General features: G+C 46.7%; 4 protein-coding genes across 14 annotated transcripts in view; 2 read left to right on the top strand and 2 right to left on the bottom strand.

Annotated features, from left to right (window-relative positions):
• The window catches only part of LOC129710524 (rap1 GTPase-activating protein 2-like), a 340,168-nt gene extending 338,449 nt beyond the window's left edge, over positions 1-1,719 (top strand). For 7 of the 8 annotated variants that reach the window (XM_055657552.1, XM_055657545.1, XM_055657544.1 and 4 more), the window contains one exon: positions 1-1,719. This exon is cut by the window's left edge and continues 105 nt beyond it. The gene's annotated coding sequence lies outside the window, so the exon portion shown is untranslated. The other variant, XM_055657546.1, reaches the window with a different exon arrangement.
• Positions 1,720-11,313: 9,594 nt separating this feature from the next.
• dhrs13b.2 (dehydrogenase/reductase (SDR family) member 13b.2) lies at positions 11,314-31,276 on the bottom strand. The gene is made up of 8 exons (XM_055657541.1): positions 31,120-31,276; positions 29,607-29,786; positions 28,080-28,370; positions 19,729-20,067; positions 17,922-18,248; positions 15,690-15,782; positions 14,761-14,777; positions 11,314-13,499 (listed from the first exon to the last, which is right to left on the bottom strand). The coding sequence occupies exons 1-8, from the start codon at positions 31,217-31,219 to the stop codon at positions 13,485-13,487; spliced, it is 1,362 nt and encodes a 453-aa protein (XP_055513516.1). The 5' UTR covers positions 31,220-31,276; the 3' UTR covers positions 11,314-13,484.
• A 4,103-nt stretch (positions 31,277-35,379) lies between these two features.
• On the bottom strand, positions 35,380-52,171 carry exo5 (exonuclease 5). Of its 2 annotated transcripts, none has more exons than XM_055657536.1 (6): positions 52,012-52,171; positions 48,764-48,851; positions 44,224-44,489; positions 41,654-41,758; positions 40,595-40,767; positions 35,380-36,934 (listed from the first exon to the last, which is right to left on the bottom strand). In XM_055657536.1, exons 1-6 carry the CDS (start codon positions 52,052-52,054, stop codon positions 36,467-36,469), a joined length of 1,143 nt encoding a protein of 380 aa, XP_055513511.1. In that variant the 5' UTR covers positions 52,055-52,171; the 3' UTR covers positions 35,380-36,466. The 2 variants fall into 2 exon arrangements, with proteins under 2 accessions (XP_055513511.1, XP_055513512.1); XM_055657537.1 differs by having other exon boundaries at positions 51,916-52,034.
• A 143-nt stretch (positions 52,172-52,314) lies between these two features.
• Positions 52,315-62,248, top strand: liat1 (ligand of ATE1). Of its 3 annotated transcripts, none has more exons than XM_055657540.1 (2): positions 52,315-52,446; positions 58,649-62,248. In XM_055657540.1, the coding sequence occupies exons 1-2, from the start codon at positions 52,386-52,388 to the stop codon at positions 59,101-59,103; spliced, it is 516 nt and encodes a 171-aa protein (XP_055513515.1). In that variant the 5' UTR covers positions 52,315-52,385; the 3' UTR covers positions 59,104-62,248. The 3 variants fall into 3 exon arrangements, with proteins under 3 accessions (XP_055513515.1, XP_055513514.1, XP_055513513.1); XM_055657539.1 differs by lacking the exon at positions 52,315-52,446 and adding an exon at positions 52,525-53,146; XM_055657538.1 differs by lacking the exon at positions 52,315-52,446 and adding an exon at positions 52,527-53,179.
• Positions 62,249-71,060: the final 8,812 nt, after the last annotated feature.

Below are 71,060 nucleotides of genomic sequence, written 5' to 3'. Positions count from 1 at the left end.
TGAGGCACCCCAGGGTGGAGGGAGATGGTCGGGACGACGGGCCTCAGAGGTGCCCTTGTCTGAGGGGTTCCAGTTGCCCTGGCCCTTCACCTGCAGAGCGAAAACCATCTCAGCACCATCGTTGGAGGCGTGTTGATCCATCGGCATAGGCACCTTGCAAGATGCATAAGTAGAAGATAAGCATTGGATGTGTGGCCTGGGTCACCATTAATCTTTCCGATAGCTTCCCTTGGCTTTCTTGTAACCTTCTGGGATCCACGTTTTCTTTTTGGGAACTTGGGACTGCATGGATTTCCTTCTCGGAGTCTGGAGATGGGCTACGATGGGATGGATCTTGAAGCGTCTCGAATGGCGAGCCATCTCCGAGAAGCTCCGGGGGGGGAGGCTGCCCGCGTTCCCGTCCCTCCCTCCCTCCCTCGCTCTCTCACCGGCTGGAGGTACAGCCCCCTCCCCTCAATCCCAGCAGATGTAGCATGAGCCTCAACCTTGCGCTGTAACCTTTCAGCTGCCGTAGTCGTCCACACTGCCAATTAACGAGGACCAACCAGCCTTGTGTCTCGCTAGTCCGTCCGCTTAATGTGTTCGTTGTGCAAAGGAGAAATCTGCCACCTTCAGCCTTGGGCCACAGCATTGCTTTGCAGATTTCCCCTAAAACATTCATCACCAGAGTGGTCAGCAGGGTTCATCTCCGAACATTCGGAGTGAGAGGATTGTACCAGGTCATCAGATGATCATTTCTTGATTAGTACGGGTGTCAGAGGTTATGGGGAGAAGGCGGGAGAATGTAGCTAGGAGGGAGAGTTAGATCAGCCACGATTGGAATGGCGGAAGTAGACAAAAGTGCTGGAGAAACACAGCGGGTGCAGCAGCATCTGTGGAGCGAAGGAAATAGGCGACGTTTCAGGCCAAAACACTTCTTCAGAATGGCAGAGTAGACTCGATGGGCCGAATGGCCTAATTCTACTCCTATCACTTATTGCCCTTATCATCTTCACGTTCACCTTCTTCCTGCTCTGAAGAAAGGTCACAACCCGAAAGTCCAGAATTAAAGGGCACTCTTTTCGAAAGGTGGTGAGGAGGAACTTCTTTAGTCAGAGGGTGGTGAATCTGTGGAACTCATTGCCCAGAGGGCTGTGGAGGCCAAGTCAGCGGATATTTTTGAGGCAGTGATAGACAAATTCATGATTAAATGTGTAGGAAAGAACTGCAGATGCTGGGCTAAATCGAAAGGTGGACACAAAATGCCGTTGTAGCTCAGCGGGACAGGCAGTATCTCTGGAGAGAAGGAATGGGTGACGTTCCAGCACCTTGTGTCTATCACAGAACAGCACAGGAACAGTCCCTTCGGCCCACAAACCCCATGCTGACCATGCAGGCACTGAGTTACTCCAGCAATTAGTGTCCATCATTGGTTTTGGAGGTTTGGCTGAGATAAGCCACTGTATTACCATTGCCTTCTGATAATGGCTCCCTACCCTCCAACTTAGCAACTGCAATCAATATGTTCAGACCAAAGATCCTATAGCGGAGCAAGATAGACCACTCCTTCTAAATGCAATGGGCTGATGTGTAGTACGCAACGGAGCGGAACGTGGGCCTTTTTATCCATCCATTTCAGTAACCTGACCCGACTCAACCCGACCCGACCTGACCCGCAGTGTAATCAACGTTGCGAGGAAACAGTTTGTGTTAATAAATTATAATTCTGAAAATGAGGAGAAGATTTTTACCAAAGAACTTTTATTTTTACGAGGATGTTTCCGTAACCGGCTTCCGTCTCCGCACGGGATCTTTGCTCCGCTACGGGATCTTTGGTGCAGAGACGGAAGCCGGTTACGGAAATGGGGCCGAAAATGGCTGGGGAAGAGGGGGATAACAAAGGGATAGAAACATAGAAAATAGGTGCAGGAGGAGGCCATTCGGCCCTTCGAGCCAGCACCGCCATTCATTGTGATCATGGCTGATCGTTCCCAATCAATAACCCGTGCCTGCCTTCTCCCCATATCCCTTGACTCCACCAGCCCCTAGAGCTCTATCCAACTCTCTCTTAAATCCATCCAGTGATTTGGCCTCCACTGCCCTCTGTGGCAGGGAATTCCACATATTCTCTCAACTCTCTGGGTAAAGAAGTTTTTTCTCACCTCAGTCTTAAATGGCCTCCCCTTTATTCTAAGACTGTGGCCCCTGGTTCTGGACTCGCCCAACATTGGGAACATTTTTCCTGTATCTAGCTTGTCCAGTCCTTTTATAATTTTATATCTTTCTATAAGATCCCCCCTCATCCTTCTAATCTCCAGTGAATACAAGCCCAGTCTTTTTCAATCTTTCCTCATATGACAGTCCTGCCATCCCAGGGATCACTTTCGTGAACCTACGCTGCACTGCCTCAATCACAAGGATGTCCTTGTGATACAGTGATGTGAACAGAGGAACTAGTGCGACAGACAGGGTGGGGGAGCGAGGAACAGAGGGAATGCAGGAGTTACTAGAAATTAGAGAAATCAATAATTACATAACATGGGTGTAAGCTGCCCAAGCAAAATATAAGGTGCTGTTCGTCCAATTTGTGTGGAATTGCTCAGACAATGGAGGAGGCCCAGGACAGAAAGGTCAGTGTTACAATGTTCGGCAACCAGGTGATCCCGTAGCCCATGATGGTCTGAGTGTATTTGTTCTGGCTTTCTCCCCCCCCCCCCCCCCCCCCACACACCTCCCAACCCAATTTGAAGAAGGGTTCTGCCCTAAAACGTCACCCATTCCTTCTATCCAGCGATGCTGCCTGGCCTGCTGAGTTACTCCAGCATTTTATGTCCATCTTCTGTGTAAACCAGCATCTGCAGTTCCTTCTGAATTTAGTGTTGTCTAATGAACCAGATTTAATAAAGGGAACGCAAGGTAAAGGAACCGCTTGGAGGCAGTGACCATACTATGGTAAGTTTTAATCTGCAATTTGAGAGGGAGAAGGTTAAATCGGAAGTGTCAGTGTTGCAGTTGAACAAAGGAGACTATGAAGGCATGAGAGGGGAGCTGGCCAAGGTCGACTGGAAAAGGATCCTAGCAGGAATGACGGTGGAACAGCAATGGCAGGAATTTCTGGGCATAACCAGAAGATGCAGGATCATTTAATTCCAAAGAGGATCACTTCATTCCAAAGGGGAAGAAAGATTCGTTGGGGAGTAAGAGGCAACTGTGGCTGACAAGAGAAGTTAGGGATAGAATGCAACTCAAAGAATAGGTGTATAACACAGCAACGAGTGGCGGGAAGCCAGAGGATTGGGAAACTTTCAAAGGACAACAGAAAGTACCAAACAGGGCAACACGGGGTGAACGGATGAAGTACGAGGGTTAGCTGGCCAATAATATAAAGAAGGATATATGGTATTGGGGGGAGGGTATTGACATGGATAGAGAATTGGTTGGCAGACAGGAAACAAAGAGTAGGAATAAACTGGTCCCTGTCAGAATGGCAGGCAGTAGCTAGTGGAGTTCCGCAAGGCTCGGTGCTGGGGCCACAACTGTTTACAATATATATGAATGATTTAGATGATGGAATTAAAAGTAACACTAGCAAATTTGCAGATGACACAAAGCTGGGTGGCAGTGTGAAATGCGAAGATGATGCTAGGAGGTTGCAGGGTGATTTGGACAGGTTGAGTGAGTGGGCAGATGCATGGCAGATGCAGTATAATGTAGATAAACGTGAGGTTATCCACATTTGGCGGCAAGAACAGGGAGGCAGATTATTATCTCAATGGTGTCAGATCAGGAAAAAGGGACGTGCAACGAGACCTGGGTGTCCTTGTACACCAGTCACTGAGAGTAAACATGTAGGTACAGCAGGCAGTAAAGAAAGCTAAGGTATCAAAGGTATTTTATTGGTCACATTCACATACACCTAGGTGTAGTGAAGTGAAATGCTTCTTGCCATTTTGCAGCACATACAGAAGGAATACAGACATAACATTAATAAGAGTTTTAAACATAAAGAACATCCCCCCACAATGGTTCCCATTATTAGGGAAGGCACAAAGTCCAGTCCCCAACCCCAGTTCACCCATAGTCGGGCCCATTGAGGCCTCCACAGTTGCCAGCTAACGAGAGGATTTGAGTATAGGAGTAAAGAGATCCTTCTGCAGTTGTACAGGGCCCTGGTGAAACCACATCTGGAGTTTTGTGTGCAGTTTTGGTCCTAATTTGAGGAAGAACATCCTTGCTATTGAGGCAGTGCAGCGTGGATTCACGAGGTTGATCCCCGGGATGGCGGGACTGCCATATGAGGAATGATTGGAAAGACTGGGCTTGTATTCACCGGAATTTAGAAGGATGAGAGGGTATCTTATAGAAAGGTATAAAATTATAAAAGGACTGGACAAGCTAGATGCAGGAAAAATGTTCTCAATGTTGGGGGAGTCCGGAACCAGGGGCCACAGTCCAAGAATAAAGGGAGGCCATTTAAAACTGAGATTAGAAAAACCTTTTTACCCAGAGTTGTCAATTTGTGAAATTCTCTGTCACTGAAGGCAAGTAGAGGCCAATTCAAAAAAAAATTTAAAAGATAGTTAGAGCTCTAGGGGCTAATGGAATCAAATGATATGGGGAGAAGGCAGACACGGGTTCCTGATTGTGGATGATCAGCCATGGTCACCATGAATTACGGTGCTGGCTTGAAGGGCCAAATTGCCTCATCCTGCACCTATTTACTATGTTTCTAAGTTTCCTACACAGGTATAACCTGTCGTGGTTTTTTTAAAAGTAATTTAGAGTTACAGCATGGAAACAGGCCGTTCAACCCATCGAGTCCATGCCAACCACCCATTCACACTAGTTCTATGCTATCCCATTTTTTTTCACCCACTCCCGATACCCCAGGGGCAATTATCGGAGGCCAATTAACCTGCACGTCTTTGGGACGTGGTAGGAAACTAGAGCACCCGGAGAAAACCCACACGGTCAAAGGGAAAATGTGCAAACTCCACATAGACAGCACCCGAGGTCAGGATCGAACCTGGTCTCTGTCCTACAACCCCGCACGATCTTTGAGATGTGTGGATGATGTTGGGAGTGTGCGGGTTTCAAACTGAGGTGACTGACTTACTGTATGCTTATTGTATACTGTATGCTTACTTGTACTAATACTGTGTATAAAAGGAATAGATCGGGTAGATGCACAGAGCCTCTCGCCCAGAGTAGGTGAATCGAGGACCAGAGGACGTAGGCTGAAGGTGAAGGGGAAAAGATTTAATAGGAATCTGAGGGGTAACTTTTTCACACATAGGGTGGTGGGTGTATGGAACAAGGTAGTTGAGGCAGGGACTATCCCAACATTTATGAAACAGTTAGACGGGTACATGGATAGGACAGGTTTGGAGGGATATGGACCAAACGCGGGCAGGTGGGACTAGAGTAGTTGGGACATTGTTGGCCGGTGTGGGCAAGTTGGGCTGAAGGGCCTGTTTCCATCGTATCACTCTGTGCCAGCGCACATGCCTTGCCCTCCCCTTCACTATGTACTCCTCAGCCCCTGCACTTTGCACCTTCACCCTGACCCAGTTGCCCTGCCAAGCTCGTGCCACTTGCCTACGCCCGGCCCATGCCCACGCCAACCTTTCCTGCCCATCCATGACTGTGCAGCTGCGCGACTGTTTGTTTTGCTTTATGTTGCGTGAAGCGGTTTGGGTCCCGTTCGCCAAGTTTAACGGCTTGATGTAGAAATAAAATGTGAGTGTAGTCCCTCCTGCCGCCCGGTCAAAGAGTCCCAGCCAATTGGTACTTGTCCATTGTAACATTTTTAATTTTCGTTATTTAGTTTACTCTCGCGCACGCACACACACGCACATCAGGACGGGTGTTTAGGGGAAGAGGGCCCTTTATGATCCTGCTGTAATGTGTATTTGGGATGCCGAAGACTTGAACTTTGAACTACTATGACCTCTGGCCCAGGCTAACATGGAGTGTGCAAGGCCGCTGGGTAAACATGCAGATAGATGTACATCGCGAGTAGAACAGCTGTTAAGAAGCGGCTGGGCTTTACAAAGCTGCCTGATTGATCCACAGATGTAAATATTGTACAATTAATTTATTGCTACTTTGGCAAAATTAATTTTGTTGTGATGTAAAAACTGGAGGATCCGGACTTTCTTGTATGTACATTCTGTTTGCTGCTGACTCATTTTTGTGTAGCACTGCACAGTAATAAATGTATTTTGTGTCAAGATCGAATCGAGCTGCAAATTGTGTGCATTGACGGTGTGGGACATGGACTCGAGAAACAGTTAAACTCCTGTCCCACGGTACGAGTTCATTCCAAGAGCTCTCCCCGAGTTTGCCCTGATTCAAACTCGGAGATTTATGGTAATGGCCACTCGTCAGTACTCAGGGCTCTCGTGGACATTTTTCAACGCGTTGAAAAATCTTCACGAGTCTTCCCGTGCCTACCTGCCTTTAGCGAGTCTTCCCGAGTACCTGCCGTTAGCGTTACGAGCCGCTAAGTGACGTCCCCGAGCTCAGTTCATTCTCTGTGCTTACCACGAGTTTGATTTTTAAACTCGGGAGAGCTCTTGGAATGAACTCGTACCGTGGGACAGGGATAATAGCTGGATGTAGTTAGGACTCGAGGGCCTGAGCTATCGGGAGAGGTTGGGCTGGCTAGGACTTTATTCGATGGAGTAGGCGCAGGAGGATGAGGGGTGATCTTATAGAGGGGTACAAAACCATTAGTGGATTTTCCGGCACCCTTGGTTCCAGAGCCTTGCTGGATTTTGCCAGACCAACAGAGGTCACGGGCTTGAGGGGCTGAGATACTGGCCCGCAAAGTCGGCCTCAAAAGTCGGCTATGGGAACGGATCTGCCGGCTCCGGCTGGGTCGGAATTCCAGAGGCCGCGGAAGTCCCGATGAAGCCGAGATCGGCCCCCTCACCTGGTCTAGGGGCCACATTTTCAGGGGGACCTCCGTGCGGGGATTTTATCTGGATTAAAGGAGGGCCCAGACCACCGGTGGAAATCGGTAGTGGCCCTGGACAATTAATGGCAAGAACCTTAACAGTATTGATGTACCGAGGGAGCTGGGAGTTTAAATCCATAGCTCTCTGACAGTGGCAACACATGTAGAGTGGTAAAGAAGGCTCCATGCATCAAGGTATTGGCCACTGGGAGCTGGAGTAACTCAGCGGGACGGGCAGCATCTCTGGAGAGAAGGAATGGGTAATGTTTCAGGTCGAGACCCTTCCTCAGACTGGTTAGGGATAAGAGACACAATTTAATTCTCCTTCCCATTCCCACACTGACCTTTATGTCCTAGGTCTCATCCATTGTCAGAGTGAGGCTAAACAGCATCTCATATTTTGGAGTAACTGCATCTCATAGAAACATAGAAACATAGAAATTAGGTGCAGGAGTAGGCCATTCGGCCCTTCGAGCCTGCACCGCCATTCAATATGATCATGGCTGATCATCCAACTCAGTATCCCGTACCTGCCTTCTCTCCATACCCCCTGATCCCCTTGGCCACAAGGGCCACATCTAACTCCCTCTTAAATATAGCCAATGAACTGGCCTCAACTACCCTCTGTGGCAGAGAGTTTCAGAGATTCACCACTCTCTGTGTGAAAAAAGTTCTTCTCATCTCGGGTTTAAAGGATTTTCCCCCTTATCCTTAAGCTGTGACCCCTTGTCCTGGACTTCCCTAACATCGGGAACAATCTTCCTGCATCTAGCCTGTCCAACCCCTTAAGAATTTTGTAAGTTTCTATAAGATCCCCTCTCAATCTCCTAAATTCTAGAGAGTATAAACCAAGTCTATCCAGTCTTTCTTCATAAGACAGTCCTGACATCCCAGGAATCAGTCTGTTGAACCTTCTCTGCACTCCCTCTATGGCAATAATGTCCTTCCTCAGATTTGGAGACCAAAACTGCACGCAATACTCCAGGTGCGGTCTCACCAAGACCCTGTACAACTGCAGTAGAACCTCCCTGCTCCTATACTCAAATCCTCATCTCATATTTCGCTTGGGCAGCTTACAGCCCAGTGGTATGAATATTGATGTTTCTCACTTCAGGTAGCCCCTGCATTCTCTCTCTCTCTCTCTCTCTCCCTGCCCCACCCTAGTCACACCAGCTTCTCATTTTCATCCAACAAACAGCTAACAATGGCCTGTTTCCATTATCATTGTTACTTTTTTGCATATCTTTCATTCACTGTTCTTTATCTCTCCACATCACCATCTATATCTCAAATCAAATATTAGAGGGCATAGTTTTAACATTAGAGGGGAAAAGTTTAAAGGAGATGTGTGGTACAAGTTTTTTTTTTCATACAGAGGGTGGTGAGTGCCTGGAACGCACTGCCGGGGGTGGGGGTGGAGATACGATAATGGCGTTCAAAAGACTTTTGGATAGGCACGTGGATATGGATTTCAACTTAGTTTCATTTCAAGATACAGCACGGAAACAGGCCCTTCAGCCCACCAAGTCCGTGCTGACCAGCGATCACCCGTGCACTAGCACTATCCTAGTCTAGGGCCAATTTACAATTTTACAGAAGACAACAAACCTGTGTTTAAGAAGGAACTGCAGATGCTGGAGAATCGAAGGTTACACAAAAAAGCTGGAGAAACTCAGCGGGTGCAGCAGCATCTATGGAGCGAAGGAAATAGGCAACGTTTCGGGCCGAAACCCAGAAGGGTTTCGGCCCGAAACGTTGCCTATTTCCTTCACTCCATAGATGCTGCTGCACCCGCTGAGTTTCTCCAGCTTTTTTGTGTAACCTACAAACCTGCATGTCTTTGGAGTGTGGGAGGAAACTGGAGCACCCGGAGAAAACCCACGGGGTCTTGGCGAGAAACTCTTTTTCAGTCAGGATTGAACCCGGGTCTCAAGGCAGCAACTCTACCGCTGCGCCATCGTGCAGGTAGATAAGAGTTGGTCTCGGCATCGTGTTCAGCACATTGTGGGCCGAAGGGCCAGATCCTGTGCTGTACTATAATATGGTCAATGAAGATTAAATGAGAAAAGCAGCTATTCCAGTTCTTTTTGATTTACATTGAATCCCTGTGTTCAACCCTGAGGAGTGGCCCTGCCATGTACATTCCTTTCATTGAAACAATGGACACAACTCATGAGGGGAACAAGTTCAGTGACAGTAAATTGTTCATCTCAACCACCCACGCTTGTACCCTGCTCTCTTTATTACAGTGGCTCTCTGAATAGAAATATCATGAGCTTTTGATGGGAGGAACTGGGCCTGTACTCACTGGAGTTTAGAAGAATGAGGGGGGACCTCATTGGAACATACAGAATAGCGAAAGGCTTGGACAGAGTGGATGTGGAGAGGATGTTTCCACTAGTGGGAGAGTCTAGGACTAGAGGTCATAGCCTCAGAATTAAAGGACTTTATTTTAGGAAGTTGATGAGGAGGAATTTCTTCAGTCAGAGGGTGGTGAATCTGTGGAATTCTTTGCCACAGACGGCTGTGGAGGCCAAGTCAATGGATATTTTTAATGCAGAGATAGATAGATTCTTGATTAGTACGGGTGTCAGAGGTTATGGGGAGAAGGCAGGAGAATGGGGTTAGGAGGGAGAGATAGATCAGCCATGATTGAATGGCGGAGTAGACTTGATGGGCCGAATGGCCTAATTCTGCTCCCATCACTTATGACTAATGTCTGTGTCATTGAGACTTGTTATGTTTGCTTCAGAGATACAGCATGGAAACAGGCCCTTCGGCCCACCCACCACCGGCAATTCATCGCATTCACAAGTCAGTTGTCACATGTCATGTCATGTTCAGTTGCGTCAAATTTCCGTTGATGAAAACTAATTTCGATTAGTTCAGAGATACAGCGTGGAAACCTGGCCCTTTGGCCCACCAACGCCTCTACCTCCTTACAAGGCATAGGAAGTTCGGCATGTCCCCTACAACTCTCACCAACTTCTACAAGTGCGCCGTAGGAATCATTTTATCGGGATGCATCACAACATGCAGCTTTCCGATCCATCCCGAGTCTCCATCATCTCGACGAGAGGGCTAGAACATCGAGCCATCGGCAGAGGCAGTGCTGACGGGTCAAGGCCCCGACCACCACGGGTGAACAAAGGAGGAAGATGACTGAACTTTAGTGCCTTCCATCATAGTGGGGAATGTTGATTCCACTGTGGTGGATGTTTATGTTAAAATTATTGTGTGTTGCGTTCTTTTTTTACTTGTATGACTGTATGGTAACTCAAATATCACTGAACCTTAACTGGTGCATGTGACAATAAATGTGAACTTGGACCTGAACAGCTCCATCCAAGACCGCAAGAAATTGCAGCGAATTGTGGACGCAGACCAGACCAACCTCCTCCCTTCTAATGGCTGCAAGCGCCTCACGCTGCCTCGGCAAGGCCAGCAGCTTAATCAAGGACCAGTCGCACCCCAGCCACTCCCTCTTCTCCCCTCTCCCATCAGGCAAAAAGTATAGAAGTATGAAAACGCACACCTCCAGATTCGGGGACAGTTTCTTCCCAGCTGTTATCAGGCAACTGAATCATCCTACCACAACCAGAGAACAGTGCTGAACTACTATCTACCTCTTTGATGACCCTCAGCCTATCTTCGATCGGAATTTGCTGGCTTTACCTTGCACTAAACGTTATTCCCTTATCATGTGTCTATACACTGTAAGTGGCTCGATTGTAATCATGTATTGTCTTTCTGCTGACTGGTTAGCACGCAACAAAAGCTTTTCACTGTACCTCGGCACACGTGATAATAAACTAAACCTAAACTGGGGTTCAGATCAATCTCAAGGCCAATGTGCCGTTGATCACCCGTATACACTAGCTCTGGTTTATCCCACTGGTTCATCCGGCACACCAGGAGCAAATTACAGAGGCTAATTAACCTACAAACCCACACGTCTTTGGGATGTGGGAGCAAACCGGAAACCCACGTTGTCGCAGGGAGCACGTGCAAACTCCACACAGACAGCACCCGAGGTCAGGATCGAACCCGGGTCTCCGGCACTGTGAGGCAGCGGCTATACCAGCAGCACCACTGAAATGTACATGTAATCTAGTGAAGACAATGAAGGGTACACGGTTATAGAGTTAAAAATCTGTTGCACACAACTTCTAATTGTTGCTGCAACTACACAAATCACAGCAACATTGAGTTCATTAACAAATGTGGTCTAGACTACCCTCTGGTGGTGCCTTGCAGTACTGCCCATGAACTAGTCATAAGCAGAGCCAGTGGAGTCCTTGCCGATCCCTGCACACTAACACACTAGGGACAATTTACATTTATACCGAAGCCAATTAACGCTTAAACCTGTAAGTCTTTGTAGTGCGGGAGGAAACTGGACCAGCCGGGGAAAACCCACGCAGGTCACGGGGAGAACGTACAAACTCCACACAGATAGCACCCGTAAGTCAGGATTGAACCCGGGTCTCTGGCGCCGTAAGACAGCAACTCTACCGCTACACCACCGTCCCGCTAGAAATAATCAAGTCCAGTTTAATGCCCTAAATAGTTTAGTTTAGAAATACAGAACGGAAACAGGCTCATCAGCCCACTGAGCCCGCGCCGACCACGGATCAACCATTCCCTCTAGTTCTATGTTATCCCACTTTCTCATCCACTCCCTGCACTTATCTTTAGAAAGGAGATGAGGTGGAATTTCTTCAGTCAGAGGGTGGTGAATCTGTGGACCTCCAGGTCCAAGAGCTGCTTCTTCCCCAACCACTGCAACAGTACAAACTAAACTATGAACTAGGAACGGTTTTGTCTCTAAGGGGGAACTGCAGGTGCTGGTTAACACCGAAGATAAGACACAAAGTGCTGGAGTAACTCAGTGGGTTATGCAGCATCTCTAGAGAAAAAGGATGGGTGATGAGCGTTTGACAGGACTGGGCCTGTACTCGCTGGAGTTTAGAAGAATGAGGGGGGGAGGGACCTCATTGAAACTTACCAAAGAGTAAAAAAGCATGGATGGAGTGGATGTGGAGAGGATGTTCCCACTAGCGGGAGAGTCTAGGACCAGAGGCCATAGCATCAGTATAAAAGGACGTAGCTTTAGAAAGGAGATGAGGAGGAATTTCTTTAGTCAGAGGGTGGTGAATCTGTGGAATTCATTGCCAGATGCTGAGGAGGCCTTTGGGTATTTTTAAAGCGGCGATGGAGAGTTTTCTTGATTAGTACGGGCGTCAAAGGTTATGTGGAAAAGTCAGAGAATGGGGTTGAGAGGGAGAGATAGATCAGCCATGATTGAATGGTGGAGTAGACTTGATGGGCCAAATGGACTCATTCTGCACCCACGTCTTATGAACTTACACACAAGGGCCAATTTTATGGAGGCCAATTAAACCTACAAACCCGCATGTCTTGGGGACACCCGGAGGCCGAGGGGTTAGAGCACTACCCAATGAGCCATGGCCAATACCTTTGGAAGATGAACTTCCAGATCTCCTCTTTAAGAAATCAAACCCCAGCCACCTCTGTGTCACACAATCCAGATACCAACCTGCAAATGCACTTCACCTTAGGAAACCTTGGAATAAAGTAATATCCATTGGTATCTAGGCTCTGCTTCGAAAATGGGATCAGGTTTTTTTTTAATTGCAATAAAAGCAACACATTTCTTTCCTCACCTTGGTCTAAGTACTGCAGCCAACTAAGGCAAGAAGATAAGACACAAAATACTGGAATTACTCAGCGGGTCAGGCAGCATCTCTGGAGAAAAGGAATAGGTGACGTCTCGGGTCGAGATCCTTCTTCCCACTGAGAGTCAGGGGAGAGGGAGACGAGCGGTATGAAAAAGGAGCAAAGAACAAATGAATGAAAGGCATGAAAAGAACAAATCAGAGCTGCCCGGCACCGATGATCAAGGAGAGGTGGAGCCCACAATGGTCCATTGTTGGCTGTGGGAGAGGTGACGGCAAAGGGATACGGGACTGTGAAACCAGGATAACAGTGAAAGACAGGAAAACCTTAGACTTTAGCTCAGATATTCACCATGGAAACAGGCCCTTCGGCCCACCAAGTCTGCACTAGCCACCAATCAACAATTGGGATGGCATAGAACTGGTATGGACGGGTTGGACTTGGTCGGTGCGTCTCTCTATGACTCCATGGCTAAAGCTGCTGCCTCAAATTCGGAAGGTTGTAGGTTCAGGTTCACTTCAAGACACCGTCAGTAAGAATCCTCATTAAATGCCCATTGGGTGGAACTTTAAATGGAGGCTCCACTTTCCATTTCACTGGGGGGGTCGAGTGGATGTGAAGCCCCAATGAGTGGGTCTGGTGTCCTGGTCAATATTCCTCCCCCGGTAAACAAATAACTGGGTGATTTGCCTCAATGGGTCCATGTGGGTTGCCGGTGCGTCCAATCTCCATGCATTTACCGACAGCCAAGGGTTTTGAAGAGGTTCATTGGCGAGAAGGCACTGGAACATGTTCCAAGGACACCTCAGCAGCTGCATCCTGCCTGGAGTGCTCTTCCCTGGGCTCAGTACGGCTTCTTCTGCAGGGGAGACAAAGGAAACGTGACTGGAAAACCCACGCCATGGACCGGAACCCCCCTGCCTCGCCCGCCACGGATCGAGGGCGCATGGAACCCACCTGGAGGGCCGGCGAGCGGACTGGCTGCGGGAGGGATTGCACGGCCTAGACGGGGGAGTGGCCGCTGGAGGGCCTGCAGCAGCCTGGGGCTCGGCTGGACCGGGCGCCGCTCCAAGAAGCCAAGCACGTGGACCGCACACGGCCTACAGCGGTGGAGCAGCGGACGGAGGTCACCACGGCTACGCTTGGCCAGGCCGCACTGAAATGTTGCCAGGGCAACGGGTCTTCGTGGTCTCGACACAATCCTGTCTCAGAAGTCTACGGACAATTCCTTCGTCTTCATGTTCAAGAAGGAACTGCAGATGCTGGAAAATCGAAGGTACGCAAAAATGCTGGAGAAACTCAGTGGGTGCAGCAGCATCTATGGAGCGAAGGAGATAAGTGACGTCACCCATTTCCTTCGCTCCATAGATGCTGCCGCACCCGCTGAGTTTCTCCAGCATTTTTGTGTACCTTCGTCTTCATGGCTTGGTTTATGCTCTGACATGCACTGTCAACAGTGGGATCTTATATAGACGGGTGTGTGTGCCTTTCCAAATCATGTCCAATCAATTTAATTTACCACTGGTGGACTCCAATCAAGTTGTAGAAACATCTCAAGGATAATCGATGGGAACAGGATGAACCGAAGCTCAATTTTGAGTGTCATAGCAAAGAGTGTGATTACTTACGTAAATGTGATATTTCAGTTAATTACTTTGCAAAAATTTATAAACACCTGTTTTCACTTCTTCATTCTGGGGTATTGTGTGTAGATTGATGATAAAAAAAAACAAATTTAATCAATTTTAAAATAAGGCTATAACGTAACAAAATGTAGAAAAAGTGAAGTGGTCTGAATACTTTCTGAATGCACTGTACCTTTAGAAAGGAGATGAGGAGGAATTTATTTGGTAGATGGTGGTCAATCTGTGGAATTCATTGCCACAGACAGCTGTGGAGGCCAAGTCATTGGATATTTATAGTAGTACGGGAGTAAGGAGTTATAGGGAGAGGCCAAAAGAATGGAGTTGAGAGGGAAAGAAAGATCAGCCATGATTGAATGGGGGAGTAGACTAGATTGGTCAAATGTCCACTACTGCTCCAGTGACTTAGGAACATATCATGTTTTGTACTGTTTTCCTGCATGAATAAATGTAATATTGAAACAATATTTTTCTTACCTTGTTTTTGTCCATAACTGCAAAGCAAAGAATACAGCATCATTACAACATGTCAGCACCACCACATCACTGATACATCATCATTGCTAGCGTTGTTCAAAACACTTTTTCAAAATGGATAAACTACAGGGTAAAATTCACACGGTTATGTGCACAAACGCTTTCCTTGCTCTCCACTGAAGCTACAGGAATGGAAACACATTGGCTATGAATAGTTTAGTTTAGTTTAGATTAGAGATACAGCGTGGAAACAGGCCCTTCGGCCCATCGACCAGCGATCCCCGCACCCTAACACTATCCTCTTCACTAGGCACAATTTACAATCTGCACTGAAGCCAATTAACCAACAAACGTGTACGTCTTGGAGTGTGGGAGGAAACCGGAGCACCCGGAGAAAACCCACGCGGGCACAGTGAGGATGTACAAACTCCGTACAGCAGGCACCCGTAGTCGGGATCGAACCCGGGGCTCTGGCGCTATAAGGCCGCAAATCTACCGCTGTGCCACCGGGCCGCCCCAATAGACATCAGGTGACGTCATCTTGTACAGAACAAACCCCAGACTATACAACAACAAAGGGCGGCAAGGTTGAGCAGCAGCGGTTGAGTTGCTGCCTGACAGCGCCAGAGACTCGGGTTCGACCCTGTCTACGGATGCTGTCTGTGTGGAGTTCGCATGTACTCCCCGTGACCGTGTGTGTTTTCTCCAGTTTCCTCCCACACTCCAAAGATGTGGATGTTTGTAGGCTAATTGGCTTTTGTAAATTGTCCCTAATGTGTAGGATAGTGCCAGTGAAAGGGATGATCGCTGGCCTGCACGGAATCGGTGGGCTGAAGGGCCTGACTCCACGCGGTCTCTCTAGAATCCTCTAGAGATGGGATCACCCCGCACTCATTAATAACATGTAAAATAAAACAGAAAGCACTCACCTTTATTCAAGTGAATTAGTAGGATGATCACAATAGTGCAGAAGAATAGGACCAATATTAAAACTAAGATATAAAATAATATCTGGGGTCGTGCTGTGGGAAAATAAAATATTGAGCATTACTGCTTTGAGACTTCAGCCCATGCTGGACATGATGATGTTAAACTAATCGCCCCTGGCTGCACGCAAGTAAGTAAGTTTATTGGCCAAGTATTCACATACAAGGAATTTGCCTTGGTGCTCCGCCCACAAGTATCAACATGACATACGGTGACAGTTACGAATGACTCAGAAAACACGAAACATTAATAATAATAATAATAATAACACATTAATGATAAAACACCATTGATCAAGCATGTGAACCAACAAAATACCAGTTCAAAGGGAGGCTACAGTTTTTTGGCTGTTGAGTAGAGCAACTACTCGTGGATAAAAACTGTTTTTATGTCTGGCTGTGGCAGCTTTGACAGTCCGGACTCGCCTTCCACAGGGAAGTGATTCAAAGAGTTTGTGGCCAGGGTGCGAGGGGTCAGAGATGATCTTGCCCGCTCGCTTCCTGGCCCTTGCAGTGTACAGTTCATCAACGTGATCCATATCCCTCCATTCCATGCACATCCATGTGCCCCTCTTAAATGCCAGCTGCCATCTGCCTCCGCCACCGTTGGCAGCATGTTCCAGGCACCCACTGTGTAAAAAAACATGCCCAACACAACTCCATTAAACCTTTCCCCTACTCACCTGAAAGGTATGGCGTTCATCTTTGGACATTCCCTTCATAGACTGTCTACCCAATCCACACGTCTCATGATGTTATATACCTCTATCTGGTCTCCCCTCAACCTCCGAAGCTCTAGAAAAAAATAAACCCCCTAATCCAGGCATCACTCCGGTAAAACCCCTTCTGCACCCGCTCCAAAAACTCCACATCCGTCCTGGAATAGGGTGACACACAGCGGTAGAGTTGCTGCCTTACAGCGGCAGAGACCCGGGTTCACTCCTGACTACGGGTGCTTGTCTGTACTAAGTATGTACGTTCTCCCTGCGACCTGCGTGGGATTTCTCCGAGATCTTAGGTTTCCTCCCACACTCCAAAGGTTTACAGGTTCATTTTTACTTGGTGTACATGTAGATTGTCCCTGGTGTGTGTAGGATAGTGTTAGAGGGCGGGGATCGCTGGTCGGTGCAGACTCGGTCGGCCTGTTTCCAAGTGGTCTCTCTAAACTAAACTGCCCAGAGACATGGTTAGGAATTGTCTCCTGATATTGTTCAGCCTTCATGCATCCACCACCAGAAACAAATAGTTCCCGCACTCATTCTTAACAATAGGGGCAGCACAGTGGTGTATCTGGTAGAGTTGCTGCCTTACAGCACCAGAGACCCGGGTTTGATGCTGACCACGGGTGCTGTCTGAGTGGAGTGTGCACGTTCTCCCTGTGACCGTGTGGATTTCCTTTGGATTCTCTGGTTTCCTCCCACTTCCCAAAGACGTGCGGCTTTGTCAGTTCTCGACACAAGGAACTGCAGATGATGGTTCACCTCGGCCCACCTGGTCTACTACGACCATCGATCACCCATTCACGCTCATTCCATGTTATCCCACTTTCTCGTTCACTCCCTACACACTAGGGGGACAGCTTAAAGAACAATTAACCTACACACCCGCACGCCTTTGGATCAAACCAGATCTGTGTCGCTGTGCTGCCTTGATGGTGGATGGTGATGGATGGTCCGTGTGGGCCGAAGGGCCAGTTTCAATAGACAATAGGTGCAGGAGTAGGCCATTCATCCCATTCAATGTGATCATGGCTGATCATCCCCAATCAGTACCCCGTTCCTGCCTTCTCCCCATATCCCGACTGCTATTTTTAAGAGCCCTATCTAACTCTCTCTTGAAAGCATCCAGAGAACCTGCCTCCACCGCCCTCTGAGGCAGAGAATTCCACAGACTCACCACTTTCTGTGAGAAAAAGTGTTTCCTCGTCTCCGTTCTAAATGGCTTACTCCTTATTCTTAAACTGTGGCCCCTGGTTCTGGACTCCCCCAACATCGGGAACATGTTTCCTGCCTCTAGCGTGTCCAAGCCATTAACAATCTTATATGTTTCAATGAGATTCCCTCTCATCCTTCTAAACTCCAGAGTGTACAAGCCCAGCTGCTCCATTCTCTCAGCATATGACAGTCCCGCCATCCCGTTTCCACACAGTATTTAAAATGTCTGCTCATTGTTTACCTTGCACTTTTACATGGACGTAGCGTTTGATCGTCTTCTCCAAGCTGACGTGGTCGACGTGACAAATAAACGTCACGCCGTTGTCCTTGAGGGAGGCGGTGAAGCGGAAGTAGCTGGTCATGTTGAAGGTGCCATCCCTGTTCGGCTGGTGTGGGGATAAGACGGTGTTGGACAGGTAGTTGGGCAGAAGGCGCTCCCCGCCCTGCTGCTTCTGCCAGCGCACCGTCACGTCCAGCGGGTAGTACCGCTCCGCGCCGCACGCCAGCTTCTGCTCGTCACCCTCCCTCAACGAGAGCGAGCTGTGGCTCAGGGACACTGTGGGCGCCTCTGCACAGGGGAGACAACACAATGAAGTGAGTCAGCGGGACTGGATGAGGAGTTATCTTATAGTAGAAACATATAAAATTATAAAAGGACTGGACAAGCTAAATGCAGGAAAAATGTTTCCAATGTTGGTCGAGTCCAGAACCAGGGGCCACAGTCTTAGAATAAAGGGGAGGTAATTTAAGACTGAGGTGAGAAAAAATATTTTCACTGAGAGAGTGGTGAATTTATGGAATTCCCTGCCATCGAGGGCAGTGGAGGCCAAGTCACTGGATGGATTTAAGAGAGAGTTAGATAGAGCTCCAGGGGCTAGTGGGGTCAAGTGATATGGGGAGAAGGCAGGCACGGGTTATTGATAGGGGACGATCAGTCATGATCACAATGGCGGTGCTGGCTCGAAGGGCCGAATGGCCTCCTCTTGCACCTATTTTCTATGTTTCTATGTTTCTATGACAGGCACGCCATCTCCGGAGAGAAGGAATGGGCGACGTTCCGGGTCGAGACCCATCTTCAGACCGAGAGTCGGGGCAGAGGGAGACACAGAGATAAGGAGGTGCAAGGTGTGAAAACGTGACATCAAAGGGGACGAGAAACAGAGAAACTTTGTAGTTTTAAAACGTAGAAACATTGCAGTTTTAAGACATAGAAACGTTTTAGGTTTAAAACGTACACATTTTGTAGGATTAAAACTCACTCACATGGCCATTCAATATGTTCCCTTAAGTATGTTTCTATACGAACCCCTCTCATGCTTCTAAATTCCAGTGAAAATAAGCCCAGTCGATTTTCTTAAACAAAAGGAACTGCAGATGCTGGTTTACACTGAAGAGAGACATAAGAAGCTGGAGTAACTCAGAGGGACAGGCAACATCTCTGGAGAAAAGGAATATGTGACGTTTCGGTTCGAGAATCTGAAGAAGGGTCTCAACCTTAAACATCACCTATTACTTCTCTCCAGAGATGTTGCCTGCCCCGCTGAGTTACTCCAGCTTTTTGTATCTATCTTTAAGGATAGGTGATATTATGGTTCGGGACCCTTCTTCAGAGATAGGACCCGCCTGAAGAAGGGTCATGACCAAAAACATCGCCCATCCAGCAGATTTCCTCCTGATTTTCTGCTAATGTCTTCAGTACCCCAAAAATATTAATCTAAGTTCAATACTCAAGGGTGGCACGGTGGCGCATCGGTAGAGTTACTGCCTCACAGCGCCAGAGACCTGGGTTCGATCCTGACTACGGGCGCTGTCTGTACGTTCTCCCCATGAGGATTTTCTCCAAGATCTTCGGTTTCCTCCCACACTCCAAAGACCTACAGGTTTGATATCAATTGGCTTGATATAAGTGTAAATTGTCCCTAGAGTATGTAGGGTAAGTGCTAGTGTGCAGGGATCGCTGGTCGGCGTGGATTTAGTGGGCCGAAGGGCCTGTTTCCGTGCTGTATCTCTAAACTAAACTGGTCGTGTCATCAAAATTGGCAACTTACCCCATATCTCCAGATTGATGGTGTGTGTTCCAAATAGTGGAGGGACATACACCAAGCAGGTGTAGGATCCTTCACTGCTAATGTCCACATTTCTTATGCGGATGGATGCGTTCCCGTCCCCGATCTGATCCAAGAATGTTCCAACTCCCTTCTCAATCTGTTCGGTCTGCTGGTTCTTCCCATTGTAGATAAACAGTTTTTTCCTCACGCCTTTGTGCTGATACCTCCAGTCAACGTAGAAGTCCTTCCTGTGGTCAATCTTGAAGCCGCAGTCCAGGACGACATCTTGCTTCATTTTGCTTCTGACCAATGGAGTTCGTGTGCGGACAATGTATTTCACTGGCAAGTGGAAAGAAACAGCGGGGTCACATCGATGGTTAATGATATCGCACAAGTTTCATTGACCTTAGATAGACACATAATGCTGGAGTAACTCAGCGGGTCAGGCAACATCTGTGGAGAAAAGGAATAGGTGTCGTTTCTGGTAGAGCCAGATCTGAAGAAGGGTCGACCCGAAACATCACCTATTCCTTTTCTCCAGAGATGCTGTCTGACCCGCTGACCTACTCCAGCTTTTTGTGTCTATCTTCGATTTTACCCAGCATCTGCAGTTCCTTCCCACACATTTAATTTACCTCCGATGCTTACCATTGTAGTCTACCTATTTATTGCCGACTAGGCCTTAATTCTTTTGCAATACAGCTCCACCCCCGATCTTCCAGCAACTGATGGACCGGCACCTCCTTAATCCGGACAAAACCACGAGAGCGCACTTGAAATCCCCCTTGCACACGTGGCCCCTATCGGTGAAGCGGCCAATCTCAATCTCATCGGGGGGGGGACTTCCGCGGCCGATCGCCGGGTCAGATTTGCCCCCCTGCGGCCGGGGTTCTGGAACTCTGGCCTGGCCGGAGCCGGCAGATCCGTTCCCATGGCCGACTTCCGGGGCCGGCTTTGCGGGCCGCGACCTCTGGCGATCTGGCAAAACGGATAATACGGCAAGGCCCGGGAATCGAGGGTGCCGGAGAATCGGCAGCGGTCCTGGATTGGTGTTAAATCATTCCTCCGCTATTCCCTGCTGAGGTCAAAAAAAAATTACTGCATTTCTAAATGGGTAAATGATATTAGGTGTTAGTGCTATGTTTATTATCGTCATGTGTACCACAGTGACAAACTTGGTATTGCACGCTATCCAAACTGATCAGGTGATACTATGCATACCACACCAGGATCTTGATCAGTTGGGTAGGCGAGCTGAGGAATGGTTAATGGAGTTTGATGCAGATAAGTGGGAGGTGTTGCGTTTTGGAAAGTCTAACCATTGCAGGACCTATACCGTGAATGGCAGGGCTCTGGGGAGTGTTGTACATCAGAGGGATGTAAGAGTGCGGGTAAAATGTGTCGGAAGGAACTGCCGATGCAGGTTTACATCAAAGACAGACACTAAAGCTGGAGTAACTCAGCGGGTCAGGATGCATCTCTGGCCTGGGGCCTACACGATCTCCCAGTTACCCAACACTTTAACTCCCTTTCACATTCCCACACGGACCTTGCTGTCCTGGGCCTCCTCCATTGTCAGAGTGAGGCCACACACACACAAAATGGAGGAACAGCGCCTCATATTTCGCTCGGGCAGCTTACAACTGAGCGGTATGAACATTGATATCTCTAACATTGATACTCCCTCTCTCTCTCTCTCTCCCCTCCCCCACCCTAGCCATCCTGCTAGTTCCACTGTTCGCTTCCCTGTATCCTTTCGTTATCACTTCTTCCACAGCCAACCATGGACAACTTTTCCTTTGCCATCAGTGGCGGCTCTAATTTGTCCTGTACCTTTTCATACCCCTAGTTTCCCCCTCCCCCGACTCTCAGTCCCGAAACATCACCTAGTCCTTTTTTTCCAGAGATGCTGCCTGTCATGCTTGAGTTACTCCAGCACATTGAGTCTATCATTGGTGTAAACCAGCATCTGCAGTTCCTTCCCTACACATCCTCACATCATTGAACACAGATCACTGGCTCGCTATCATCTGCTCCACTGTGATGCCTGCTATCGTTTCCCACAAGACCTGCTGACTTACACCAGCTTTTGTGTCTCTCTTTGCACTCTTCGATGCCTTTGATCTACAGTTCTGGTCACCCCAAGACAGGAAGGATATGGAGGTGTGTATAAGATCATAAGAGGAATAGATGTGGTCTTTACCCAGAGAAGAGGAACCAAGAACCAGAGGGCATAGGTTAAATGTGATGGGGGGGGGGGGGGGGTGTATGTATATGGAACAAGCTGTCGGAGGAGCTAGTTGAGGCAGGTACTATCACAATGTTCAAAAAACATTTAGACAGGCACATGGATTAGAGGGATATGGGCCAAACGCAGGCAGTTGAATACTGTACAGGTTATATGGGGCATGTTGGTCGGCATGGGCATGTTGGGCCAATGGACCTGTTTCCATGCTGTATATCTCTGAACACAATCAGGTCAAACTTAAATACAACAGGTAGAGCAAAGGGGATAAGCACAGAGTGTATAATATACAGTAGTTCTCAGCATTGTAGTGCACCAGCTCCACAGACAAAGTCTAATGTCTGCAATGGGGTGGAGGTGAATCGGTTAGTGAAGTTTAGTTTAGTTTAGTTTATTGTCACGTGTACTGAGGTACAGTGAAAAGCTTTTGTTGCGTGCTAACCAGTCAGCGGAAAGACAATACATGATTACCATTGATCCATGTACTGTGTATAAGATACATGATAAGGTTTAGTGCAAGGTAAAGCCAGCAAAGTCCGATCAAGGATAGTCCGAAGGTCACCAAAGAGGTAGACTGTGGTTCAGCACTGCTCTCTGGTTGTGATGGGATGATTCAGTTGCCTGCTAACAGCTGGGAAGAAACTGTCCCTGATTCTGGACGTGTGCGTTTTCACACTTCTGTACCTCTTGCCTGATGGGAGAGGGGAGAAGAGGGAGTGGCCGGGGTGAGACTGGTCCTTGATGATCCTGCTGGCCTTGCCGAGGCAGCGTGAGGTGTAGATGGAATCAATGACAGGGATGTTGGTTTGTGTGATGGTCTGGGCTGCATCCACAATTCACTGCCAATTTTTTGGATGGAGCTGTTCCCAAACCAGGCTGCGGTGCTTCCCGATCAGATGCGTTGGGATGTTTTGGGAAAACAGGGCAGAATACTGAAAATGGATATGAATAATGATGAGCGGACACGATCAAAATGAATCACGTCCAGTTTAGAGTTGAGTCATCCAGTCCGATGCATTATTTCCATATCCGTTCCACAAATATTGCCTTGAGCTAAGACTGGACTGAGCTCATTTTGGTTCTGCATAAAGGTTTGGCATCAGCATTCTTAGGCAACGTAATTTGACACATAAGACTGAGGGTGAAGGGCACTGCGGTAGAGTTGCTGCCTAAAGGGCCTGTCCCACTTGGTGATTGTTTCGGAGACTGCCGGCATCATTGACTGACATATCAGGGTCACCAAAAGATTTTGAACATTTCAAAATCCAGACCAAAAAAATGTTGCGACACTTGAGGAGGCCCCGCTCGTCAATACGTCATCAAGCCTCGTCACGCCGCGACGTGCTCAGTGACCTGATTCGTCAGTCAATGATGACAACGTTCGCCGAAAAAAATCGGCAAGTGGGACAGGCCCTTTCCAGCGCAGGAAACCCGGGTTCGATCCTGACTATGGGTGTTGTTGTCTGTACGGACCCATGACCTGCGTGGGTTTTCTCCGGGATCCCCAGTTTCCCCCCCAAGCTCTAAAGACGAAAAAAGTTTGAAGACAAATTGTAAGTTGTCCCTAGTGTGTGTGGGATTGTGCTAGTGTGCGGGGATCGCTGGTCGGTGCGGTCACGGCCAATGGACCTGTTTCCGTGCTGTATCTCTAAACTAAAACTAAAATAACATCAACTTTTGGTTTCAATAGTAAATCACAACTATATTGGTAGCCATGGTGACCTTTTCCGCTGCTCCACCGCTGTAGGCCGTGTGCGGTCCACGTGCTGGGCCTCTTGGAGCGGTCCCCGGTCCAGCCGAGCCCCTGGCTGCTGCAGGGCCTCCAGCGGCCACTCCCCCGTCTAGGCCATGCATGCCCTCCCGCAGCCGGTCTGCTCGCCGGCCCTCCAGGAGGGTCCAGTGGGCCCTCGATCCACCACGGTTCGCTGAGCCTTCATGTCCTCCGGGCGGGCACCGCGGCCACGGCACCTCGGCAAAGCCTCTGCCACGCGGTGACTTTGCAGATGGGGTATACCAGAACGCTGCCTGGATTTGTAGGTATTAGCCACAGAGGGAGGTCGGACAGATATGGATTGTGTCATCTGCAACACTGTGGTTGCGGGGAGACCTGATAGAAGTAGAGTGTGTCGAATTACGAGACGTAGATGGGGTAGACACTCACAACCTTTATCCCAGGATGGGAAAATCTAATAGGAGAGGTCATTAGCTTCAAGGTGTAGAGGGGCAAAGTTTAAAGGAGATGTGTTGTGCTGTGAGTGGTGGGTGCTTGGAACCCGTTGCCAGGGCTGGTGATGGAGGCATTTACAATAGTGGTGTTCAAGAGGCCTTTGGATAGGTACACGAACATGCAGGGAGTGGAGGGAGATGCATCTTGGGGCAGCCACGGTGGCTCAGCGGCAGAGTTGCTGCCTTACAGCGCTTGCAGCACGGAGACACAGGTTCGAACCCGACTACGGGTGCTGTCTGTATGGAGTTTGTACGTTCTCCCCGTGACCTTTTCTCCGAGATCTTCAGTTTCCTCTCACACTCCAACGACGTGCAGGTTTGTAGGTTAATTGGCTTGGTAAATGTAAAAATTGTCCCTAGTGGGTGTAGGATAGTATTAATGTGCGGGGATCGCTGGTCGGTGGGCCGAAGGGCCTGTTTTCGTGCTGTATCTCTAAACTTTCCTGAAATTGCAGGCAGAGGAGATTAGTTTAACTTGGCATCATGTTCGGCGCAGGGATTGTGGGCCAAAGGGCCCTTTCCTGGGCTGTACTACTCAAAGTTCCATGTTCTTAAACCACAGGTTATGGAAACTCGCATTGTAAAAACAATTGTGTCATTGAGGGCTCCAATATTTCAAACTTGCAATTAAAGTCTTTCTCCCAAAAAAACTAATACTCTAATTTTGGAAACATACATCTGCCCCTACGCTCAACATGTGGATTACAAACATGTCCGAGACGCTACATCTTGAAAATATGAGACTCGTCTTAGCAGAAAAACCCGAGCATTTTTCGAAGACATGGACACCATTCATTGATACATTCAAGAGCGGAACTCGCTATCAAAACATGGAGGGGTCCGGGGGACATAATGTTTTGGCGGCCACATGCGCGCACACATACACACACGCGCACGAGGCTTCGGAGGCTCAATCCAGCGCTAAATGCAGCTCAACTCTGCCTGTCTCACCGGGTTAACTACAGCCCTGCCTAGACTGACGGGACACCAGCGCTGCTTCTCCACGCTGGCTATATTTCCCGCAAGTCCTGGACGGCTTTAGGCTCACCTGGCAGGACAGGCAGAGTTGAGCTGGGTTTAGCGCTGTTTCTCTGCACTGGCCCGTCTGATTCCCGACCAAACATCCTATAGCGGAGGTACACAAAATTGCTGGAGAAACTCAGCGGGTGCAGCAGCATCTATGGAGCGAAGAAAATAGGTGACGTTTTGGGCCGAAACCCGTCGGCCCGAAACGCTGCCTATTTTCTTCGCTCCATAGATGCTGCTGCACCTGCTGAGTTTCTCCAGCAATTTTGTGTACCTTCGATCTTCCAGCATCTGCAGTTCCTTCTTGACATCCTATAGCGGAGGATCTTTGCTGCCGACGTCTCTGGCCACCCACGGGGGGGGCGCTCGGGAGGGGACAGGACAGCGCCGGAGAGCCGGCCGGGATCATCCTGGCTGCGGATGAAGCGCAGGTCTGTGCCACGTCTCCCTCCTCCAATCACCGCCCTCGAACATCAGTCCCACCCCCACTGTCTCGTAGAGAGCGGAGGTTTCACCGGGTTTTAAAATCCGGTTTACAAAAACTTGGGGGGGATGTCTTCCACCTCTCAAAACATGGGGGAGACGTGTCCCCTCTGTCTCCATTACAAGGATAGTGTGGTGCAACATAATGTTGGAGTTAAATCTAATTATGGGTTGGGTGATGGGTGGGGAGGGATACGAGGCAGGTATATCATCGCCTTTTGTTTTTCTTTCTGTTTTGGTCGTTTTATTTCTCTACGTCTTCCTTATTTCTTTTACTTACTCACTCTTTGACTTCACCAATTTGGTAGTCTAGGGGTTCTATCCTTGCACATTCCACCTTTTCCCTCTCTTGCTTTCTCTCTCTTCTTTCCTCTCAACTTTTAGCGAAAAATTAAAATTGAAGCTGTACAATAACTGTATTATGACATATGCCGCTGTTTATATTTGTGTACACTGCTTCCAATAAATTAAAAAAACAAAAAACAAAAACAAAGTCGTGATCCCACGGGATTTTCCCACGGGAAAAATAAAGCTTGAAATCGCGCACCACCAGACTCGGGAACAGCTTCTTCCCCTCTGTTATCAGGCTTCTGAACGGCCCTTCCATCAGCTAGGGTACTGTCCGATTCCCCATTGGGGACATTGGACTTTGTCTATGGAACTGATGCGCTACAAAGCTGAGAACTATATTCTGTATGTATAGAAACATAGAAACATAGAAATTAGGTGCAGGAGTAGGCCATTCGCCCTTCGAGCCTGCACCGCCATTCAATATGATCATGGCTGATCATCCAACTTAGTATCCCGTACCTGCCTTCTCTCCATACCCTCTGATCCCCTTAGCCACAAGGGCCACATCTAACTCCCTCTTAAATATAGCCAATGAACTGGCCTCGACTACCCTCTGTGGCAGAGAGTTTCAGAGATTCACCACTCTCTGTGTGAAAAAAGTTCTTCTCATCTCTGTTTTAAAGGATTTCCCCCTTATCCTTAAGCTGTGACCCCTTGTCCTGGACTTCCCCAACATCGGGAACAATCTTCCTGCATCTAGCTTGTCCAACCCCTTAAGAATTTTGTAGGTTTCTATAAGATCCCCTCTCAATCTCCTAAATTCTAGAGAGTATAAACCAAGTCTATCCAGTCTTTCTTCATAAGACAGTCCTGACATCCCAGGAATCAGTCTGGTGAACCTTCTCTGCACTCCCTCTATGGCAATAATGTCCTTCCTCAGATTTGGAGACCAAAACTGTACGCAATACTCCAGGTGTGGTCTCACCAAGACCCTGTACAACTGCAATAGAACCTCCCTCCTCCTATACTCAAATCCTTTTGCTATGAATCTTGCGCTTTGCTCTATCTATTGTACTTGAGTTTGACTAGATTTGTAGTTGTGAATTGTCTGAATAAGCACAACGAAGCTTTTCACTGTACCTTGGCACACATGACAATAATAAACCTAACCCCACTAATAGCAGAGCAGCACAACAGCAGAGTTGCTGCCTTACAGTGCCATGGACACAGGTTTCGATCCTGAATCTGGGTGCTTCCTGTATGTATCTACAATTATTTACCAAAGCCAATTCACCTACAAACCTGTACGTCTTTGGAGTGTGGGAGGACCCCGGAGCACCCGGGGAAAACCCACGCAGTCACAGGGAGAACGTGCAAACTCCGTACAGACAGCACCCATAATCAGGATCGAATCTGGGTGTCCGGCGCTGTGACGCAAACACACTACCACTGTGCCACTGTGCAGTTTTAGACAATAGACAATAGGTGCAGGAGCAGGCCATTTGGCCCTTCGAGCCAGCTCCGCCATTCAATGTGATCATGGCTGATCATCCCCAATCAGTACCCCGTTCCTGCCTTCTCCCCGTATCCCCTGACTCCGCTATCTTTAAGAGCCCTATCTAGCTCTCTCTTGAAATTATCCAGAGAACCTGCCTCCACCGCCCTCTGATTCAAAGAATTCCACAGACCCACCACTCTCTGTGAGAAAAAGTGTTTCCTCGTCTCCGTTCTAAATGGCTTACCCCTTATTCTTAAACTGTGGCCCCTGGTTCTGGACTCCCCCCAACATCGGGAACATGTTTCCTGCCTCTAAGTGTGTCCAAGCCCTTAACAATCTTATATGTTTCAATGAGAATCCCTCTCATCCTTCTAAACTCCAGAGTGTACAAGCCCAGCTGCTCCATTCTCTCAGCATATGACATTTAGAATTGGTTAAATCTAAATTGGTTAAAACTAATCTTTCGATTTACTATTGATTAAAACTAAAATATGCATGGTTTAAAAACACCTGTCTTTTCTTGTGTCGTTTTGAGCAAGATGGCGGTGTCTTCTTTAGTCGCCTCAAGTGTTAAAACGTTACCTTGAATGATGAGGGTGTCCGTGTTTCCAATGGGTGAAGTGTCCTCATCGGTCTGTGCTTCAATCTGTTCCTTGGCCTCATCATCAGGTGGTTTTAGTTCTCTCATGAAGCTGGTTGTGATGAACTTGCCGTGTCTGTGCTTCAGAGTCATGGTGAACCATCGTTTCCCCGGTGATTCTGCACCCTGGTGGGGCCAGTCAACATGGTGGTTGTGTGTGGAATACCGGCTGATTTCGCATTCCAATTCCTCGTGTTTCCCGTCTACATATTGGAAAATATCCACAGAGGAGCCTGGTAAGAGAAGGAAAAGTTTGCATTTCTATTGGGCGGAAGGATGATTCACAAGCGTCGTCGAGTGGTACTGCGTGGAAACAGGCCCAACCTGCCCACAACGGGCAACATGTCGCATCTACACTCGTCCCACCTGCCTGCGTATAGCCCATATCCCTCAGGCTGCAGAAGGGTCTCGACCCGAAACGTCACCCATTCCTTCTCTCATGCCTGTCCCGCTGAGTTACTCCAGCATTTTGTGTCTACCTATATCCCTCTAAACCAGTCCTATCCATGATGTACCTGATACATACATCCATATACACTTCATGAGGATGTAGTTGAGGTACCAGACTATCACAATGGTCAAGAAACATTTAGATAGGTACATGGATAGGATTGGTTTAGAGGGTTATGAGCCAAACGCAGGCAGGAGGGACTACCGTAGATGGGGCACGTTGGTCGGCATGGGCAAGTTGGGCCAAAGGGCCTGTTTCCACACCGTGTGACTCCATAAAAACACTTTAGAAATACTACTCATGCATCACAGCCTGGCTCAGTGAAGTTGAACGCTCAACAACAAAGGCTGCAGAAAGTGGTGGACTAGGCCCAGTCCATCACGGGTACTGACCTCCCCGCCATTGCAGGGTGGTGAATCTGTGGAATTCTTTGCCACAGACGGCTGTGGAGACCAAGTCAGTGGGTATTTTTACAGCAGAGATAGATCGCTTCTTGATTAGAAACATAGAAAATTGGTGCAGGAGGAGGCCATTCGGCCCTTCGAGCCAGCACCGCCATTCATTGTGATCATGGCTAATCGTCCCCAATCAATAACCCGTGCCTGCCTTCTCCCCATATCCCTTGATTCCACTAGCCCTTAGAGCTCTATCTAACTCTCTCTTAAATCCATCCAGCGACTTGGCCTCCACTGCCCTCTGTGGCAGGGAATTCTACAAATTCACAACTCTCCGGGTGGAAAAGTTTTTTCTCACCTCAGTCTTAAATGGCCTCCCCTTTATTCTAAGATTAGTATGGGTGTCATAGGTTATAGGCAGAAGGCCCATAATGGGGTTAGGAGGGAGAGATAGATCAGCCAGGATTGAATGGCGGAGCAGACTTGATGGGCAGAATGGCCTAATTCTACTCCTATCACTTATGACCTCATGAATGGATCTGCAAGAAGTACTGCCTCAAGAAGGCAGCTAATAGAAATTGTCTATCCACATAAAACCTGCTTGTTGACTTCACTTGATGTACCTTTTACTTTAAAATGAATTGCTTTCTCATTGGTATCGATACCACCAAAGAGCAGTAACGCCTTCCTCGAGACGGTCATGTGGTCCAACATATGAGCCTCTTCATTTTGCTTCTCTTCTCGAAAGGTGCATTCCAACTTTCTGTTTACACCAGTGTGTCCATTCTGGGCCAGCGCCGTCCCTGAAAAGGTAGAAAGTATAAAACAAAGGGAACGTTTTTTAACAATGCTTGAACAACGCCACTTCATTGAGAATATATGCCTATAAACAAGATGTCTATAAACATATGTCTATACGTCTATAAACAAGAATGTAGACACAAAGTGCTGGACTAACTCAGCGGGTCAGGCAGCATCTGCGGGGAAAAAGAATATGTGGCGTTTCGGGTCGGGACCCTTCTTCAGACAACCTGAAAGGATTAAACCCCTGTCCCACGGTACGAGTTCATTCCAAGAGCTCTCCCGAGTTTGCCCTGATTCAAACTCGGAGATTTACGGTAATGGCCGCTCGTCGGTACTCGGGGCTCTCGTGGACAGTTTTCATCACGTTGAAAAATCTTCACGAGTCTTCCCGTGCTTACCTGCCGTTAGCGAGTCTTCCCGAGTACCTGCCGTTAGCGTTACGAGCCGCTAAGTGACGTCCCCGAGCTCCGACGTACCCGCTACGTTCATTCTCCGTGCTTACCACGAGTTTGATTTTTTTTTTTTTAACTCTGGAGAGCTCTTGGAATGAACTCGTACCGTGGGACAGGGCTATTAGGAGATGTGTGGGGCTCTTTGTTTTACACAGAGAGTGACCCCTTCTTCTTCTTTCGTGTGGCGTGCACAGCCTAAAGTTGTAGGACAACTTGTTCTATTTGATCTTCCGTTTGTGCACGTCGAGTTGATTGCATTAGTCGAAACAGGGCGGACCACGTGAGGGTTGCAATCTTCCACCCCACAGAGGGTGGTGAGCAAAGATTATAGAGCTCCTCTAGTATCTTCGGTGGTGAGTGCCTGGAACTTGATGCCGGGGGTGTGGTGGTGGAGGCAGATACGATAGTGGTGTTTAAGAGACTTTGGGATGGGCACATGATATGCAGGGAATGGAGGGATATGGATCACGTGCAGGCAGATAAGAGTTGGTCTTGGCATCATATTGGGCACAGACACTGTGGGCTGAAGGGCCTGTTCCTGTGCTGTACTGTTGTATGCTGTATGGTCCCAAAGAAGCAACACACGCCCCTGCTTTAGGATATTGTTGCTGCCTGTGCCTGAGGTTGAATTTATAACGACTAAACTGGGTATTCGGTTTGCTGGAGGTCCAATGGGAATGGTGGGTGTGGGGAGGAACTGCAGATGCTGCTTTAAGCCGAAGGTAAGACACAAAATACTGGTGTAACTCAGCGGGACAGGCAGCGTCTCTGGAGAGAAGGAATGGGTGACGGGGGCCCATTGCCTTCTTCAGACACGGGTTCAATGTAACACTAAAAGCCAGCGCGGTGCGAATCGGCTGACAGCGCAGGGTGGTCTTACCAGCGACGAGAATGTGAAGGAGCAGAGCGAACATGCCGAGGGGTAGACGTGGAGCCGGGTAGATGTGGAGCGGGGTTGATGTCACCCAGAGGCTAGTCATTTCACTTTCGATTTCTCGAATCCTACGCGGTAGCTTCCGGGGTATTCCAGCATCTAATGTAAGGTAGGTTACACAAAAAAGCTGGAGAAACTCAGCGGGTGCAGCAGCATCATAGATGCTGCTGCACCCGCTGAGTTTCTCCAGCTTTTTTGTGTAACCTTCGATTCTCCAGCATCTGCAGTTCCCTCTTAAACACTAATGTAAGGTAGATTGGTTTCGAGATTGTTACTGTACAAGCAGGGGCAGGACAAGGGCGGGTAGTGTGGGTGGAGAGGAGAGGGAGGAGAGAGGGGTGAGGGGTGGAAAGGAGAAGGGGGAGGGAGGGTTGGACAGGGTGGGGGTGGAGAGGGAGAGGGGAATGGGAGGGGGGAGGGAGGAGAACGGGGGGGGGGGGGGGGGGGGGGGAGGAGAGCGGATGGTATGGGGAGGGGAAGGGGGGGGTGGTGGAGGAGAGGAAGGATTGCCAGAGGTGATGGGATTAACAGTCTGTGGAGGCTGGTGGCCTGGAGCTTGTCTGTGGGGTCATGGTCAATGTGTAGGTTTGAGGAGGTGTGACAATCAAACTCGATGGGATTGTGCGGAGGGCGAATTGTCATGGGTGTCATGTCATGCATGATCAATGAACGGTGGACCAGGATCAAAGGGCCAAATGGCCTCTCCCCAGCCCCTTAGAGTTGCTTCCTTACAACGCCAGAGACCCGGGTTCCATCCTGACTACGGGTGCTGGCTGTACGGAGTTTGTACTTTCTCCCTGTGACCTGCGTGGGTTTTCTCTGGGTGCTCCGGTTTCCCCCCACACTCCAAAGACGTACAGGTTTTTGTAGGTTAATTGGCTTGATAGCAATGTAAATTATCCCTAGTGTGCAGGATAGTGTTAGTGTGCGGAGAGTCGCTGGTCGGCGCGGACTCTGTGGCCAGAAGGGCCTGTTTCCACGCTATATGTCTAAACTAGACTAAGCTATTTCTTGGGGTGGGAGATTGCAACCTTCACATGGTCCGCCCGGTTTCGACGAATGCAAACAACCCGGCGTGCACAATCAAATAAGATCAAATAGAACAAGTTGTCCTACAACTTTAGGCTGTGCATGCCATACCCAAGAAGAGAAGCTCTTTCTTATATTAATTTCTATTTCCAGAATATACTTTATTCATAGAAAATATGAACAGGAAATGGGGGGGGGGGGGGGGGGGGGGGGGGGGGGGGATATATATATATATTTTCACTTTTTGCATCTTTCATTCATTTGTACCATATCCATATTTAAAAGACTAGAATCCCCTAGCCCATGTTTACGTGCTGATTTCCACATTATGATGAGCTATGGTGATATGGCTATGCTGTGAAATATCATTAGATTGTTCCAATGATGGAGTTCCTCAGTCCGCCCGTGTGCAAACTTGCCTAATCTCTCTTGCCTAGTCGCCTATGTGATACACATCCTAAAAATGAATGGCCATATTTGTGTCCAGCACTGATGCAACTTGATATCACAAGGAAAGGCCTGGTGACAAGCCAGTATCTCTAAAAAAAAAAGATGCAGAGTGCTGGAGTAGCTCAGCAGGTCGGGCAGCGTCTCGGGAGAACATGGATAGACAACGTTTGGGTCGAGACCCTTCCTCAGACTCGGGACTGATGAAGGATCCCGTCCCGAAACTTTCATACGTTATATGAGCAGAGTTAGACCATTTGGCTCATCAAGTCTATCCCGCCATTCAATCGTGGCTGATCTATCTTTCCCTCTCAACCCCATTCTCCTGCCTTCTCCACATAATCTTTGATGCCCTTACTAATCAATTCCCTGTTAATCTCTGCTTTGAAAATACCCAATGGTGGCCTCCACTGCCTGTGGCAATGAATTCCACAGATTGAACACCTTCTGGCTAAGAAATCCTTCCTCATCTCCTTTCTACAAGTACATCCTTTTACTCTGAGGTTATGCCCCCTGGTCCTAGACTGTCCCACTAGAGCAAACATCTTCTCCACATCCACTCTATCCAGTCCTTTCATTATTCAGTGCCTCTCCATGTTCTCCTGAGTTGCTCTCCGACCAGCTGAGTTACTCCAGCAATACGATTCTTCTTTAGGAAAGCAATCTCTGCAGTGCCTTGTTCCTATAATTACTATCTACCTCATTGGTTACCCTCGGACTATCCTTGACCGGACTTTGCTGGCTTTACCTAGCACTAAGCGTTATTCCCTTATCATGGATAGGTCAAGTTTGAAGGGATATGGACCAAGCGCAGGCAGGTGGGACTAGTGTAGCTGGGACATGTTGTCTGCTATGGGCCAGTTGGGCCGAAGGGTCTGTTTCCACGCTATGACTCTATGTATCTATACAATATAAATGAATTGGTTGTAATAATGTTTTGTCTTTCTGCTGACTGGTTAACACGCAACAAAAACGTTTCATTGTACCTCGGTACAAGTGACAATAAACTAAACTGAAACTGAACTATGAACAAATATGCCTTCCATGTTAACATGGTAAAACTGCAATTTTTAAAATTATGTTTGCTTATTGAACCTAATAGAGAAAAAGATACAAAACACAATAATGTCAGCAAATGTATGGGGAGAAGGCAGGCCCGGGGTATTGATTGGGGACGATCAGCCAGATCACAATGAATGGCGGTGCTGGCTCGGAGGGCCGAATGGCCTCTTCCTGCACCTATTTTCTATGTTGCTATGTTTCTATGAAACCAAAGATCTTGGGGGGGGGGGGGGGGGGGGGGGGGGAACCCATGCAGGTCACAGGGAGAACGTACAAACTCCGTACCGACAAGTACCTGTAGTCAGTATCAAACCTGAATCTCTGGCGCTGGCGCTATAAAACTATACTAGTACCTCTGTCTGCCAGTGTGCAAACTTGGAGGATTCGTTATGCCCCATAGACGTCGTCTAGTGATACACATTCTAAATATTCATGGTCATATTTGTGTCTAGCACTGATGCAAATGGATATGATAAGGAAAGGCCTGGTGACAATCCATATATCCAAAAAAGATGCAGACTGCTGGAGTAGCTCAGCAGGTCGGGCAACGTCTCTGGAGAACATGAATAGACGATGTTTTTGTAAGAATCCTTCTTCAGACTCGGGTCTGAAGAAAGATCCCAACCCAAAATGTTCACAAGTCATAGGAGTAGAATTAGGCCATTCGGCCCATTGCATCTACTCCACCATTCGATAATGGCTGATCTATCTTTCCCTCTCAATCCCATTCTCTTGCCTTCTCCCCTTGCGAATCAAGAACCTGTGAATCTCTGCTTTAAAAATTCCTGACATCCACAGTTGCCTGTGGCAATGAATTCCACAAATTCACCACCCTTGGTAAATAACGTCATCTCCTTTCTAAACCTGGTCATAGACTATCCCATGGGTGCAAACATTCCCTCCATCTCCACTCTATCCAGTCCTTTCATTATTCGGTACCTCTCCACGTTCTCCTGAGTTGCTGTCTGACCCGCAGAGTTACTCCAGCACTCTGTGTCTTCTTTTGTAAACCAATCTCTGCATTGCCTTGTTTCTATAACTATTATCTACCTCTTTGGTGACCCTCGGACTATCCTTTCTCAGACTATGCTGGCATTACCTTACAGTAAACTTTATCCCCTTATCATGTATCCATACACTGTAAATGCATTGATTGTAATCATATATTGCCTTCCTGCAGGCTGGTTAGCACGCAACTACAGTTTTTCACTGTACCTCGGTACACGTGACAAAAATCTAAACTGAACTAAACTGAAGCTGAACTATAAACAAATATACCTTCCATGTTAATACGGGTAAAACTGCAGCTGACTCCCAAGGAATTATTACCAAAAGGATATAAAAACCATCTTGACATACAACACATCAATGGAAACATTGCAAGCACATTTGTCAGCATTTTCAGAGAAAAAATATTGATTTATATACAAACTCATAAGTTTTTTTATTATGTTTGCTTATTGAACCTAATAGAGAAATAGATACAAAACACAATAACGTCAGCAAATGTTGTTTGAGGTTTAAAAAAGTAATGAGCATTTTTTCAGTGCAATAAATATTTGAAGCTCAATAAATGCTATTAGTAGTTCTGGACAATGTACAAACGTTTGGAGCTTATAGACATGATAATAATATCTAACATCAACAGCAGGTTATTTTTCAACAGGGCAAAGACATTGAAATGAATCACTGAGATACTGGCAGGCCAATTCTTAGATTTCATGTGAAATGCCTCCTCCCATTCCGATAAGACAGTCTCAATTGGAATTCTAGACAGAGATACGTTTTATAACTCCATCCAGATGTATACGAGGCATCGATATAGTAAATAATGAAAAACTTTTCACCTCAGCAACTGCATCTACACCCAGGTAATGATAAGATTTGGAGTGGACCTTTTAATTATACGGTGGTTGAAATCTGGAATGCATTGTTTAGTTTAGAGATACAGCGCAGAAACAGGTCCTTCGGCCCACAGAGTCCGCACAGACCAGCGATACCCGCACATTAACACTACTCTTCACACACAAGGGACATTTTTTTTACGTTGATACAAAGCCAATTAACCTACAAACCTGTACGTTCTTTGGAGAGTGGGAGGAAACCAAATATCTTGGAGAAAACCCATGCAGGTCACGGGGAGAACTTTGTAGGGACAAGCACCCATAGTCAGGAACTAACCCGGGTGTCTGGTGCTGTAAGGCAATACCGTTGTGCCACCGTGCAACTCATGTCCCGAAAGCTTTTTACGGAAACAGGTACACTTTGTCTAAATGCATCGGTTGGATCACTACTTACAATCAGTGAAATATAAAATGTGTTTCACAACACAATAATATGTGCAGTTAACAACTTTTAGCAGAATTTAATTGACCAAAGTCCTTTGGAACAACCTCTGGTTATGAAATGTGTCACAAAACAAGTTATTTTCATTTCCACATCAAAGATAAATCATCACAAAAATATCTAGTACAGGTCCATCATTGACCTTCGGGTCGAGACCCTTCTTCAGACCCGAAACATCATCCATTCCTTCTCTCCAGAGATACTGCCTGACCCGCTGAGTTACTCCAGCATTTTGTGTCTACCTTCGTTTTAAACCAGCATCTGCAGTTCCTTACGTAAGATTTGTAGGTTAATTGGCATTGTATAAGTGTAAATAGTTCGCAATGTAGGATAGTACTAGTGTGCGGGGATCGTGGGTGGATGCGGACTCGGTGGGCCAAAGGGCCTGTAGGTCCAAACTAAATTATGATCATTTTCTGTGATTTGCTCGATTCCTCTCGACAGCTTCTTCGGCTTTCTTCTCTCTCCACTGACAGATGTCTGCAAAGTCGCACGATCGGCATTTCCAGGCCTCCTCGATATCCACCCCCTGGGCCTCCCGCTGGCCCTTCCAGAAGGAGCAGTAATGTTTCAGCTCCTTTACAACCTGCTTCTCCTCAAAGCGCACCACTTCCGTCCCGATCACAGAGGCATCGGCTTGGTAGCAGTACTCGATCTTCAGAACGTCAATGGTGGGGATCTCAATGTACATCAGGTTCAAAAATATCAAATCCAAGAGTTCACCAAATGTGTTCACAAACAGGCCCATCCTCTTAGCGTGCAGCATGACCTCCGAACCAAAGCTCCGCTCGGTTTGCAACTGAAGATGTTGAACGATTGTGTCTTTCTTCAGCTGGCCTTTGACCAAAGCCTCAAACAGAAGCTTGTACACACTGACCTGGCAATCAAAGGAATTCGGTTTTATTAGAGGAAAGCTATCGTTAAAGCATTACACAAGTTAAAGCCTCTAAAGGGCGCACAGTAGCGCAGTTGCTAGAGCTGCTGTCTCACAGTATCAGGGACCCGGACTCGATCCTGACCTCAGGTGTTGTCAGTGTGGAGTTTGCACGTTCTCCCTGTGACCGCAGGTTTCCGGTTTTCTCCAACATCCCAAAGAATTGTCGGTTAATTGGCTCTGTAAGTTGGCCTAGTGTGTAAGGAGTGGATGAGGATATGGGACAACATAGAACTGCAGTTCCTTATTTTTTACATAGTCAAGTCAAGTCAATTTTATTTCTATGGCACATTTAAAAACAACTCTCGCTGATCAAAGTGCTTTACATTAGAACTAGTGTGAATGGGTGAGCGATGGTCGTCGTGGACTCAGTGGGCCAAACATCCCGTTTCCATGCTGTATCTCTAAACTAAACTACCGCAAAGAATAGGAGTAAACGGGTCCTTTTCACAATAGCAGGCAGTGACTAGTGGGGTACCGCAAGGCTCAGTGCTGGGACCCCAGCTATTTACAATATATATTAATGATCTGGATGAGGGAATTGAAGGCAATATCTCCAAGTTTGCGGATGACACTAAGCTGGGGGGGCAGTGTTAGCTGTGAGGAGGATGCTAGGAGACTGCAAGGTGACTTGGATAGGCTGGGTGAGTGGGCAGATGTTTGGCAAATGCAGTATAATGTGGATAAATGTGAGGTGGCAAAAACGGGAAAGCAGACTATTATCTAAATGGTGGCCGATTGGGAAAGGGGGCAATGCAGCGAGACCTGGGTGTCATGGTACACCAGTCATTGAAGGTAGGCATGCAGGTGCAGCAGGCAGTAAAGAAAGCGAATGGTATGTTGGCTTTCATAGCAAAAGGATTTGAGTATAGGAGCAGAGAGGTTCTACTGCAGTTGTACAGGGTCTTGGTGAGACCACACCTGGAGTATTGCGTACAGTTTTGGTCTCCAAATCTGAGGAAGGACATTATTGCCATAGAGGGAGTGCAGAGAAGGTTCACCAGACTGATTCCTGGGATGTCAGGACTGTCTTATGAAGAAAGACTGGATAGACTTGGTTTATACTCTCTAGAATTTAGGAGATTGAGAGGGGATCTTATAGAAACTTACAAAATTCTTAAGGGGTTGGACAGGCTAGATGCAGGAAGATTGTTCCCGATGTTGGGGAAGTCCAGGACAAGGGGTCACAGCTTAAGGTTTATGTGGAAATCCTTTAAAACCGAGATGAGGAGAACTTTTTTCACACAGAGAGTGGTGAATCTCTGGAACTCTCTGCCGCAGAGGGTAGTTGAGGCCATTTCATTGGCTATATTTAAGAGGGAGTTAGATGTGGCCCTTGTGGCCAAGGGGATCAGCGGGTATGGAGAGAAGGCAGGTACGGGATACGGAGTTGGATGATCAGCCATGATCATATTGAATGGCGGTGCAGGCTTGAAGGGCCGAATGGCCTACTCCTGCACCTAATTTCTATGTTTCTATGTTACCCTACCCTATCTGTGTACCACAGAGACAATATCTGCTTATAAGCCAGATAACATCCTAGGGTCCCTAGTTTCGTGGTAAAGAAACATGGAAACAAACACACCAGCATACAGCTTCTTCTTTCAGTTGCAAAATCAAGTGTCAAGACATTTTATCACTCTTTTGCCACTTTCTGGGAGAGTAAAAGATAAGTTATAACTAAACAATTAACAGGAGATTTTGTCGATTTGGGGATATCAGCAAATTCACATAGATTTGAAATAAATTAGAACACTCTCACAGATAATATGAATTTAATCTGACTCTACTTGGCTTTATATTGCACTAACCGGGTGAACATCAGGAACATTAGAGGAAGATGACTGACTTTGGTGCCTTCCCTCACAGTGGGAAACTTTTGATTCTGCTGTGTGGGGATGTTTCATGTTGGACTCTATCGTGTGTGTTCTCTATTTTATTGTATGGCTGTTTGGTGACCACACATTTCACTGTGCCAACTGGTACATGTGACAAATAAATGTATCTTGTATGTTGTATCTTGTACATTATTCCCTTTATCCTCTATCTCTATACACTGTGTGACGGCTTGATTGTAATCCTGTATACTTTCCGCTGCTTAGATATCACGCAACAAAAAAGCTTTTCACTGTTCCTCGGTATACTTGACAATAAACTACACTAAACTAACTGTGAATCGCCCAACAGATTAAAGCAGCGGCGGAGACCTGACTCGGCACCGAAGCTGTGGCAGCAGCAGCAGCAGCAGCGGAGACCTGACTCGGCCCTGGAGCTGTGGCAGCAGCAGCAGCGGAGACCTGACTCGGCCCTGGAGCTGTGGCAGCAGCAGCAGCGGAGACCTGACTCGGCCCTGGAGCTGTGGCGGCAGCAGCAGCAGCAGCAGCAGCGGAGACCTGACTCGGCACCGAAGCTGTAGCGGCAGCAGCGGCAGCAGAGACCTGACTCGGCCCTGGAGCTGTGGCGGAGGCAGCGACCACCCGCGGAGTTTGAACCGTCGCCTCGGCGCAGAGGGAGAACAAAGAGGGAAGAGCCAGAGACTTTAAGATTTTTGCCTTCCACCACAGTGAGGAGGTGTTTGGTGAACTCACTGTGGTGGATGCTAAATTTGTGTTGACTATGTGTTTTGTCATTTTTTTAAATTATATGTATGACTGCAGGGAAACATAATTTTGTTCAGACCAAAAGGTCTGAATGACAATAAACGAAATCTAATCTAATCTAAACCAATTATCTGAAGCAGTCTGAAAAGAAGGGTGCTCATGAACTTGACTGTACCATAAGATGGCACAAAATCTAACCCACAACGTGTACTTGGGTATGCCGACCCAAAGGAGTCCGGGGAGGACCATTTGTTTTGTTCCAAACATTAGTTTAGAGATACAGCAGAGAAACAGGCCTTTGGCCCACCGAGTCTGCGCTGGCCATGGATCAGCCGCTCACACTTCTTCATGTCATCTCACTTTCCCATCCACTTCCTACACACAGGAGGCAATTTTCAATCAGTATTTGTCAATTTTTTAGCTGGGATCATGAAAGAATTGAAAGGTACATCATGGAAACATTCCTTCGGCCCACCGAGTCCAGGCCGACCATCAATCGCCCGCTCACACTTGCTCTAAGTTAACCTACTGGGCCTATATTCACTGGAGTTTAGAACAATGAGGGGGGGGACCTCATTGAAACCTACAGAATAATGAAAGGCATAGATAGAGTGGATGTGGAAAGGACGTTTCCACTGGTGGGAGAGTCTAAGACCAGAGGTCATAGCCTCAGAATTAAAGGACGCTCTTTTAGAAAGGAGGTGAGGAGGAACTTCTTTAGTCAGAAGATAGTTAATCTGTGGATCTCATTGCCACAGAGAGCTGTGGAGGGCAAGTCAGTGGATATTTTCAAGGCAGAGATGGACAAATTCTTGATTAGAACGGGTGTTAAGGGTTATGGGGAGAAGGCAGGAAAATGGGATTTGGAGGCAGAGATCAGCCATGATTGAGTGGTGGAATAGACTCGATGGGCCGAATGGCCTAATTGTACTCTGTAAACTTGTGAGCTATACGTCGGTGTAAAATGAATGTGTTTCGAATGATTCCCGCCCGACTCACTTACTTGTAAGTGGTGGCTCTTCCTTTGGGCAGCACTGGGGAATGTCGGCTGGGCACGGGTTTTCAGCTCCCGCAGTTCCAGCTCGCCACTGGGACTGTAGCACAGCTCGTCAATCACACCCACCAGCAAAATCCCCTCCACTTCTCCAAACACGGGCAGCTCTCGTACGCGCTCTCCTGAAGAACACACAACCAAACCATGACATTGGCTTATCTGGTTATCTGCTAAAGATTTCTGTGCAGTGTGTGTGTCACAGTCTAAATCCAACTGGTTTTCAGCTAGAATTTGTCAATTCTCAGCAGGGATTATAAAACCAGCCCACCGAATCCATGCCGACCATCAATTACCAGTTCACACTAGTTTTAGACTTCATTAGTTATAGGAGCAGAGTTAGGCCATTCGCTCCATCAAGTCTTCAAGTCTACTTCATCATTCAATCATGGCTGATCTATCTTTCCCCATTAACCCCATTCTCCTGCCTTCACTCCATCAGCAATGTTTTAAAACAGAAAGAACGCTATGTTGTGTTGTGCCATTTTTGCATCCACTCCCTACATTTACAGAAGCCTATTAACCTGCCTCAAAAAGGCAGCCAAAATCATCAAAAACCCACACCATCCTGGCCGCACTCTCATTTCACCATTGCCATCAGGAAGAAGGTACAGGAGCCTGAAAATTGTAACGTCCAGATGCAGGAACAGCTTCTTCCCCACAGCCATCAGGCTATTAAACACAACAATGAATAAGCTCTGAGTTCTGAACTGCAAAAGGCTATTATTATTGCACTATATTTGTTTACATATTCTGTAGTGCTGCAACAAGTAAGAATTTCATTGTCCCATCCAGGACATATGACAATAAAACACTCTTGACAAACTACACGACTTTCGGATGAGGGAAGAAACCAGAGAATCCGGAGGAAACCCACGTGGTCACACAAAGAATGTGCAAACTTCAAACAGACAGCACCCGAGGTCAGGATTGAACCAAAACTTTGCCAAATACAACTTCCCTACTTTGATGTGTCGGCTTTGCAACAATCAGTTGATATCTTTGACCTACCTGCCTGCAAGAACTGTATCATCGAGAGAAAATTAACAAGTTTAACAGCCCAACTATCTTCTCGGCTCTCGATGTTTATTGGGACGATGTCCTGAATCTCCAACTCTAGAGCAAACCAGAGAGAAATTTAACATTTTTAACACAATCCTTTAAATAAAACACTAATATATAGCATAATGTAAAACACATACAAATCAAGATGGACAGAAAGTTTCATTTATAGATACAGAATGGAAACAGGACTTTTGGCCCACCAAGTCCATGCCGACCTGTTCACACTCGTTCATACACAAGAGGGATATACGTTTTGTGCAGGTAGATAAGTGATGGTCCTTATCTGGTCCTACACCAGACTTAGAAAGACAATGAGGAGTTTCTTTAGTCAGAATGTGCTGAATCTGTGGAATTCATTGCCACAGACGGCTGCAGAGGCCAAATCATTGGGTATTTTTAAAACAGAGGTTGAATGATTCGCGAGTAGTAATGGCGTTAAAGGTTGTGGGGAGAAGGCAGGAAATTAGGTTTAGAAGGAAAGATCGATTAGCCATGATTGAATGGCAGACTCGATGGACCAAATGGCCTAATTCTGCGTCTTTGACGTGAATATGCTCTCTTATTTTTTCCTGCCAAAATAGACAATTTCACATTTTCCCACAATTTACTCCATTTGCCAAATCTTTGTTCAATTATCTAACATTTCTTTAGTGTCTCATAATAGTATCTTCACAACTTACTTTCCTTCCTATCATTGCATCTTCAGCAAATTCAGCAATTCATACATAGGACATAGGTGAGTGGGAAAATAGTTCATAGGAACCCGAGAGGTATCCGTTTCACTGATGGCTGTATGGAACAAGCAGCCAGACGTAGTCGAGGTAGGTAGTATTGCAACATTTAAAAGACATTTGGACAGGTGTATGGGTAGGAAAGGTTTAGAGAGATATATGGGCCAAACACAGGCAGGTGGGACTACTGTGGATGGGGCATCTTGGTTGGCATGGACAAGTTGGGCTGAAGGTCCCCTTGGTCTCAACTCTAAAGGTCGCCTATTCTCTCCATAGATGCTGCCTCACCCGCTGAGTTTCTCCAGCATTTTCGTCTACCTTCACAACTCCAGTATACATGAGCGACTCCATCGTCCCCATGTGAAAGGGATCTATCCATTGCGACCCAAGGATCCCTTTTTTTCATTTAAAAAACCTGATTGGGAGCATATACGAGCCTCAGGGCTGCGTGTTGCCTGACTCGAGATCAAGTCATAAGCCATAGAGCCATAGAGCCATAGAGCCATACAGCGTGGCAACAGGCCCTTCAGCCCAACTTGCCCACACCGATCAACATGTCCCATCTACACTAGTCCCACCTGTCTGCGTATGGCCCATATCCCTCTAAACCTGCCCTATCTGTGTATCTGTCTAACTGTTTCTTAAACATTGCGATAGTACCTGCCTTAACTACCTGCTCTGGCAGCTCGTTCCATACACGCACCTGTGTAGAAAGGTTACCGCTCAAGTTCCTTTCCCCCCCTCACCTTAAACCTATGTCCTTTGGTTCTCGATTCCCTTACTCTGGGCAAGAGAATATGTGATCTATTCCTCTCATGATTTTGTTCACCTCTATTAGATCACCCCTCATCCTCATGCACTCCAAGGAATAGAGTGCTAACGTGCCCAACCTCTCCCTATATCTCAGGTCCTCGAGTCCATATTGGAGCAGGCTGGTGCTGGTAATTCCAAATTGTGCATTTACCCTAATTTCTTCACCTCATGATTTTAAACATCTCTACAAGATCACCCCTCATCCACCTGCGCTCTGTGGAATAGAGTCCGAGTATGCTCAACCTCTCCGTGTAGCTCAGGCCCTCGAGTCCTGGCAACATCCTCGTAAATCTTCTCCGCACCCTTTCCAGCTTGACAAACATCGTTCCTATAACACTGTGAGCAGGCCTCGCTAGAGGATAGACGGAGAGTGCAGCCAAGCAGCCCCTGAACAGTAGCCGAGCTTGGTTTGCTGTGAGCATTTACTAATGTGCCAGTGACCTTGCTCTCGTGTCTCCCCTCTTCCCATTCTCTGGATAAAACAACATGTGGAGCGGGGACAACAACCCGTATTATGAATGATTATTTAGAATCACTCCACCCGATTCTGCTTCTTTGCACTGACAATTTAATAAGTCTGGCACTGGCCACTTAAATCAGCTGCCTGGGACATTTTATGACTTTTTTTACTGTATTTTAATGTTGCTGTTTTACTTGCACTTTTTAACTATTTGTACAGTTTCATCAGGGACTGGATTGTTTTTATTATGTGTGAAATGTTTAAGTTTTATGTGCGATGCTCCGGTATTCCCTGGGAAACGTCTTCTCATTTTGCACTGTACAATTGTTGCTTTGCAAGATGACAATAAAGGTTGATTGATTGATTGATTGATTTATTATGTGACCCCTGGTGGTCCAGCAAAACAGATAAAGCGGCAAGGCTCTGGAACCAAGGGTGCCGGAAAACTGGTGGTGTACCTGTACTTTAGTGCAGAATAGTGGAGCCCCTTTCATGGAGCCTGATAAGAGTACCTCTTGCCAGATGGATGCTGCTGCCAGTCTTCACGACTGGTGCATCGTCACGTAGATGCAGAATGTGCGGCAGCTCCAGCCCGTAAACCACCTGCTGCTCGCACCAAGCCTGGCGACTCAGGTCTGTGACGCTCAAGTGCTTCCGATCAAAGCGCGCCAGCGGAGTCCCATTGTCCTGCCTTCTCCTTTTGTTGCTGTTGCTCTCACACTGTGGATCACCTCCACTCCCCGACATCGACAACTGGCTGGGAGATTGCTGATGCTCACTGCCGGCGAAAGTACAATATTTTAAAGCAAGATTTAATTTTCTGCACAGTGCAGCAGACTTGCACTGCAGTAGAGTTGATGCCTTACAGAGCCAAAGACCCTGATTAAATCCTTGACTATGGCTGTTTAAGAAGGAACTGCAGATGCTGGAAAATCGAAGGTAGACAAAAGTGCTGGAGAAACTCAGCGGGTGCAGCAGCATCTATGGAGCGAAGGAAATAGGCAATGTTTCGGTTCGAAACGTTGCCTATTTCCTTCGCTCCATAGATGCTGCTGCACCCGCTGAGTTTCTCCAGCACTTTTGTCTACCTTGACTATGGCTGTTTTCTGTACGGAGTTTAGTTTAGTTTAGAGCGCAGAAACATGCCCTTCGGCCCATCGAGTCTGCGCCGAACAACAATCACCTTAAACTAGTACGGGACAATTTACAATTTTTATCAAAGCCAATTAACCTACAAACCTGTATTTCTTAGGAGTGTGGGGGAAACCGGAGCACCCGGAGAAAACCCACGTAGACACAGGAAGAAGTCCAAACTCAGGATAAATCCCGGGGTCTCTGGTGCTGGAAGGCAGCAGCTCTATCGATGTGCAATCGTGCAGTTTGTACGTTCTCCCTGTGACTGTGTGGGTTTTCTCCAGGTGCTCTGGTTTACTCCCACATTCCAAAAACATGCAAGTTTGGTGGCTTCTTTAAATTGTCCCCGGTGTGCAGGATAGAACAGGTGGTAGTGTACAGGATTGTGTACCGGTGATAGCTGGTCAGCATGGACTCGTTGTTTCCATGCTGTATCTCTAAACTAAACTAAAATTTACTTCTCAATGCAGTACCTGAACAAAGTGAAGAACTGTCAACACTCCTGAAGATCAGTTTCGATTCGATAAATAAGCTGTTAAAATGCCCCCATCCAGTGGTATCAGTCAGTGATTCCCTTCCTCCCCGCAAGGTGCAATCAATCAATACAGAATCATTGATCACACTATATTCTTGCTGTAAAATTCCTATGTCTTGATTAATAGCATTTAACCGAGTTCTTGCACTCACTGACTTCTGTGACACATTCCTGACCCTGACAAACTAATTTTGTGTGCAGGTGAGTGGTTCAATTCCAAAGTAATCCTCTTTAAAGTATATAATGTTTCAGGTTCCATATTTGTGCCCTAATCTTTGCCCTCTTGTGAAATATACAAAATATTTAATTTATATATTTTTTAATAATATATATTTTAATAATACCTAATAGCAAAATATATATTCTAATACATAATAAACTATTATATTCATTAATAAATAATTTTTGATAATGACATAAATTAAAAATGCAAAATGATAATTTTAAACAAGCCGGGTTTTTCCCCATTTTTTTTGTTTGTTGGCTGTGGGAAGTTTTCAGGGGACGACCAGAGTCGGGGAATGAAGAGCCAGATGACATAGGTTTAGGTGAGAGGGGCAAAATTTAATAGGAATCTGAGGGGCAACTTTCACATACATGGTGGATGTGGAACAATCTGCCAAAGGGGGTAGTTGAGACAGGTACTAGAACAACATTTAAAATACATTTGGACAAGTACCTGGATAGGAAAGGCTTAGAGGAATATGGGCCAAATACAAACTGGGGGGGGGGGGGGGGGGGGGGGGGGGGGGGGGGTGGGGCATCTTGCACTGGAGACCCGACCTTTTCTCTCGTCGGGTCTCGGGTGTCGTTGAGGCCGCAACGAGGAGCTAGCCTCCAACAGGAAGAGACCGGGGACTCAGGTGTCGACTCACCGTTGCCGTCGCGGAGCTGGCCGAGTCCGGAGCGGGTGGAGCGGTGGTGGAGCGCTGCTGCTGCCGCTGCTGCTGCTGCTGCCGGGGAGTCGGAGGCTCCAACGACAGGTCTGTGGACGGCGGCACCAGGAGCCCACGGCTCCCTGGAGGGAGACCGCTTTTCGGGGCTTCTGCAACGGCGACTTCTCCCGCCCGTGTTGCGGGGTCGAAGAGCTCCTGGAGCGGGGCCTACATCACTGCCCCGCGCGGCTGGAATGGCCGCGGACTCTGCGAGCGCACGCCGGGGGCTCCAACATCAAGACCCGGTGTGCGACCTCGCACCACCCGGCGTGGCTTTAATGGCCGCGGGACCTCCAGGGGTCCAAATGACAATTAAATTGACTCTTGACTTGATCTTGGCCGCCATGGGCGGGTGGGACCGAAGGACCAGTTTCTGTGCTGTATGACCATATAACAGTACAGCACAGGAGCAGGTGGGACTGGCAGAGATGGGGCATTTTGGTTGACATGGGCGAGTTTGGCTGAAGGGCCCGTCTCCGTGCTGTAAGACCCTAGGACTCTACGACACAACTGCAGTCTAGGCATTAAAACATAAAGTTTGGAGAGTGTATGAGTCAGTTATTTGCCAGGCAACATCTCACAGGAAAAGCGGAAATGCACAGCACGACATCCATTAATTTTTTTTGTAGGTAGGCTCTCCCTATGTCACTAGTGGGCACTGTTCCCACCCATGGACTGCAATACTTAAGCTATTATGTCAATTAAATTACTATCACAGGTACTGACCTCCCCACCATCGAAGAGATCTACAAGTCGCTGCCTCAAAAAAACAGCCAGCATCATCCGAGGCCCACATCACCCTGGCCACAAGGGAGGGCTGGTCTCCCAAAGCAATATTCCACCTCTCCACCAATTCCAATATTGGTGGCCAGTGGGGGGGGCTTTCTGGAGCGCTGGTATGGGTTCTTGGGGTGGCAGCTCAGTCCCTCAAGCCTGATCTGCTGGCAACTCACTCACGGCTGGTGGGCTGGCAGTTGACTCATGGCTATTCCTTGAAATTCCATTTCAGGCAGGGTGCAAGGCTACCAAATTCAAGTGCAGTTTCCTACCACTTCAAGCAGGGTGCAAGGCCTCCGAATTCAAGTGCAGTTTCCTACCACTTCAAGCAGGGTGCAAGGCCACCGAATTCAAATGCAGCTTCAAACCATTTCATGCAGGGTGAAACCACCATAAAACCACACAAAACACCAAACTCACAGTTCAGTAGACATTCAGTGTGTTCAGTTGATTCACAGCTCAGAGTTGTGACCTCTCCCTCCCCCATCATGCAGAGACTGAGCCACACCCACACTTCTGGGTTTTATAACCCCTCCCCCTGGAAAAGGTGTGGCCTTCATGGCGTGATTGACAGGAGAGAGATTCTCAAAAATTTTAAACGCTAATAACACTTTTATTTTTCATTGATGGAAAGAATTCTCTGCACCTGCTGAACGGAGGGGGACTGAGTAAGACGGCCAAAAATCACAGCCGTAAGTGGTGGCGTTTTATCTAAAATCAATATACAGTGCAAACAGGAAGTAAGTGCATTTGCAGTAGTACCTTTTAACTTCAAGCCAAAGCATCCAAATCAATATTTGCAGTAAGTAGTGCCTTTCAACTTCAAGCCAAAGCACCCAAACCACCATTTGCAGGCAGTGCCTTTTTACTTCAAACCAACCATATTTTCATTTTCAAACCACAATAAGGGGACTCACAGTTGAGTAGACATTTGTTCAGTGTTATTCAGAGCTCAGAGAGACGTGACCCTCTGGCTTCCTCCATCTTGCAGAGACCGAGTGATGCACACCACTTCCTGGTTTTATAGTCCCTTCCCCTCCCTCCAGCAGGGGCAGCAGAGAAAATGGCAATTTCTTTAAAAACATTAATATCTCTCTGATTTTTCATCGATGGGAAAAATCCTCTGGTCCAGGAAGGCAGGCATGGGTTCTGAGCGAGGTGGCCAAAAATGACGGCCGTAGGTGGCGGCGTTCTCTCGGAAATCGCACCACAGTGGACCAAAAGCGGTCAAGATCAGACTTTTAGTAATATAGATATATATGTATGTGTAAATACATTTCAGATTGAGACCCTTCTTCAGGTTCACCCATTCCTTCTCTCCAGAAATGCTGCCCAGTCCCACTGTTAACCCAGCTTAGAATGTCCATCTTGAGTTTAAACCAGCATCTAGTTCCTTCAGACATTTACTATATGTATGTGTATCTATGTATATATGTATGCATATATGTGTATATCCAATATGTACAAAATACATATACACACACATACACAAATGTATGCATATGCATACAGTTGCATATGTGTGTATGTGCATATAGATATACACATATATGCATACATACATGCATAGATACATATATATGTTGCGGAAAGTAAGAATTACATTATTTCGTTTTGGGACATATGACAATAAAACACTCTTGACGCTTGAAATTCAATACTTGAATTAACCTGCAGGAAGCTGTGTCTGTCCCCTGGTCAGACTCACTCGATCTGTACAAGGTGTGGGCGTCGTCTCCTTCACATCGCTCAGGCTTTCCTGGAATTCAGCAATTTGACAAAAGATATATTAGATATACTTCAGAAAATATTTCTTTAATCTTAGTCTTGGAGATACAGCAAGGAAACAGCTTGGGTCCACCAAATCCACACTGACCATCGATCACCCGTTCATACCAGTTCTATGTTACAGAAGGAATTTTGATGAAGGGTTTCGGCCCGAAACGTTGCCCAATTCCTTCGCTCCATAGATGCTGCCGCACCCGCTAAGTTTCTCCAGCATTTTTGTCTACCTCCCAGTTCTATGTTATCCCACTTTCTCATTCATTCCCTGCACACTAAGGGTCATTTACACAGGGCCAATTAACTTACAAACCCGCATGTCTTGTGGGAAGAAACCGGAGCACCTGGAGAAAACCCACGTGGTCACATGGAGAACGTACAAACTCTGCACAGACAACACCTGAAGTCAGGATCAAACCTTGATCTCTGGCACTGTGGGGCAGCAGCTCTACCAGCTGCACCTTCTACTTATATATTCAAATTAAATGTTGGTTATCCTAAGACTTCATTTCCAAGAGTTCAATAAGCTTGTTTGAAGGTTTGGAGGCATATGGAACAAACGTGGGCAGGTGGAACTAGCTTAGATGGGGCATGTTGGTCAGCATGGCAAAGTTGGGCTGAAGGGCCTGTTCCCGTGCTGTATGGCTGGCTTGCTGAACATCAGTTCCAATCTCTGCCTTATTCATTTAGCAGTTGCCAAGTACAGCCAACTTATCTCAAGTGTGTAACTGCCTATTGCAGACGTCACAAAATAGGGCCAAATATAATGAAGTCTGAAGAAAGGTCCGACCCAAAACATCACATGTCCACGTTCTGCTGAAATGTTGCCTGACCCGCTGAGTTGCTCCAGCATTTTTGTTTTCTTTTTGTAAACCTGTATCTGCAGATCCTTGTGTCTCCAAATGTGATTTATCTAGTTTGCTGGTAAAAAGCTGGGTGGCAGAGGATTGTGTGGTGAAGTCAGAGAGGCGCAGGCAAAGAATGAATGTCGAGAGGTACTAAGGCCTGCAAATGAGATTAGTGCCTATGTACAAAAAGGTCAGCAGAGAATCAAGCAGCATAGAAACAGGCCTTACAGTCCAACTTGCCCATACTGACCAAGATGCCCCATCTCCACCTGTCCACATTTAGTCCATATTCCTCCAAAACGTTTCTCTCCGTGAACCTGTGCAAATATATTTTAAATATTTCTAGTACTTGCCTCAACTACCCCTCTGGCAGCTCGTTCCAGATAGCCACCACCCTCTCTGTGAAAATGTTCTCTCTCAGGTTCCTGTTGAATCTTTCCACTCCCACAAACCAATGTTTTCTTGGTCTTGATTCTTCAACTCTGGGTAAAAGACTGTGCATCTACCCTAATCTATTCCACCCATTATTTTACACACCCCTTAGCCTCTTACACACCAAGGAAATTAAGCCCTAACCTGTCCAACCTCTCCCTTTAACTCAGCCCTCATGTTCTGGCAACATACTGGTAAATCTTCTCTGCGCTCTTTCCAGCTTAACGACATCTTTCCGATAGCAGGGTGACCAAAACTGAACACGATACTAGACATGGTGAGTCAAAGAGTCTGTTTCAATGCTGTTTAACATTGTGAAACCCTTATTTTAAACCTTGAATGCATTCAATGTCCCATACTTTAAACATTGAATATTTAGATTTATTATTGTCATGTGTACCGAGGTACAGTGAAAAGCTTTGTTTTGCGTGCTGTCCAATCAGATACATAAATACGATCAAGTACAATGTTTTCAACTGTCCCTTATTGCAAGCCTTGATAGTCAGTGCCCTTATTGCAAGCCATTAGAAAGCTTAGGAACTTTTCCTTAGGCAGCTTAGGAAGTTCGGCATGCCCCCAACAACCCTCTACAGATGTGCTAAGGAAGCATTTTATCGGGATGCATCACAGCACGGTTTGGGAACAGCCCCATCCAAGATCGCAAGAAATTGCAGCAAATTGTGGACGCAGCCCAGACCATCACACAAACCAACCTCCTTTCCATTGACTTCATCTACACTTCACACTGCCTCAGCCAAGTCAACAGCATGATCAACGACCAGTCGCACCCCGGACACTCCCTCGTCTCCCCTCTCCCATCAGGCAAGAGGTACAGAAGTTTGAAAACGCACACCTCCAAATTCAGGGAGTTTCCTCCCAGCTGTTATCCCATCCACCACATTGGCGACGCTCGGGACTATCTTTGATCGAACTTTGCTAGACTTTATCTCGCACTAACCGTTATTCCCTTTATCCTGTATCTCTACACTGTGATATAAAACGCTGGAGTAACTTCACATCCGCAGTTCCTTCCTACAGATTGTCTGAAGTATTTCGGGCGGGAAAGGCCTGCGGAATCAGCCATGTTTGCCAGACGTTTCTGAGTTTATGTATTAAAGAAATAAGTTGCTTAAAGCTTAAATAAAGTTAAGTAAATTACGAGTAGTGAAAAGTTTCATTTGCCTCACAACACATTGTGTGATTATAATCATGTATATAGTCTCTGAGACTGACTGGGGAGCAGGCAACAAGAACGTCACCCATTCCTTCTCTCCACAGATGCTGCCCGTCCCGCTGAGTTACTCCAGCATTTTGTGTCTGTCCCGCCATTCATAGAAACATAGAAACATAGATATTAGGTGCAGGAGTAGGCCATTCGGCCCTTCGAGCCTGCACTGCCATTCAATATGATCATGGCTGATCATCCAACTCAGTATCCCATACCTGCCTTCTCTCCATACCCCCTGATCCCCTTAGCCACAAGGGCCACTTCTAACTCCCTCTTAAATATAGCCAATGAACTGGCCTCAACTACCCTCTGTGGCAGAGAGTTCCAGAGATTCACCACTCTCTGTGTGAAAAAAGTTCTCCTCATCTCGGTTCCTAAAGGATTTCCCCCTTATCCTTAAGCTGTGACCCCTTGTACTGGACTTCCCCAACATCGGGAACAATCTTCCTGCATCTAGCCTGTCCAACCCCTTCAATCATGGCTGATCTCTGTCTCTCTCTCAAGCCCAGACCCTGCATACACTTTCCTGGTACCTCGGTACAAGTGACAATAAGGTAAACGGGACTATATTCAGCGCCCATTACTACAAGCGCTCGAGCAGCCGCGGTGGTTTAACGGGGAATCATCACCGGGTGAAGCGGCGCCGCCGGCACCGACCTCCCGCCGCCGCATCGCCGCACCCACTTCCGGCCTCCCCCCCAACCACTTCCGGCTGGTCCCGTAATACAGTTCCGCCTCCAAGAACAAAGCGTCCCAAAATCAGAGCATAGCTTCTTGTTTTATTTGTATTAGCACCGGACTTGCTGTATTAGCACCGGACTTGCTGTATTGCCACCCCTCCTCCTTCACTCCCCCCTTCTCCGCCCAAAGGGCTGCGGGGGAATGAAATCTTCCGCCGGACGGATGAGGAGCGGCACAGGGCGACGCGCTCTGGCGGAGTGATACCTGACCTGTGAGTCCCAGCGGGGAAATACAACACAATAACAAGATAACCAACACACCGATGGCCTGGTTGTGTCAGATATCGAAGGATACGCGTTCGGGTTCGCGCTTGAGGTTTGAACGTGTGTTTTAATGCTATTTATTACTCGTTGTTGTGGTGCACTATATTCCCTGCGCGGAGGCGCCGCGGCTGGGAGGAGGGGCTGTGATGCGGCCGTCGCCATAGCAACGCGTCAGGGGCAGCGGGGGGGAGAGGAGATGCACTTGTTGCTCTGGGCTGCAGGGAGATAGGAGTAATGATCGCAGAAGGAAGGGAAAAAATGGAAAATATAACCCCACTGAGAATGAAATAGCAACCAGCACGTGTTTGGCTGCTTAGTGTGCCGTCTGGGGGCCAGTTGCTCTGCATTTAGGAGCACACCAACCAGATTTATATTGCATTCAAAAATAACTCACCAAGAACACAACAACCCCAGGATCATCAAAGAAGTTTTAAATCAAAGGTCAGCAGTCAAAATTGTTTCCAGACTCCCACAGCCAGCCATAGTGCATGGAAGCACTTTCCACTTTACCCTCAACTCCAGAAGACGTTTGTAAAAGTTCAACAAAAAAAATATATATATATATATATATATAAATGAACTGATGCTTCAGGCTGGGTGAAAGGTTGCGTATTGAAGATGGAAGCAAGTGTGCTGGCCAGCAGATACAAAGTAAAGTCGTCCATCAACCTGATGGGAGATTCGGCAGAAAAGAAGAAAGTCAAGAAAAAGGGAGCGAAAGAAAAGAAGGATTCCTGTAAAATAAGAAGAAATTCTTCAAGTACGCCATCAACTTCAGATGAGATTGTAATGGGTAGGGTAAATAATATTTGATTAGGGATATCAACCCACCCAAACACCCCTTTCCAATTCATTCCAACCCTGCTGCAGAAACTATAATCCAGGCTTTTTGTTACCATGGCTAATATTCTTCTGAGTGTTCTCTTTATTTTACTTTCTCTAAGTTCATGATTCAATGGTTCTTTATTATCATGTGTACTGAAGTACCCCGATATTTTCCTTTTGCATACAGTTTAGTAAATTATTACCATACATACTACGACGGCACGGTGGCGCAGCGGTAGAGTTGCTGCCTTACAGCGCCAGAGACCCGGGTTCGATCCTGACCACGGGTGCTGTCTGTACGGAGTTTGTACGATCTCCCCGTGACCTGCCTGGGTTTTCTCTGGGATCTCCGGATACCTCCCACACTCCAAAGACGTACAGGTCAATTGGCATGGTAAAATTGTAAATTGTCCCTAGAGTGTGGGATAGTGTTAGTGTAAGGAGATGGCTGGGCGGCACAGACTCGGTGGGCCGAAGGGCATGTTTCCGCGCTGTATCTCTAAACTAAAAAAATAAGCACAATCCCAGATTCAGTACAAAGTGTATAGAAATACCCCCTTGATACCGATATACAAGAGTGGCCAGGTTTGGTGCCATTTTCAAAGTCCAGGCCATAAAAGCCCATTGCAGCCATCGCCTCCATCCGGTCATCCCTCACCTCACCCAGCCACCATTCAGCCTTTGAGCACTTGCGCCTCCTGAGCACTTGCGCCTCTCCTCCTGCAGCTGCCCCTGAGGCTGCCGTTTGTTTACGTATCCACTGTCGCCAACTCCATCTTCTTCTCTGGTCCTCGGAGGTGAGCAGGGGCCGGGCTCGACCACTTCCCTCCTCAGGCAGGGTTTCCCAGTTCTGCAGCAGTCGAGCTGGGCCTGCTACCGGGGTATGGCAGTGGTCCCACAGGTCCTTCTAAATGCTGCTGGCCACATACTGACTTGCAACAGATCCCATTCCCCCTAGTGCTGGCTGACTCCCATTTGCTCCTCAATAAACAATGCTTTGATTCTAAATTTGAAACCTTTGCTTGTAAAGTGCTCACTCTGTAGTTGCCAGCAGCCATTTAATCTCCTGATGCTTGCTAGGCTTTAGTTCTCACCTCTTAGTCATTGCTAAATTTAATGACTCATTCACACAACTATGCCTTTTGCTGCCAAGGCTTTTGTGTTTCTGGCCTCCACCTAAAAAGCTGTCACCTTGTCATTTACCCACCATAGCTCGCGATCGGTTTTGGTTTTGGTCTCACTCCTCTAGTCGTAGAGTCTAACAGGCCTTTCTGCCCGACTCAGCCATGCCGACTCAAATCCCCCATCCATTCTGGTTCCATTTGCCCACGTATGGCCCATATCCCTTTAAACCATGTGTCGAAAGGAACTGCAGATGCTGGTTTACACCGAAGATAGACACAAAATGCTGGAGTAACTCAGCAGGTCAGGCAGCATCTCTGGAGAAAAGGAATAGGTGACATTTCAGGTCGCGATGAAGAAGGGTCTCGACCCGAAATGTTACCTATTCTTTTTCTCCAGAGATGCTGCTTGACCTGATGAGTTACTCCAGCATTTTGTGTCTATCTTCCCTCTGAACATATCCTATCCATGTACATGTCCAAGTGTCTTTCAAAAACTGTTTATACCTGTAGTACCTGCCTCAACCTCCTCTGACAGCTCGTTCCATATGCCCACCACCATCTGTGTGAAGAACCCCTTGGATTTGTTTTACATCTTGCCTCTCCCACCAAATGCATACATCCTCTTGCTTTTGATCACTCCCGCGGTGACCTGAAACCTGAGGCAGTGTTCCTCGACCTTTTAGATGACAAACAGAACAGGATCCCTAACTGGCATAGGACACCTTTAATGTTACGATCATGTTGGTTCTATTTTTCACTGTTATATTTGCGTATACGAGCTAGAAATTAAATGAAAATGTACATATTAGGGTGTTATTGAATAATCCTAAACTTTCCCTATTGAGTGCAGATAACAATAACAAAAATGGCGGAGCACGGTGGAGCAGCGGTAGAGTTGCTGCTCTACAGCACCAGAGACCCGGGGTTGATTCTGGCTATGGGTGCTGACTGTACGGAGTTTGCACGTTCTCCCCGTGACCGCATGGGTTTTCCGGGGGCTCCAGTTTCCTCCCACATTCCAAAGACGTTCAGGTTTGTAGGCTAATTGGCTTTGGTAACAATTGTAAATTGTCCCTAGTGTGTTGGCTAGAACTAGTGAACGAGTGATCGCTGGTTGGCGTGGACTTGGTGGGTGAAGTTTCCACGCTGTTTCTCTAAACCAAACTAAACTAAAAAGGAAAATAGACACAAAAATGCCGGAGTAACTCAGCAGAACAGGCAGCATCTCTGGATAGAAGGAATGGGTGACATTTTGGGTTGAGACCCTTCTTCAGTCTGAACCCTTCCACTTCTATCTCTCCCTCTGCCTTTACATTTCACATCTCTTCTCTCCTTCTTCTTCTTCTTGCGCATGGCCTAAAGTTGTCGGACAACTTGTTCTATTTGATCTTATTCCATTGTGCACGTCGGATTGATTACATTTGTTGAAACAGGGCGGACCACGTGAAGGTTGCAATCTTCCACCCCCTCTTCTCTCCTTATCTGACACGTTTTGTCTCCTTATCATCTCTGGTCTTTGGCAGTCTGGTCCATCTGCCAAATAAACCTGGATCCATTCTTAAGACTTTTCCACCAGAGATGCGGCCTGAACCACTGAGTTACTCCAGCACTGTGTGTCTCATTTCGGTATAATCCAGCACTTGCAGTTGTTGTTTCTACTTGGCATGCTTTGCCCCATACCCAGCTTGGCACAAAATGTCACCCATCCATGTCCTTCAGAGATGCCTGACCCACTGAGTTAATCTGGCACTATGTGTCTTTGATTGGAAACTAGCACCTGCAGTACCATGTGCCTACAAGGCATTAATCATGAAATTCAGCCAGATTATTTTAGATGAGCCAAAATGTATTCCAGTAGAGGGCACTCTATGATTAGAAAATGTAACAGAACGGTCTTGACTGGAACTGCAATAACTATTCTCGGGTATCTGGGTATGATGCAGATCTTTGCAGACTCACAGAGTTGATGCAACATCAAAAGCTTTTTGTATTTGGCGGTTGGGCCATTGACAACGCCCAGAGGATTGTCGGCTGCCCTCTCCTTACCTTGGAGGACTTACACAGTTCCCGCTGCATCAAAAAATCCCAGAGTATCATAAAGGACATTTCCCACCCCGGACACTCCCTGTTTGAACTATTGCCGTCAGGCAGACGGTACAGATCTACAAGGACAAGGACGAACAGACTAAAAAACAGTTTTTACCCCACTGCTATAAAAGCACTAAATGTAGCCGCCAAGGAACGCAGGGGCGAGACATACTAAGGGACTGTGGTACACTGTGAAATCGACAGAAGGATGGAGGGTTGGGTGTTTATGCGTGCTATTTTCGCGATATTTATTTTAGTTGTTTATCTTTTAATATTTTACCTTGTATGTATCGTTAGCTTTTAGAAATGTTTGAATGGTGCACTGCTGGCTGATATTTTTAAATTTCATTGTACATGGTTCATGTTACAATGACAATAAAGAAACTATTCTATTCTATTGAAATTGCAAAAATCAGGAGGGTGGAGCAGTGGTAGAGCCGCAGCATTACAGTGTCAGAGACCCGGATGCGACCCTGACCTCAGGTGCTGTCAGTGTGGAGTTTGCATGTTCTCCCTGTGACCATGTGGGTTTTCTCCAGGTGCTCCGATTTCCTCTCAATTCCCAAAGACATTTGTAGATGAATTGGCTGCTGTAAATTGCCTCCAGTGGGAAAGTGGGATAACATAGAACTAGGTAGACTAAAATGCTGGAGAAACTCAGCGGGTGCAGCAGCATCTATGGAGCGAAGGAAATAGGCAACGTTTCGGGCTGACAGGATTTCCTTCGCTCCATAGATGCTGCTGCACTCGCTGAGTTTCTCCAGCATTTTAGTCTACCTTTGATTTTCCAGCATCTGCAGTTCCTTCTTAAACACAATAACATAGAACTAGTGTGAACGGGTGACCAATTGTCGGTGTGGGCCGAAGGGCCTGTTTCCATGCTGTGTCTACAAACTCTAAACTCTAAAAGTGATTGCAGGTTCAATCTCAGTTACTTTTTTATAAACTATTACCTTTTAAGTATATATTCTTGCACACGATGGAACACCTGCCTTGCCTTGTAAAACACTATGATTAGTTTCACGCCTGTAAATTCCCCCATTGTTATAAGTGTCTGACTTTAATGTCATCTGGGGACACACTCAGCTGTCCATAAAAAGAAGGATTTACTATTCACAAAAAACACTGATTCAGATGGGCATTCGCAGGGAATTAAAATAGGTTGCCTGATTACTTTTTCATCAGGATTTGAAGGCAAAGGCTCCAACTTGAACTTGAGAGAAAATGAGGAAATAATGGAAGTTAAAATGGCAGCACAAGATCATAGTGTAAATAATTAGAACATAGAACAGTACAGCACAGCTCTTCGTCCACAATATCTGCGGTAAACCTGATGCCAAGATCAACACTTATCTCCCCCGCATGTAACCCATAGCCCTCAATTCCCGCATACACATATGCCTATCCAAAAGCCTCAAATGCCACTATTGTATGTTTCAACCACAACCCCCCAGCAGCGCATTCCAGGCACTCACCACCCTCTGTGTAAAAACTTGCCTCACACATCTACTTTAAACATTGTCCCTTTCACCTTAAAGCTATGCCCTCTATTTTTCCTTGCTGTGGAAAAAAGGTTCTCGCAGTCTACTCCGTCTGGTCCTCTTGAGTAATAGGATGTGCAAATTCGTCCATAGACTCACTACACACCTATTGCCTGATTTCATTAATGCCGTTTTGGTTTTCAGAATATAAAATGTCCTGCAAGTAAAATTGACCTATGACAACAATTATTCAAATCTAATTGTTGCAGGAAGTTCAGAACTTAGCTTAGTTTAGAGATACAGCGTAGAAACAGGCCCTTCAGCCACCAGTGATCAATGACACCCATTGGCTGTTTCTATCCTACGCACCAGGGACTATTTACCGAAGCCAATTAACTTACAAACCTGTACGTCTTTGGGATGTGGGATGAAACTGGAGCATCTGGAGAAAACCCGCGCATTAACAGGGTAAACTCCATACAGAGAGCACCTGTGTTCAGGATCGAACCCGGGTCTCTGGCACTGCAAGGTAGCGACTCTGCCACCGTGCCACCCCTGAGCTATTGTAATAGCCTGATCCTTTTAATATTAGTCAACCTTCACCCTGAAACAAATTGGTGCTTCCTTACCACTGTGGACTGAGCTTGCTTCTAATAATGTATGTCAGTAAATCAAACTCTTCAAACCACTGTAGTTTTTTTTAATCGGTCACTGCCATGTAGCTAATATTTCCTGTTTCTGCAGCTCATAAACGAGGGAAAAGTATCAAGCTCCATGCTTCTAAAGCTTCTAAAGCATCTCCGGGCATGGAGAAATCAACTAGTCAAGGGGGCACCAAGCCTTGTGCAGAACCGATGGAGAACAGTGATAAATCTGACAGAGATGGAGATCAGGCCGAAGCATCCTCCATTTGCTCCATAGACCAACTCGCTACCTCCGTAAACGAATCCCTGCGCTGGGATGGAGTCCTGGAAGATCCCGTGGCGGAAGAGGAAAGGATCAAACTTTACAAATTAAACCGGCAGCTGAGATACCTGGCGGCCCAGAACACCACGCGCAAGGAGGTCCAGTTCTGCCAAAAGGACTTCTCCAACTCTCAGTCTCAGAAGGAGAATCCATACATCATCACCAGCAAAACGTACCAGCAACTTGCCTCAAAGGATCACGCCAACTCTTACTTTATGGGCCAAAGAACCTGAAGTCCCAAGTTGCAATGAAGTGAATGCGGCCAGAGTCAGACGCAGTACTCCTCCAATCTCCAACTGTTCCTCACAGTTAGAAAGCTATATATATTAACGTTAATTGGGTTCCATTCCCACATGATGGTTTTTGCAAACACTTGACCAAGATCTTAAATTGGATCAACCACTGTTCAACTTGGCTGAGCAGCATCTTGTTCTATATTTCCCTTTTCAGGTTCAAAATTGATGGGCATTTTTACGCTTGAAGTAGTCTGGATAGGATGTGAGTATTGTAGTGCTGAAGTAATTTTAAACACAGTGATTAAAGCTGATTGAGTTTCCGTTTTTGGAGAAAATAAGATCCGTGCCTCTAAAGTGGCCACTCTGGGCTTTTATTCCAATTATCAGCACAAAATGGGTAAAAACGTTTAATGCAATAACCAGTGCTGTCAGTTAGATTTTTATTTCCGCCCTCCCTGTTAATTCAAACTTGAGCTATTTGAACAGATGTGTGTAATTGATCACACCAGGATTCTTGCCATCGTCCTGTTCTTTAGCGAGAGACTTGTGAAATGGTGATAATCTGATTTTAAGGTGGAGTAAAGTCTCATCTTCTCATGTTCATCCATTTACATATGGATCCTCTCACTGGCAGGCACAGGATCAGCTTATTTGCAACATGCGGGTCACAGGATCAGCAGTTAAAGGCTCCCACATACCTCCCGTATGCTCTTGCAATAGCCCTTAAGGTTTAGTGACAGGTCGAAGATGAGATCAGCTCTGCAATTTCTCTCAAACAAGGTGATCAAGCCAGGGAGTAACTGCCCCAAGGTGGTGTGAAGCCACATAGTTATCCCCACACAACTCCGAATGGCCAATCCATAAACCATTTGTTTAAGAAGGAACTGCAGATGCTGGAAAATTGAAGGTAGACAAAAGTGCTGGAGAAACTCAGCGGGTGCAGCAGCATCTATGGAGCGAAGGAAATAGGCAACGTTTCTTTGCTCCATAGATGCTGCCGCACCAGCTGAGTTTCTCCAGCACTTTTGTCGACCATAAACCATTTGCAGTGCTTTGAACTAGATTCTCCTCCCAAATAACACGTTCAATTTAATAGAAGCATAGAAACATAGAAAATAGTGCAGGAGGAGGCCATTCAGCCCTTTGAGCCAGCACCGCCATTCATTGCGATCATGGCTGATCGTCCCCAATCAATAACCCATGCCTGCCTTCTCCCCATATCCCTTGATTCCACTAGCCCCTAGAGCTCTATCTAACTCGCTCTTAAATCCATCCAGTGATTTGGCCTCCACTGCCCTCTGTGGCAGCGAATAATGGAGAAGGTTTAACCAAATTCACATTCACATCAGCAACCAACTCTCAGAGTGAGAGGATTTTACAAAATCTTCTGTTGACAGTAATTTAAGTTTGTGAATATAGTAATTTGTAATCCCGTTTTTCATTATATGTATTTAAAATTACAAATCCAAAATTATTTGCAACTCTTGAACATGAAGAAAACATCTCTCACCCAAGTTATTTTCATAAGTTGCACGCGGCTGTTGTAGAGAACTATTAGAAAAACTCAACCTGATTTAATAATTATTATTAAAGCTTTATTTCAGACACAGGTCCATATACACATCAAACAGTACAAAGAATTACAAAGATACATTAAGAAATTGCATATTAGCCTAAAATATATATAAGCTATTGCACCAATGCCGTCTTAGCCTAGAAGTGAATCTACAGCAGCTTTTCAGAGGGCTGACTAAGGCTTCAATCATGTGGTTCTCTGACTTGTCCAGGCGACACATAAAACTAAACATCAGCTGTCTTAAGAGTGCCTCACAGGTTGGCACTCTAGTGGACACAAACAATTGACTGGCACTATGCCACCTAGGGACATGAAGTAGCAACCTCATTGCATCACTGAAGATAGAACATTTGATATACTCAGTGGGTCAGCCAGCATTTGGAGAATCAGAATGTTGTTTCAGGCCAGTGGCCTTTCATTGGTGGTGTGGTGGTGGTGCGACTGGGAGGAGATCTTGATGAAAGGTCAGGGATGAGGAATATTAATTTAGACTTCAGACTTTAGAGATATAGCACGGAGGCAGGCCCTTCGGCCCACCGACTCCGCACCAACCAGCGATCACCTCTTACATTAGCACTATCCTATATACACTAGGGACATTTTACAATATTACCAAAGCCCATTAACCTACAAACCTGCACGTCTTTTGGAGTATGGGAGGAAACTGGAGCACCCGGGGAAAACCCACACGGGTCAGGGGGAGAAGGTACAAACTCCAAACAGACACCACCTGTAACTAGGATGGAACCCGGGTCCTTGGCGCTGTAAGGCAGCAACTCTACCGCAGCGCCACTGTACCGCCCCATTATTTCTTCCTTTCTATACACGTTGTGCCATGGAGTATTTCTAGCACGGAATAGTCACTCAGATTTAACATTAGTCTGTGTGGTGCTGTTCGCCATGGACTTGGTCTGTGATAACTGAACCACGTAACCACATATCCCCACACGTCCTGAGGTATATTTCACATATAGCCATGCCATGGTTTTAAAAGGCTGCACATTCAGCGAAAAAAGACATGCTGTTAACAAGAAAGAATTTATATTGGGATTATGTCCATCAACGCTATCTGCGGTAAGGCAGCACACTTGATTGGCATTCCATCCATCAGTCTACACGTTCAAATCCTCCTTTCTCAGCCCACCAGGTTGTACAGTAAACCCTTGTTATAACAGTGATGTCCATTATTGCCGATTGTCCACTAAAACCAAATAAGGTATTATCATTGTATGTAGTTGAAACAAAGACCGCCAGATGATGGTTAATACACATAGGAGCACCAAGTGCTGGAGTAACTCAGTGGGTCAAGCAGCATCTCTGGGGAACATGAATAAGTGTCGTTTCACCCTAAAACTAGGTGCCGATGCCGCTGGTCTGTACCGGCAAGCCCTTTTTCACTGGTTGATGTCTATAAGATGTACTGTCAGAACTCATCAAGATTCCTTGAACAGCATCCTGCAAACCTCTGATTTATACCATTGGTAAAGAAAATATAGCAAGTGTATGGAGAAACTGCTGCCATCCAATAAGTCCTATGTAATAGACAGAACATTCCAAGTTGGAAATGCAATTTACCTGTCACTCGGTCAAAAATCTGTAACTACCTACCCAGATCCTGTGTTCAGTTTTGGGCACCATTGTGTGTAAGTTATGGGCACCATTGTGTTTAGTTCTGGGCACCATGTTATGGGAAAGATGTTCTCAAACTGGAAAGGGTGCAGAGAAGATTTACGAGGATGTTGCCAGTAGTCGGGGACCCTGATGTAACGGGACAGGTTGAGCAGGTTAGGACTCTATTCCTTGGAGAGCAGGAGAACGAGGGATGATATTATAAACGTGTACAAAATCATGAGAGGAATAGCTCTGGTGAACGCTCAGAGTCTCTAGCCCAGGGAAACGACAAACCAGAGGACATAGGTTCAAGGTGAGGGAGGGGGGGGGGAGGGGTGGGAAGATTTGATATGAACCTGAGTGGTAGCTTTTTCACACAAAGGATGATGGGTGTATGGATCGAGCTGCCGGGGGAGGTCGTTGAGGCAGGGACTATCGCAGTTTTACGAAACATTTAGACGGGTGCATGGACAGGATAGGTTTAGTAGGATATGGGCCAAACACAGGCAGGTGGGATCAATGTAGATGGGGCATGTTGGTCAGTGTGGGCAAGTTGGGCCGAAGGGCCTGTTTCCATACTGTATGACTCTTTGGCCAAGACACATTGCAATTTACAAGACGATTCACAAAATCACGCCATCAAATCTCCAACTGTCATGAAACAAGACAAAATAACGGTCCCTCCATCAACTCGCTAAATTTCAATAAACTTTGCTACCAATATTCCCTTTACCCAAGGACGATAAGGGAGTGGAATATGTGACCACCCAACACACGTGCTGCTCCCGATGTTAAGTCATTTATAAAGGAGATTGAGCAACTAGATCTCCTCAACTTAGTCAAAAAGTCACACTTCAAAATGTAATCATTACTCTACTCACTCCGACCTGCGCCAGATTACCACTGATGAGGTGTTTGCACAGTAATCAACCAGAACCAAAATCAACCAGAAATGCATTTCGTTGTGTTTGCACGGTAATCAACCAGAACCAGACAGGAGCGCAGGGGGTATAATTTCTCCACAGACACTGCAAGACTCACTCTAATTCACCACCACCAAAGGGGAGTAAAGACTGAACACTACAATATTGCCTTGACAACAATGCCCAGAGGCATGTTGCCATTGGGCCTATTGTGTCAGTTGGCATTCCAAGTTGGCATGTTGTTAATGTTACAAGAAACTTCATGGGTAATCAGGAATCAAGAGCATAGGTTTAAGTTTGGGGGGGAGATCTAATAGGAATCCAAGAGGCGACCTTTTCCCCACACTGAATATGGTGGATATATGGAACAGACTGCCAGAGGATATAGTTGTGGTTAGGTACAAAAACAACATTTAATCATTTTGATTAGTACGTTCAGACGGATAGGGAAAATGGGACAAGATTAAATAGAGCGGCATGGACAAGTTGGGGCAAAGGACCTGTTTCCATGCTCTATGACTCATGTATGGATGTCTGCCAAATTTCCACATAATCATCTGAAATTGTTCTTATATTGTGCACTGCATCTGGTCAATAATAGATCACCAATTTCTACAGCTAAGTAGACTGGATCAACAAACTCCTGTATTCAAAACGGCTGCTTTCATTTTGCTCACTTCATATCAATTACCTGGGGTTATTCATGCATACCCATCAACAACCAAAGTGAGTTTTGGGAATCCTAGAACCAAGTTCCTTCGCCATTTAGAAGACATAAAGTGCTGGAATAACTCAGCGGGTCAGGTCACATCTCAGGAGAACATGGATAGGTGACGTTTTGGGTCGGACTTTTTCTTCTGACTTTGAACAATGGTCCCGACTCACAAAGTGAGTCAAAATGTTCTCCAGAGATGTTCGTCTGACTTGCTGAGTCGTTCCAGCACTTTGTGCCTTCTTTGGTAAACCAGCATCTGTAGTTCCTTGTTTCAACACTTCCTCACCATTCAATTTCCCCATAAAATATTGACATTTATTTTAATACATTTCAACATCCTAATTTGCTTCTTGATGGAACCAAACTATGACCAAACTTTAAAAATCTTAAGGGTCTGTCCCACTGTACGAGCTAATTCAAGAGCTCTCCCGAGTTAAAAAAAAATCTAACTCGTGGTAAGTACGTAGAATGTACGTAGCGGGTACGTCGGAGCTCGAGACGTCTCTTAGCAGCTCGTAACGCTAACGACAGGTACTCGGGAAAAGCGGTAAACTCGGGAAGTTTTTTCAACATGTTGAAAAATGTCCACGAGAGCCCCGGGTACCTACAAGCGGCTTTAAACCGTAATTCTCCGAGTTCGAATCAGGGGAAACTCGGGAAAACTCTTGAATTAGCTCGTACAGTGGGACAGGCCCTTTAGTTTAGCTCCAAATGGTGGTTATTCTAAACAATGGCTATAGACCTCTTCAAGTACACTATCTGCAGTTAACCTTCACTGTTTGATTAGAAAAATCATTTGGAATATTTCAAGGTTAAAATCAGCCAATCCAGGCATAAATCACAGTACTCCATCATAGCACTCCTTCTGAGTGAGCTCTTTGTCTTTACTTACTCCATAAGATAAATACCAATGTCCCAGTGAAGATAGACACAAAACGCTGGCGTAACTCAGCATGACAGGCAGCATCTCTGGAGAGAAGGAATGGGTGAGGTTTTAGGTCAAGATCCTTCGCGAAAACTTCCAGCAAAATTATTATTTTCCACTTAGTTTAAAGACGCAGCGTGGAAGCAGGCCCTTCAACCCACCGAGTCCACGCCGACCCGTATACTAGTTCGATTTACAGAAGCCGATTAACCTACAAACCTGCTCGTCTTTGGAATTTGGGAGGGAGAAAACCCTCGCTGTCATGAGGAGAACGTACAAATCTCCACACACACTGAACCCAGCAGCAACTGTACCAACTGAGAGAGTGGGGAGATAAAACATTGTAATAAAAAATACCCCAGTATTAAATTCTAATCATGGAAGTTAGAGAAAGTATTCTAAATCAGTATCTTGTCCTCTGCCTGTGAGCAACCTGTGGTTTTGAACAACTGAAGAATCTTTCAATGCCTTTTTCAGGATCCGTTTCTGGTTCCATTGATGCACAGTAGTCAGTTTCTGGAGAAACTTTAAAAAAAAAAGACTTTGAATCCATTAGCAACATGGAAAGAAAAACGGCATAACTTTAAGAGTCTCCAAAGCCCTGTAAACAAACTCAGTGGAAATTCGCTACAAGTGGCCATAGCCAGATTTCAACAATGCATAGACATACATCTAGTTTGAAGAAATCTGGAAAAGAAAATAGTCTGAAGAAGGGTCTCGACCCGAATCGTCACCCATTCCTTCTTTCCAGAGATTCTGCTTGTCTCCCGCTGTGTTACTCCAGCATTTTGCATCTATCTTCGGTTTAAACCAGCATCTGCAGTTCCTTCCTACACATTTCAACAATGTTTTGCAATTCAAGACACACTAACTTTGCACAAAAAATGTGTTTAAAGGTCTCCCTTCTTTTGGCCAACACAAGTAAATTACATTACACAGTATTTCAGGATATTAATTGTTTTGTGGGCTTTTTAAAACCATTTTGATTTTATGTTAAAAATTCAAAAATCCCGTACTACACATGAATTGATAATTTGTCATTGATAATTTGTTATCACAAGTATCGCCCAGTATAAAAATACACAATACCCATAACTGGCACCTGACAAACCAATAACTAGCCAAAGTTGACCTAAGGAACTGCAGATGCAGGAATCTTGAGCAAAACACACACAGTGCTGGAGTGACTCAGCAGACCAGACAGTATCTGTGGACAACATGGATAGATGACTTTTCGGGTTGGGGCCCTTCTTCAGACTAATTGCAGTGGTGAAGGAGAAAGCTGAAATAGAGGTACGGGTGGAACAAAACCAGGCAAGTAATAGGTGAAAATAGACACAAAGTGCTGGAGTAACTCAGCGGATTAGGCAGCATCTATGGAGAAAATAGATAGGTGATGAAGAAGGGCCCCAACCCGAAATGTCATCCATCCTTTTTCTCCAGAGATGCGGCGTGGCAGGCTGAGTTGCTCCAGCACTTTGTGTCTATGCTATAAACCAGCATCTGCAGTTCTTTCCTGTGACATTATTAGTAATAGTTGGATGCAGGTGGGGAATTGAATTGGGAGATGAATAAATAGAGGCGAAAAGGAGGAACAAAAGGCTGTGAGATAAGGCAAGAAGAGGCGTGAAATGTGAAGCTAGAGGAAGGGATATAGGTGGAATGGGAAAGGGGGTGGATGGGATAGTGGGAGAAATGGGTGTGTGTCTAGGTGGTGCACAGCAAAGGAGGGGAGTTAAAGAGAGGGAGTGGGTTGATATGTAGGGAGGAACTGCAGATCATGGTATAAACTGAAGATAGACACAAAAAGCTGAAGTAACTCAGTGGGTCAGGCAGCATCTCTGGAGAAAAGGAATAGGTGATGTTTCGGGGCGGGATCCTTCTTCTTACAGGTGATGTTCGGGTTGAGACCCGTCTTCTGAAGATTGGTCCCAACCCAAAACGTCACCCATCCATGTTTTACAGAGGTGATGCCAACCTAAACTTGGTGTCTTTTGACCGCAGTCTGAAGAAGGGTTTTGGTCCGAAATGTCAACTATTCCTTTTCTCCAGAGATACTGTCCGGCCTGCCGAGTTATTCCAGCTTTTTGAGTCTATCTTGGGGAGGGGGTTGATAATTACCCAAAATTGGAGAATTCAGTGTTTACACCATTGGGTTGAAAGCTGCAAGCCAACTAGCCAAAGTCTTGTGCAAAACATAAAAACTGTAGATACTGTGAATCTTAAGTTAAAAACAGAACAAGCCAAAAATACACAGGTGAGGCAGAATCTGGGTTAAAGGGGTAGTGTTTCAGGCTGAAGCCCCCTCAACGCAAAACATTATATTTATATTTGTTCTTTCACAGCATATTAATGAAAGGGTGGCGCAGTGGTTAAGATGCTGCCTTACAGCCCCAATGACCCGGGTTCCCACTTGATTATGGGTGCTGTCTGTGTGGAGTTTGCACGTTCTCCCTGTGGCTGCCTGGGTTTTCCCCATGTGCTTTAGTTTCCTCCCACACTCCAAAGACATACAGGTTTTGCAGGTTAATTGGTTTCTGTAAATTGTCCCTGGTAGTGTGTAGGATAGAACTAGTGCGTGGGTGATCGCTGGTCGGCAGAGTCTAGGTGGGCTGAAGGGCCTGTTTCCATGCTGTATTTGACTTTAGACTTTAGAGCTACACTGTGGAAACAGGCCAGCGGTCACACTGTACACGAGCACTATCCTACATACTAGGGACGGGTGTACCCGAACAAAACGCACACGGCCACAGGGACAAACTCCATGCAGACATCACCTGTAGTCAGGATCGAACTCGGGTCTCTGGCGCTGTGAGGCAGCAACTCTACCACTGTGCCACCAAATCTTTAAACCAAACTAATGCCACTGGCAAGGCCAGCACTTACCACACATTCTCATGTAGGAGGCATTAAGAGGCAACAACATGGGATTGGAACTGAATCAATAGTCCATGCCTCTCAGTATCAGTCAAGTACCTTTTACCTTCCGAACAGTCCATCGGGGACTATTGGAAGTAACATAAACCACAATGATACCAAGTATCGATTTGGTTGGAATTATTGATCAGTGTCAATGGCACCAGTGTGGGGCTTAATTGCTCAATCGTATTTACACAGTCGCTTAGTTTAGTTTAGAGATACAGCGTGGAAACAGGCCCTGCGGCCCACCGAGTCCGCGCCGACCAGCGATCGCCCGAACATTAGCACTATCCTACACACCATGGAAGCTAAAAATCTGCAAGTCTTTCAAAAGTGGGAGGAAACCGGAGCACCCAGAGAAATCTGTTTAGTTTAGAGATAGAGTATAGAAATAGACCCATTGGGCAACCAAGTCTGCGCCGACCAACAATTCCCGTACACTAGTTCTATCGTACACTCTAAGGACAATTTACACAAGCCAATTAACCTACAAACCTGCAAGTTTTTGGAATGTGGGAGTAAAAAGGGCACCCGGAAAAACCCACGCAGTCACAGGGAGAACGTGCAAACTCTGTACAGACAGTAACCATTGACTTGGCCTTCACTTCTTTCTGTGGCAAAGAATTCCACAGATTCACCACCCTCTCACAAAATAAATTCCTCCTCATCTCCTACCTAAAAGAACGTCCTTTAATTCTGAGGCTGTGACCTCCTAGAGGCTCCCACGAGTGGAAACATCCCAACGTTTAAGAAACATTTGGACACGTACATGGATATAAATAGATAGATAGCCTTTTATTGTCATTCAGACTTAGTCTGAACGAAATTGCAGCAGTCATACATATAATACAATACAATAAAACAACAATAAACACACATTAACATCCACCGCAGTGAGTCCACCCAGCATCTCCTCACTGTGATGGAGGCAAAAGTCTTAGGTCGCAGTCTCTTCCCTCCTCTTCTCCCTCTGCGCTGGGGCGATACCCCCCGCCCCCCCCGGGCGATGTTAAAACAGTCCCGCGGCTCAAACACCGCGGCCCGGGGTGGTTGAAGCTGCCGCCCACCAGTCCTGCAGAAACAGCTGCTGGCCCGCGGCCGAACCCCGGACTCAGGCCACCGCCGCCAGAACACCGTCCCAGCCACCCTCACGTGAGTACCGGTCCGTCTTCAGCCTCGGGCTGGGCCGCCCCAACTTGGGCGCCGAACCTTCCCCGGACCGGGCCGCCCCGACTTGGGCGCCGAACCTCCCCCGGACCGGGCCGCTCCGACCGGATAGGTTTGGAGGGATACGGACCAAATGCAGGCGGGTGGGACCAGTGTAGCTAGGACATGTTGGCCGCTGTGGGCATGTTGGGCCAAAGGGCCTCTTACCACGCTGTATGACTATAAGTTCAAGGGGACAGATTTAATAGAAGCTCAAGGGGCAACCTTCCACCGGGTGGCACCAGCTATGGTTGCCTCGCCAACAGTCTGTCTGTCCCTTCTTTGTTGTCTTATAGTATGTGTTAAATGTATGTTTTAGTGTTCTTTAGCTTGTGTTATGTGGGGGGTTGAGGGAAACTTACCTCATCGGAGATGTGATTTTTGTCCCGTATCGTATCCACGTCCGTACTGCGGCCTCACATTGTGGAGTTGGCGGCCTCTGCTGGAGATCGACTTCGGGAGCTCCAACCACGGGAGTCTGTGGGACTTTAACATCATGGAGCTCGCGGTCACTGGTCAGAGACCGACTACGGGAGCTCCAAGCTGCAGGAGCTTCGACCGGCCCCGACGCGGGACCTTCGATTGCCCTGACACGGGGGCTTCAACCGCCGGCTGCGGGAGCTTCAATTGCCCCAACTGCGGATGGTTCGACTACCCCGACTGCGGGAGAATAAGGAGGGAGAAGATTGGACTTTATTGCCTTCCGTCACAGTGAGGAATGTGGGGAATCTGCTGTGGTGGATGTTTATGTTAACTTTTATGTAGTTGTGTCTTGTTCCATTTTTTAGTATGGCTGTATGGTTATTCGAATATCATTGCACATTAATTGATAAAAGACCTTTGCAACCTTTGAACTTATTCCGAGGGTCATAAGGGATAGGAGTAGAATTGGGCCATTCGGTCAATCAAGTCTACCCCGCCATTCAATCATGGCTGATCTCTCTCTCCCTCCTAACCCCATTCTCCTGCCTTCCCCCCATAACCCCTGACATCCTTACTAATCAAGAATCGATCTATCTCTGCCTTAAAAATATCTACTGATGGCCTCCACATCCTTCTGTGGCGATGAATTCCACAGATTCACCACATTCTGACTAAAGAAATTCCTCCTCATCTCCTTCCTAAAAGAACGTCCTTTAATTCTGAGGCTATGACCTTGAGTCCTGAACTCTTCCCACTAGTGGAAACACCCTCTCCACATCCACTCCATCCAAGCCTTTCACTATTCTGGTACTTTTCAATGAGGTCTCCCCTCATACTTCTTAACTCCAGCGGGTAGAGGCCCAGTGACGACAAACACTCATCATATGTTAACCTACTCATTCCTGGAGATTTCAAAGTACCTGTAGATGGAAGGCAATCATCATATACACAGATCATAAAGGACACAAGCCATTCCTAGAAAATTTGTTCAAAGATATCCCTTATAATTTTGAACCATTCTATTCGTGTCTTCTGGACTTCAATTTAGAGAAAGAAAAACTGTCTGCTTCAAGTCTATAATGGTTTGTATATTATTCCACAAGGATTCAATGCTTTCACTACACTCCCGCATCCAGAACTTCCAGCTGAGAAAATACAGATTGATCAAAGTCATTTTTCCCATGCAGAAAGAAAAACGTGGCTATATTATTTTGCTGGTAAACCTGCTTGCTTTGAATTAGGCTGGCTGAGTGGAATGTTTTGCATGGTGTAACTTTACACCAAGATACAAAATGAGCAACTTAGTTTACGACAAGGACTTGTGGGATGCCGTGCAGAATGAGGAGGTTGCACTGGGACTGGCACACCAAAACAAGGCTCTTTGGCAGTAGTACAACACGTAAAAGAGAAACCAAAAGAGAGAGGCCTGTCCCACTTTCACGACCTAATTCACAACCTCTGCCGAGTTTGCCCTTGACTCATACTCGTAGCATGGTCGTCACGAGGCCGTAGGAAGGGAAGGTGACAACACGGCGTACCATTGACAAATCCAAACCGATCTGGACTGCTTCTAGACACCCGAAAACACAGGTACATGCACTTGAATGAGGGATAATGGATAGGAGTAGAATTAGGCCACTCGGCCCATCAGGGAGG

Source organism: Leucoraja erinacea, chromosome 28 (assembly GCF_028641065.1).
Source record: "Leucoraja erinacea ecotype New England chromosome 28, Leri_hhj_1, whole genome shotgun sequence".
NCBI lineage: Eukaryota > Metazoa > Chordata > Chondrichthyes > Rajiformes > Rajidae > Leucoraja > Leucoraja erinaceus.
The sequence above is the reverse complement of the archived record's forward strand: the minus strand, read 5'-3'. Positions and strand labels throughout refer to the sequence as shown.

Coding starts and splice junctions, on each gene's coding strand:
- dhrs13b.2 (XM_055657541.1), bottom strand. CDS start 31,219: ATGACTAGCCTCTGGGTGACATCAACCCCGCTCCACATCTACCCGGCT. Junction 29,787..31,119: donor CCTTCACATTCTCGTCGCTG/GTAAGACCACCC, acceptor CTACCTTTTCAG/GGACGGCGCTGGCCCAGAAT. Junction 28,371..29,606: donor AATTCATTTTAAAGTAAAAG/GTACATCAAGTG, acceptor TTCTCTTACCAG/GCTCCTCTGTGGATATTTTC.
- exo5 (XM_055657536.1), bottom strand. CDS start 52,054: ATGCGGCGGCGGGAGGTCGGTGCCGGCGGCGCCGCTTCACCCG. Junction 44,490..48,763: donor ACAGACACAGCTTCCTGCAG/GTTAATTCAAGT, acceptor TTTCGCCGGCAG/TGAGCATCAGCAATCTCCCA. Junction 41,759..44,223: donor CAGCATCCATCTGGCAAGAG/GTACTCTTATCA, acceptor GGTTTGCTCTAG/AGTTGGAGATTCAGGACATC.
- liat1 (XM_055657538.1), top strand. CDS start 53,005: ATGGAAGCAAGTGTGCTGGCCAGCAGATACAAAGTAAAGTCGTCCATC. Junction 53,180..58,648: donor TTCAGATGAGATTGTAATGG/GTAGGGTAAATA, acceptor CTGTTTCTGCAG/CTCATAAACGAGGGAAAAGT.